The sequence below is a fragment of the Fusarium redolens genome, assembly GCF_020744475.1.
Source record: "Fusarium redolens strain MPI-CAGE-AT-0023 chromosome Unknown BKA55scaffold_13, whole genome shotgun sequence".
Classification (NCBI taxonomy): Eukaryota; Fungi; Ascomycota; class Sordariomycetes; order Hypocreales; family Nectriaceae; genus Fusarium; species Fusarium redolens.
Window position 1 is genome coordinate 2,918 of NW_025763676.1, and position 50,486 is coordinate 53,403.

Here is a 50,486-nt window from a genome sequence, read left to right on the forward strand (position 1 = left end):
GTTTCCCTGCATTACTATTAGCCTGTGCCATTTTCAGAGGTTGGCAGTTTGGCCCAAACTACCAACAGCCTATCGGTTAGGCCTAAACTATAATGCTACTTAAGCAACCTCTAGCCATAGCTACATATCTATACTATTTAGGTTAGCTGCTAGATCTAGTTATTAAACCCATACTCTTACTTATTATTAACTAAATATATAAAAGGATAATATAAAAGCTATATAATATAAAATCTAAGGATTTACTAAATAGGATTAAGTAAGAAGGAGGAGGACAATAATAATAATAATAATAAAGGCTTAGCTACTTTATTTAACACTTATAAAAATATATAATTAAGTAAAAGTAAAAAGCAAGCAGCCTATATAAATATAAATTTCACTACTATCTCTATTAAAAGCACCTAAAAAGGACAGTATTAATTACTAACTGCAGAAATAAAGGGAACATTCTAGCATACTAGGCCAGTATAAGGGTTCTGGTCAGGGTCTAGCATACCATCGGCCTACATGGCGAGGATAGCATTAAGATAGAAGGTAACCTCTTTCTAAATCCTAAAATTCAGATACCTTTTTAAAGTAGTAACAGCTCTTATATACCGCTTATTGGCTTCTTAAGTATCTATAAGATAAAAGCAATTAAGCTGCAATATAAATATATACTATTAGTTTTAATTTATAGCTGCTAGATCTTTTAATATTGCCTTATTAAAAGCCAGAAGCAGTAATAGCCCTAAGCTAAAAAGCTAGTAATTGCTAAATATAACTCTAAATAAATCTTTATTATAATTATATGCCTTAGCCTAAATAATCCTAAGTAATCTAGCCTTTAGGTAGCTAGGATTTAATGCCTAACTTGGCTTTACCTTAGCGTAATATGTTCCCCTGTTATAAAGAAGATATAACCAATACCAGTTAGTAACTAAAGAGGTTTTAGAGATAATACTATCTAGTTAATTATAGAGATAGTTACAGCAAACGCTCTTTTATAGAAGTATCTAGGGCTTATCTCTATAGGCTAATAATAGAGATAATAATTAGCTTATGTAATCTCGCATGCCTATATTAAGCTAGCAAAAGTATATATTAATCTGACTTATATTAAGTCTAGCTAGGATAATATTATAAAACAGGGCCAGGCTTCCCTTAACTATCTGCAATATAAATATATTCTTTAGATTATATGCTTAAAAGAGTAAATAAAGGTTCTTAAAGTAGAGAATGGCTTCTCCTCTCCTAGTTTAGATATAATATATATTCGCTTTCTCTACTACTAATGCCTAGAACTCTATAAGGTTACTAGTAGGGATACTATAAGATAGGCAAAACGCTTGGCTTTTATCTTTAGTACTTTAATAGCCAGCACTTAGTTTCTCCTAGTATATATAAGACTTAGCATATAAGAGATTATATAAGCTAGGTATCTTTTATTATATATAATTAAGGACGGTTTTGAATATAGCTAGAAGGATAATCTTATTATATAAATCCCTAAATTATATAAAAGAAAGGCTATTAGCAAAAGCCTTTATATATAATTAAGCTTTATTAAGGAAAAATAGCAAAATAGAGAAGTAAATACCTATAGTAATAAATATACTAATAAAAGTATATCTTATATATGCCAGGTCTAGACTATAAGGCTATATAACTTAAGCAGTAAAGATATTACTCTTATAAGCCAGGAAGAAAGAAAGCCAAAAGTAACCAGGGGCTTAAATAGCAGATAGACTCTTTGCCCCTAACTAGATACTATTAATATCCCACTATCGCTTAATGGTTACAGAGTTATAAGATAGCAAAGCCTATATCTTGCTAAGAGATAGCGGCTTAGGAGGCTTATTAGAGAGGAAGCTATGCTATTAAGAGAAGGAAGTATAAGGATTGCAAGCATTACTACGTTCTGCAAAGATAGTTTGTAAAGGAGGAAAAGAATAGCTAATGTATTTAGTATGCTATTAGAGGGTATAGGTGTTTTCTATTTTGGCGTGCTTATCTAAACTTAGGCCTGTTTAAGATAGTTGTTAGCTAGTTCTAATAACTTCAGGAGATATAATTAACTCTATAGCTTATAGCTATACTAATAATTAAAAAATATTTAAAGTATATAATTATATATATTGCCCTGCTAGCGCAGGAAATCAGGACTACTAGCCATATCTTAGTTAGAAATCGCCTAGAGGAAATTACTAAGGATTAAATCCTTAGGCTTATCTAAAGGCAATCTAAATAGATCTAACCATTTAGACAAGTTCGATCTTAATAAAAGAGGGCTACCTCTTAATTAGGATAATAATAAGGAGCTACTATATTAACTAAAGCTAGGCAATATTAATAATAGGGTTATTAGTTATAATAAGGTATTATCTTCTAATATTAAGGCCTCTAATCTGTTTTCCTATTTATCTTCTTTTAAGAAATTAAAATTAAAGAGGGATAAAGATAATAAGGGTAAGATACTTATTTTGCTAGTAAGCTCTAGCTTAGACTTAAGTGCTGGCGCTAATAAGGGTCTAGGCTTGTTATCTAGTATATTACTAGGTAAAGATAAGAGCAGTATTACATTATCTCGCAGGCTTAAAGCAAAGAACTTATAAGTAAATAGTAAATCTTAAGATTTTATAGCCTCTTAAAAGATTTATTATAACCTTACAGTATACTAATAATTACAACATCGCTAGATATAAAGCTATATCTACAACCTAGGTAATATAATATAATCTACCTTAAAATAGCTAATAGGTATTGCAACTATTTACTCACTTTATAAAGGTACCCTAAAGCCTAGGGTTTCCGCTATAGAGGTCTCTTTATCCTTATTAGTTTTAGCTACTTCTTAATAGCCTGTATTTATAAAGTATGGCATTATAATATAGATTATATTAGCAGGTATTTATTTACTAGTTAGTTATATAGGTGCTTGCAGTTACGCGGTTATATCTAGTCTATAAAATGCCCTATCTATTAAGATAATTAACTTATTAATTATTAAGGGCAGTTTACTAGCGAGATATAGGCTTCAGCAATGCAAGCAAGTAGCATACAACGGCAACTATCTATTAATTAAGAGTAGGTCAGTTCGGCTAGATAGCTAGCCATTATTACCTATTAATAATTATAAGTAAAGTTATATAGAGTATAGATAGAAAGATAGAGAGACATACTAGGCATAACTAAATCTGCCAGGATAATTTCTAGGAGTAATTAGCTTAATATATAGGTCTCGGCATTTTATATCTATTTAGCTTAGCAGGCTACTAGACGCTACTCTTACTCTCGCTCTTATCTATAAGTAGCCTTTTCGGCCTTCTACTCTGCTATTAATAGATAATAACCTATCTTAATATATGCTAATAGAGTTATATCTAAATAAAATAAGGAGAAAGATAATAAATAGTAAAACACTTTATTTAACTTATTTATTTATTTGTTTATTTACTTAAACTATATATCTATATGCAACAGTTAGGATTGCCTTTAAGTTTATGCTTTCTTTACTTTTTCCTATATAATATTACTAATCTATATAATATAATAAGTACTAATAGGAAGTTTAAGATTAAGAGGGTAGAAACTAATAAGGGTATAGTATTTAAGAAAATAACTAGCTAAAAATTTACAGGACATAGATAAACCTAAGGTAGATATAGTTATAAATAATTCTAAATATCTATAATAAAATATAAATAAAAAATTAGTAATAATTATAAGATAAATTAATATAACTACTAATACTTATATACTTTATTTAATATCCTTTCTTATTAAGGGATTTTTTCTTTTTTTATCCTTCTTTAGCTTAATAAGCTAAGTAATTCTTTATTAAAATAAGATATATTAATATTATTTTTTATACTCTACTATAAAACATCAAAACCATAATAATATAAAGTAAAACAAGATACCTAACGCTTAAGTTATGCCATAACCAAGGGCTAAGAGATATTAAATAATAAATTCTTTAGTCCTGCAAATATCGTGACTTTCCTATAGGAGTTTTAATTAATTACAAGTCACCTTAAGCGCCAAGCTAGCAGGCAAAGTAAATTAGGGAAAACATCTTAACTTATGTATTAAATAAGGAAAGAAGTAATTTTAATAAACCTTAATATATAGTTATAATTTCTATATAGTTATTATATGGCATCTCCAGACTTGTTATTCTTAGAATAGATATAACTTTACTCTTAACCCTAGTATCCTAATTAATTTATTGGCAGGGTTAGGTAAAGTAGGGTCTATACGTTTAGTTATTCGATATTTTATTAGTTCGGTAAGTCAACCATTTAGTTAAACGCAATACTATTAGTTTTTAGTATTAGCTACTAAAAAATATAAGATAGGCATACTAATAAAGGATAACACGATTTAGACATTCTAATATCTGGCTAATATAAGGTGCTATAGTTTTATTAGGCTATATAGAGAAATATTTATTAAGCCTTTATTTAAACTAATATTATATAGTTGCTATTAATATAAGGATTAAAAGAAGTTAGATTCTAGCTAGTATCTTTTCTATATCTTTTAAGACCTTTATAAATAGTAAATCTAGTTAAAGTATAATGCAATAATTCTTAATACTAAGTACTATATAAATAATTATTAAAAATAAATAGACAAAATTCAGGCATTAAGAAGAGTAATTATTAAGAGTATTAAGTATTAATATAAGTACTTAAAGTAAGGTTAGCTAAGAGTAAATAGTAAAGATATATATTTAGTTATTCTTAATAAGATTGGCCATAATGGCAAGCCACTTATAGGGTTATAATGGTATATACTAAGCAATACTTAAGTTTAGAGTTAGAAAACCTTTAAGAAAGGGAAAGAAAGTATAAAGAAATATGTAATATAGATCTAAAATACCTAAAATAAGTAGTAGTAATTAAATTATATTATAGGCTATTGTTTGATCTAACTTATATATTATCTTTTATAGTAGTGGATTTATTATGGATTTTTAACTGTGGTATTAACCTGGCACTGAAATTTCACTAAGATATAATAACTATCCTAACCCTGTCCCTACTTACCACACTGATCAGCCTTTATAGCTAAAGAGATCCCTATAGGCCTAGCTAGGTTAGCCTAAAATACCTTTAGAAGGTCTTCCTAGACCTCTTTTAGGCTATTTAGCCTTATACCTCTCTTTCCTAGCTTTACTTACTATATTTCTTTTTTAGCTTTTTAGCTATATCTCTTAGCTCTTAGCTATATCTCTTTCCTAGCTTTTATACTATATCTCCTTCTTTAGTTTATTAGCTATATCTCTTATATTTGCCTTTTCTTTCTTATATTTTTTTCTTACTTCCTTATATCTTAAAAAATCTCTACTTTTCTATCCTATTAGCTAGATCTTAGCTAGAGAAAAACACTAAGGCAAAGATAGCTTAAATAGTTAATATTAACCCTATCTTAACCCTATTTATATAAGGCAAGTAGCTATTAACTTCTTATATATACTGCGCCTTATTGCTTAGTATGGGTTTTAATATATAATAAATAAGCTTATTAAGGTTTATTTATATTTACTTTAAAGCTCTTTATTAAACGCTTATTAAAGAGAGGCTAAGGCGCTAATGCAAGAGGAATAAGTAATAATTTCTTCTTTAGTTTAGCTCTATATACTAAAGCTACGCCAAGCCCATAGCCCTATTATAAGGTTAGGACTAGTGCCTGCCCTAATAATATAGAAGCAACCCCCCCCTAGAAAGCTACTATTACTAGTGCTAATAGAAGTATAAAACCAGGTTTTCCTTAGATTCCTAAACTAAGATTATTTCCCTAAGAGCCCTTTATAGGCATTTTTTGCCCTATTAATAGTATTAAAGCCTTAATACTACTAACTTATTTAAAAGAGGTATTATAATACTGCTAATTATTATAGTTAGATCCTTTATAATAGAGGTCCCCTTATTACCTTATTAAAGTACTCTTAAAGTATTATAATAGTTATATAGGCCTATTTATTTACTAGCATAACCCTAAAAGGTCTATTAGGCCTAGCTATAATAATAGGTATCCTCTATATAATCTTATATTAAAGTATAGACTTTTAAGAGGAATGCTTGCTATATTACCTTGCTGTTAAGGCTAGAGCCTATTAGGTTATATAAAGTAATTATTTAAGGACTAGATAAAACCCTAAACTATATAGTATATTATTAATCTAGGTATTAAACTAGAGCTAAGCCTTATATATAATATAAATTATAAGATTAGGTATAAGAGGTAGCTCCTTTAGTTAACCTATACCTTTTCAGACCTGGCTAGATTTGCCTCCCTTATATACCCTCCGAGACCGTTTTAATAGCCTGTATGCCAGAGCTGCCTTATATATTACTTTTTATTTTCTATAATATTTATTTATATAGGCAGATAAAAAAATTAACTTATAGCTATTAAATTATAAAACTATTTTATATACTTTTTTCTAAGAGTTATTATATAAATTATTTTAATTAAGGTAAATTAAATAGTAATAGTCTTATCTTTATATAATATCTATAATAGCTATAAAAAGCATTTAAAGTTTAGTATAAGGTAGGTATAAGGTAGGTAGGACTTTTATAGCTTAGTAGGTTTAATAGGTAGTAGTAAATTAACTATAAAAGGTCTAGGGAGCTATAGTAAGTATAACTATAAAAGGTCTGGCAGGTAGTAGTAAGTTAGCTCTAAAAGGTTTAGTAAGCTATAGTAGAAGTAACTATAAAAGGCTGCTGTAGTAAATTAGAGGGTTATCTTATAGTAAATTAGAGGGTTATCTTATAGTAAATTAAAGGGTTATCTTATAGTAAATTAGCAGGTTATCTTATAGTAAATTAGAGGGTTATCTTATAGTAAATTAGAGGGTTATCTTATAGTAAATTAGAAGGTTAACCTGTAGTAAATTAGAAGGTTAACCTGCAGTAAATTAGAGGGTTATCTTATAGTAAATTAGAGGGTTATCTTATAGTAAATTAGAAGGTTAACTTGCAGTATATTAGAAGGTTAACCTGCAGTAATTATAAAAGGCTGCTATAGTAAATTAGGGGGTTATTTTATAGTAAATTAAAAGGTTAACCTGCAGTAAATTAGAAGGTCAACTTATAGTAAATTAAAGGGTTATCTTATAGTAAATTAGGGGGTTATCTTATAGTAAATTAGAAGGCTATTATAATAAATTAAAAGGTTAACTTATAGTAAATTAGAGGGTTAACCTATTATAAATTAGAGGGTTAACCTATAGTAAATTAAAAGGCAGCTATAATAGACCTAGCTTAATAAAACTAAGGCTTTAATGCTTATCTTAAGTATTTGTCTTTTTATGCGCTATTAGCTATTAAGGGAGAGGGATAGTAGGTAAAGAGCTATTTAGTTAATATAGCTAGGATAGGGCTAAGTAAGTAGAGTTAGGTAAGTAAATAAATAAATAAATAAATAAATAAATAAATAAATAAATAAATAAATAAATAAATAAATAAATAAATAAATAAATAAATAAATAAATAAATAAATAAATAAATAAATAAATAAATAAATAAATAAATATTAATATAGTTATTATAATATAATATAAACTCTAATTCTATTTTATTTTACTTTTTATTATTGCTTATAGTAATGCTAATTCTTGTTCTCTGTCTGGGGTTGGAGCTTAGGAGCTTAGGGTTAGCTTGGGGTTAGCTGCCTGCTTGGCTGGTTTTGCGTGTGGTTCTGCGTGAACTGTGGTTCTGCGTGAACTGTGGTTCTGCGTGAATGGTCTGTGCGCCTGGCTGGTTAGGCCAATCAGCTAATACAGCAGTTAACCCCAACCCCACTTGCCATTGTGGTTCAGCGTGAACCCGCCCGGGACTGGCGACCAGGGCGAAATTAATAGAATTAAATTAGTTGCCAGCCTGAATTAAAATAATTATTACAAGTATTAAATGGGATTAATTGAATTAATTCACGTGACTTCAACTTCTATAAAATTGACGGGATTGAGTTGATGGTTGAATTAATCGCCAGCCTAGTTTAAAAACAACCACCCTCATGCCCTCACCCCATTTCGATAGATATTTAGAAATGTACGGATGTGCTGGGAAATCTGGCTTAGCTGAGATCCTTCCACTTAGGCTCGCAGTCGCCCTTTGCGGCGATCCAGTCGTTGATTCCCTGGACGAACCAACCGCTCGTCCACTTCTCCCCAGGCTTCTCCTCCTTCTTGGGCTTACCGTTCTTGAAGCTTCTGGCGATGCAGCACACGTTCTTGTGGTAGCGCCACTGGAAGCAGCGACGAGATCCATGAAACTCCTTATCATCTTTGCGTAGGTCGTACCTCGCCTTGACGAGAGCGTTGCGCTCTTCGTCGTTGCTAAGGCTGAAATACTCGTCGTTGGTGATGCCGAGACCATCAGCCTCGCAAACCTTGGCGCAGTGCGCCTCATCATGGTGAGCGCGTTGCTCAACCGCGTTCTTCTGATCTTCCTTCTTCTGTCGGCCCTTCTGGTGGTCAGAAGCCTTGTTCTGGGCCTCGGGCTCCACTCCGATGTAGCAAACGTCGTCGGAAAAGTTGTCCCATTCATCCTGCTTCTCCTTTATATTTGGGCCGAAGAAGGCTTCGTATATGTCCTTGATTTGGAGGGGACCCTGCACTTCAAATTAGTTTGTTTCATTTTTTGATACGTAGCCATCCCCTGTGTGCACAAACCTTCTTCTCTCGCGTCTTCTCATATTGCCATACCGAGCTGACCTCCTCTGCATTCATGTGATGCATGGTCAAGATAGGTTCACACCAATGTCCATTTCCAAAAGGTAGCGTGACGGGTTTCTCGCCGTTGAACATCGGGTGAGCCTGCCTGACCTTCTTACCCGTCTCCATGACGGCTAAGGACATGAGATAGTCACCGCAGCATTCATGTGTAGCCATCTGATCGTACTTGGCCACTAGATCTGGGATCTCCGCCATCTTCTTGACTGTTTCGCCGTGAATAACATAGCCGCTACCTCCGTGGGCGAAGCGTGTATTCTTGAGCATGGTCACACTTCCGACATACGGTGTCTCTTGCCCGTTGACCTTGTTGCGTAGCCACCAGACCAGGTTTGACCAGAAGATATAGCTATCGGCTTCGGCAAATACATACCACTCCATGTTGGGGCGCATCGCCCAGACACGATCGATCATGTGAATAAACTTGTACTTGTCAAGTTCCCAACCACCCTTCATGTCGGCCGTGCAGTATTGCTGAGGAATGGGGCAATCGACCTGCGTCTTGTAAAGATCAAACTCCTTACGTCCCTGCTTGACCTCATCTTTGACATCTTCGAGGACGTTGTAGACGTGATAATTGCCAATTTGTTGCTCCTGTCCGAATTCGTTAGCTGCAAATATTAATATAACTGTGGAATGGAAACAGAGTTCTGTCAATAGCACGAAGCATGCGCCCGCAATTATCCCAAGTCACGCTTCCTCACCAATCGGTGTCGCTACTCACAAGGTCAGAGAAAAGTAAAAAGTTAGGCAAGCACTGCAGACTCGTCAGGAGATGAATCGGGAGCTTCGTGTATGCTTCGGTAGCACCCGTCTTCATTACTAGCAGGATACCGTCTGTGTTGGGGAATCCGTGACAGGCACCGTTCAGGTTCGACGGCGGACCAGAGGGACTCTCAACGTTTACCGGTTCACTAGGCTTAGTCTCAAGGACGACACTGATGGTCTCCTGGCTACCAAAGTCCTTGGTCACGGTCTGGTCGTCGTCGTTGTTCTGACTGCCCGTGTTGCCCTTACCTTCAGATGTGAGGACTCCTTCGGCCTTCTTATCCTCCTGAATTAGGCTCTTGGCGCCTTCAGCGGCGGTCTCCTCGTTCTCAAGCTTACCATCACTGCCTCCACTCTTATTGGGTTCCCCTTGATGTTTTTTGTTGTCGCCCTCGACCTTACCATCATCTTCAAGTGGACCACCGGCGCCCTCGGCCTCCTTCCTCAGTGTACTGTTCTCCTTGTCTTCTGCTTTGTTGTTGTCGTTCTCTTGGTAGGCGTTGCCGCTTTGTGGCTTCTTGTCTCCGGCGGGTTTGTTGTCGTCGTCTTGGGCTTCTGTTCTACCCCCGACGTCGTAAGTAGTGCCTTCATGGCTGGGGTATTCGGTCAAATGGCCGTAAATACCCAGGGAGTCGTCGTCTAGCTGATGGAGGGGCACGACAAGAAACATGGTTAGGACATAGAGAGTGAGGGCAACCAGCTTCCGGCCTCGAGGGGTGCTCCAGGCGGGGCCGAATCCGAGACCCATTGGGAAAAGCTACAGTACAAGCCAAAAGTACATAAAAAAGAGAGGAACTAGAAAGAATGAAGTGAGGGTGAGAAGAAATGATTGCATAGAAAGGAAAAAGGAGGGAATCTAAGGCGAACAAGTCATCCTTGACAAAGTTGGAAAGGAGCCGACAAGAAAAACAGAAGGAGGAGAGATGGTCACTTGATCTTAAAATCTTTTTAAGTTTTACAACGTGCATCATGTTCAATACAATCAACGGTCAGACGCACTCCCCCTGACGGGGATTGAAGCTTAAATAATGGGCTAGGAGGGTAGGTTGTGGCGTAGTAACACAGGACAAAGTTTACCGTGCATTGAGGATGCGAACCCAACGAGCGTGCACGGAAAAAAAGGACGTAAATTAATGAAATTACAAGGGAACAGGGACTAGCGCACGGACTATAAGTATGTATTTTATTCGAATCCAAGCAGTTCTTAGTACAGTAGTAGTAGGTATGGGTGTTGATGACGATGGACAAGGTCCACGGATTTTTATCCAGCCACTTACTCCACTGGATAGAAGCATAAATGTTTTACATTATTAAAGGAGCGATAGACCCAGACTCCCTGTCTCCCTCGGCACTTATCCCCAGCATAGAACTATTGTGAGAAGCAGCCTCCTCTCCGCTGCCTTCTTATTATCTGTTGTCACGTGCCCTGCTGCCTAATGTCGCCACACTTGCTACAAAACTATTTCAATGTTGAATCAAAAAAGGATTACCCCCAGAAGACTGTTGAGGCTTATACTTCAACATTCAATACCGATACAATGTAAAGAAAGTTATATGTAGCATTCTCTTTTTTAACCACTTTTATCTTCAACTAGATAACATCACAACCAAACAACAAAGGCCCATAAGGATCGTATACGGGGGCACCCGGAGATGGGCTCGCGCAGAATATCAAGAAAACAGCCGTCAATTCTCACTACCACCGCTCTTACACTTCCCCGTGTAAGTGTCAAACTTGTTCCCCTTGGGGCACCTGCACCTCTGCGTGTAGCTGCCCTAGATTAGTTCACTTTTGTATTTGCACATCTTGGAGTATTCGTTCTACTCCATTGCCTTCTTCTTGCAGACGCACTTATTCAAGTCGCAGACGCATTTGTAGCAGTCGGGCTTGCACTTGTCTGTTGTGCTAGAACGTCGGGATTTCAGTTGAGACTTCCGTAGGGATTTCAGTTGAGACTTCCGTAGGGATTTCAGTTGAGACTTCCGTTGGGATTTCAGTTGAGACTTCTGTAGGGATCTCAGTTGAGACTTCCGTAGGGATTTCAGTTGTAGGGATTTCAGTTGAGACTTCTGTAGGGATCTCAGTTGAGACTTCCGTAGGGATTTCAGTTGTGGGGATCTCAGTTGAGACTTCCGTAGGGATTTCAGTTGAGACTTCCGTTGGGATTTCAGTTGAGACTTCTGTAGGGATCTCAGTTGAGACTTCCGTAGGGATTTCAGTTGTGGGGATCTCAGTTGAGACTTCCGTAGGGATTTCAGTTGTAGGGATCTCAGTTGAGACTTCCGTAGGGATTTCAGTTGTAGGGATTTCAGTTGAGACTTCCGTAGGGATCTCAGTTGAGACTTCCGTGGGGATTTCAGTTGAGACTTCCCTTGGGATCTCAGTTGAGACTTCCGTGGGGATCTCAGTTGAGACTTCCGTGGGGATTTCAGTTGTCGGCGTCGGTGCATGGCACCTCTCGTCCTTTCGACCCCACTTCTGGCCGACAGGACACTTGCATTTCTCGTCCTCTCGATCCCACTTCTGGCCGACAGGACACTTGCATTTCTCGTCCTCTCGACCCCACTTCTGGCCGACAGGACACTTGCATTTCTCGTCCTCTCGATCCCACTTCTGGCCGACAGGACACTTGCATTTCTCGTCCTCTCGATCCCACTTCTGGCCGACAGGACACTTGCATTTCTCGTCCTCTCGATCCCACTTCTGGCCGACAGGACACTTGCATTTCTCGTCCTCTCGACCCCACTTCTGGCCGACAGGACACTTGCATTTCTCGTCCTCTCGATCCCACTTCTGGCCGACAGGACACTTGCATTTCTCGTCCTCTCGATCCCACTTCTGGCCGACAGGACACTTGCATTTCTCGTCCTCTCGATCCCACTTCTGGCCGACAGGACACTTGCATTTCTCCGCCTCTCGATCCCACTTCTGGCCGACAGGACATTTGCATCTTTTGGTGACTGGGTTGAACTCCTGGCCTTTCTTCTTGCAGATACACTTGCCGTGCATCAAGGAGGCCTCGCTGCCACAATAGCGGCGGGTGATGAAGTGACCCGAGGGACCAACATCATCAGCCTTAGCCTTGAGACCTGAATTCACGGCCTCAGGGTTGGGGATGGCGGTGACTGAGGTTAGGGTAAGAAGTGCATTTAGGAGGAAGTGTTTGAGAAGCATGATAGGCGAGTGGTATGTCCCTTAAGGAGGAAAGGCTATGGTGGGTAGAGAGGGGAACGTAGGGTTTCTTTGCGTTGATAATTGAGAATTAGAACAGTTCGTAAGGTAATGCCCAATATCTTGGTTGGAGAGGATTCTAGAAAGGGTGCCAGAGAGGGTGATGAGGAGAGATTATATAGACCACTGGGTTTAAGCCTATGCTAGATGCCCTTCCTTCTCTAGAAAATGGACTTAAAGTCCCGTCCCTGTTTAGAGGCTGGTCCAGGCAACCTTCTGCCTCATCGAGCTAGAGTCTCTTAACTCAAAACCAAACTCTCTTAGAATCTCATTGTTTTATGCATGCCTTCTTCCAGCCATACTGGACCAGTCACCTGAATAGACCACCCTCCAACAGCCAGCCTCACATACCGGATACGAGCTGCGAGAAATTCACTGACGCACAGAGAGATATTCCTAGCAAGATGACCCAATATTGACGAAGACCTTTGCTAAGGATACTCCTTTAAAAATTGGAAAGGCATAAATCATCATAATTAGGAATAAGACCTGCAGTCAGAGATTCCCATTGGTATGTCTTAACGCAGCGCCACTGGGATGATCGGCAAGAAAACGGCTAGACGGGCCAAAGCGGAAGGGGATTAAGGTTATATGGTGTTGCAATGTATCCATAGGCCAGGGGGTTGAACCATTCACGGAAGGCAAGCTGAAATTAATGACGAGAGATACGACGAACCGAATTGTTCTGGCGTCTGAGCACCCAAATTCTGTAACCTTGATAAGGATATGAGGTTAGGATTCTTCATAGATATTTCCTATACATTGTGCTCGTAACGTTAATTGTGAGCTAAAATATGTACGCAGGGACTATGAGTTTCGGACAGACGGATGAGCCATAGGGGATCGACAGGCAATTCATCTGACCATAAGAGGAATACGCGGAGAAGAATACTTTCAAGGTTGTTGAGAAAAAGCGAATTCAAGCAGCGGTAAACTAAATAGAGACATCATAGTGGCCACGGCAATCCAGGGACATGCAACCACATATTGCCGTAGAAAATGTTCTGGGCCGCATCTGATGCTTATCCTCCTGTAGGTACCAACCTTCGGTAGCCGATGTCCCGGAGTCTTAGAATACAAAGCATCCTCTCCATCGGTTTGTCGTCAGCGCTCTGCACCTCCCCTGGTAGCAGTATTGATCGCATCCAAAGTTGCAACAAGGCTCGACCTCTAGCGACTTAAACGTTGGCCATGCGTGTAGGTGGGTTTCAATATAGGTATAGGAGGGAGCCACAACGGGCCTACAAGACGGTTGAGCTTGCGGACAGAGCGGCCTCCTCCGACTTTCTACACCCCGCACTATCACCTTAGCTCTAGCGCAGAAGCGAATGGCCGTCGAACTATCCTTCGAGATCGCGTTTCGGCGTTGCCGTATGGAATATCAAGGTTATCCTCACAGAACTCCCCGCTTGCAGGGAACGAATAGCAGTCGAAGTTGGAAAGGAAAGGAGATGTCAATAGTTAACCTGGACTAGCATGCCTTTGAAAAGGTGGAAGATCTCTCTCTTTTAGAGACTGACTCCTGCCGATTGATTGTTTGTTGCGTAGCCACGACCCGATCGTTAGTAGCTCAGATACTGCATCGACGTGCAGCCGACTTGTTTATTGCTCCAGAGACTGTTGTGCGAGTCTCGTTAATCTCCTAACTCCTGTTAGACGAACTAACGACCGACAGCCTTGTCATCGATTGCAAAATTTAGCATGTGAAAGAGAGAAAGTCCATGGAGGTAGTCGATTTCTTTTCTTATTTTAAATTGCATGACACTTGTTAAATTTCTATTACAGTGGGAAGTATCGCGCAATAGAGTGAATGACCCATGCGGAGCTCAACATGCCGCCTGTTGCGTGTAATCGGTACCGCGACGTAGAGGATCTACATTTATAAGATACATCACGAGGTACATAATTAGGGATACGGTTTGGAGTAGGACTCGGTTACTGTAGGAGTGTGGGGCTTGATAAACTTATAAGCGCCTTCAGAGCAGTAGCGTTAAAGCCAAGTACAGATCTAGAAATAAAATCAGGAGCAGTAGCATACAGCGTAGTAAAATTCTAATAAGGATCACTCTGGGAGCACTCGGGTGCTAGATTATGCAAACTCTCAGAACACCTTTCGAGGTAACATCGTGTTTGTTCATATCAGGGCAAGATCAACTCAATGTAACCATCCTAGAGTGCAGAACAGATATCCAATTGACCCCCAACAAACAGCTCTAAGGTACTGCCTCCGGACCGAGTTCCGAAGTTTTGGTCATCGGTAACTTTGTTGGGGTTTTGGGGTCGCATCTCCTGTGGCCAACCCGAGATAGACCGTTACATCATCTTCCGCCCCAGCTCCGTTGCCCAGGAACCACGACGTTGTTGAGTGCAACTCCCTTGGGATTGCTGCAACCTTTGGTTACCTCTTCTCATGCCTGGTTTCCCCATCCCTCAACTGTTGTCGACATGGATCACTACTGTAACAAAAGTTGTTTGTAATTTGATCCAGGGTGGTCATCAATTCAATTCAATCGCCCCTCCGGTAGACAAAAGATCACTATGTGCACCGTGCGAGCGTGCGCGTGCCATACAACAGACCGTGCCACCCCTGTTTCAACTCAATCAACGCCCCAGATTGAATTGATCGCCACCCAGTTGTGGTGAGGCAAAACAGCCCCCTTTTCAACGACGGTATATTTATCACATCCCGCAACTGTTGTTTATATTGCGCAGTAGTGCTGGGTGAAAATATATTTTGCAAGACTTGGTTTTTTATATTTTTATTGAGATGAGAGTTCTTCTCAGGTTTATATCTCTAGATGATTTTATCTAGGACTTTCAGACTAACAGTCTAAATCCTGAAGGGAAGGGGGATCACCGGATTTTACTCCAAGGACGGGGAACCCAGAATGACTGTATGGCCTAAAAATATCTTAGTAATTTGCGAGTAATATTGGTAACAGACCGGCAATGTTAACAGGGTATCCATTATTTAATCGTTACGATTTATGAAATAGCATCCAACACCAATCTTCCATCCCACCTACCCGACGCTCAGACCTTAGCGTGGTCGTAAAAAAGTCGTTGAATTCAATACTGCTCTCTGAGCGCTTGCCAAGATACTTTCCCAACACTTCTCCCTTCCGACCAAGGTTTGTATCGCCGAATAGCGGGTTGGCTTCCTTTAATGTAAGAGACACCATATTTTCTCTATATACTACAAAAAAACTTTTCATATGATTCATAAATCTGGCCGCTTTTGCACCGAAATGCAGACTCCTTACTGCCTTCCTTCCATCTAGGACTCTAGGACTCAGGTCCTAGACAGAATCAGTCGAAGATATAAGGCCATAAAGGTCCTTCGACTGCAAGGAGAGAAATAAGAACAATCAATTGTTAACTGCACTCAGCATCCCTGCGTGATCCAACAACATCTCATCATGACAGATCGAATTTCCCATAACGGAAACAATGCCACCAAGGATAATGCTGATCGGGAACTTTTGCAATCGCCATTATTACCAAACTATCCAAAGTTTGAGTGGGATTTCGGGATGCAAGGCTGAGAGCCTCAACCATCAGTCGTAAAAGTGCACGGGCTTTCGCCGACTACCACTGCTTGTCTTTTTGAACTGTTTTATTTTAATTCGATCAAGTGCCTATCCAGCGACGGATACAAGATCCATTCTGCGTAAGGTCATTAAGATCACGTCCGGAGATAAACATGATTTTACCGTAAGCAGCTGCCATGAAAAACCGTCCTGATATGCCGACGGCTGTTATACGTTAGTACTGATGTCATAAGCACATTTGCCGAAAATGAAACTTACTTCAACGCCGGACCTGAGATAATTATGCAGCTGGGCGATCGACCTAGCAGTCTGACGCAGTATGAAGAGATATGGTTTCATGTAGGGCTGGGCAGATTTTGACGAGACTCAAAATATGTCGTTGATAGACCGGGATTGGTGATGCTTCAAAATCCAAAACCCTAAAATGACTAGTCTTGCCGATCAATGTTACTCTTCAGGCACAACAGCTGGTAGCGTTGAGAAAGGTCTGTATGTCGATCACTACTATATTGGACTATGTAGAGTTAATAATCCATACTGTTTCGTAATAACCGGAAAATTAGCCTTGGCAGAATCTGTTTGAGTCGTCTTGGCTCCTTTAACGGAAGAACTAGAGCAATGGAGATCTTGATATAGAATCACTTAATGACAACCAATACCGTACAACTTGAAAAGTCCGATAAGATGTCATAGAGTATCCTAAACGCTGGAAAGTATAGAATTAACCATGACTAAAAACGGTCCCTGGGAGCTCTTCACTGTTTATATTATCAACTGGGACGTCATAATTAATGTACAGGCCTGCTCTCGTCAATGTCAAGCATGACTGCAGACATAGTAGCTTCATACCTCTGAGGCAGAGATGATCGGCACCCATTGTTCCAGCCATCAACGAGGGGCTACAGTAGGTACGTGTCATTGGCCTAAGCTGCTTGTTGTTTCTGCTTGAACTTTCGCTGTAACCTTCATGCAATGCAGCCTTGTCTGAGCAAACTGTTTCAGAAGATGACGGCAATATTACAATGCCGTCACTTTTGATGGGCAAAAGTCCAAGTGCCGAGAGAGGTCAACTGGAGCCGAACTTATCGTATCTGGCTAGGACTTGGCATATGGGAAGAACTCCCAAACTCTCACACCTTGCGCTCCATGCGTTGTCGATCGTCCTGAAGCTTGTGAAGAGATGCGGCCTCGGACGGCAACTCGACAAAGGTTACGCTCGAGTGCGCGGGTCAAGGCACGAAAGAGATCACAAAGAACACCACTTGCTCACCCTTCATAATTGCGTAACCAACAAAGGCTTGAAGTCCACTCCAGAAGAAGTCATTCGCATAAGTCCAAAAATGTCTATAAAAGACAGGCATCAGACCCCCATGAATTGAAATTCACATCAGCACTCGCAACATCAACGCCCTCAACTGCCTCAAGCTCCTCTAAATGCACTTCAAGTACGGGATGGGTTAGATTGTGGCCCTGGATGAAAAAAACGTCATGAAAAGGATCGAGGCTAGTCTGACGGGTTTTAATTCATACCCTCAAGTCATCGCTTAGCCATGGTCGGAGACAAGAGGGCAAGAGGGCACCCACTCATTTCGTAACCAGGATGGATTTAACTCCGTTACCAACTTTACCTTCGTGCTAAGTATTTTATGTAATAGTGGCTCGGTTGTAATTACTAGATTAGAGACAATATTGTCAAGTTCGTGAAACTTAATGTTTCAAGGCTTTTGTTGAAATGAGAAGATGCTTATTGCTTAATTCGTCCTAAAAGTGTAGGAGGAGAGCCACTGTTTATGTACAGGCACGATCTCTTGTAGAATGTTCCTCCTTCTTCCACACCTTGCCACCGCCTTGGCCGCCTCACACTTGTGATCTCCAACAATGAGTTATAGTAATCTAGGCGATTAATGCGGAAGGCTGGGCTGTCCAGCCGTTTATCGTGGTGACAGGCCAAAATCACCTTGATAATTAGTACCGAGAAAGCTATCTCCCAGGTGATTGGGCTGTTGCCACGACCAAAGATGGCTGCACGGATAATCAGATGGGCCTGGAGTGGCTAAAACACTTTGACTGATATATAACTAGCCGATTAACTGGTCCCTATCGTCTTCTAATCCTTGATAGGCATGAAAGCCACCACTCTGTCGATTCTGAGATATATTGTCAGAAGATTATTATGCTCTGTGTGCCACCTCATTCGTCTCATTTACTTCAGCCTCTTGATGTCAGGTGCTTTGGGCCGCTCCAGAAGGCCTATGATCGGGAAATAGAGCATCTGATCAGAAGGTTTATAAACCATATTCCCAAGACCGAGTTCCTTCCGGCATTTTACGCGGCTTTTAATGCCACTATAACAGAAAGTAATATAAAGGGAGGCTTTGAGGGAGCCAGGCTTGTTCCTCTTGACCCCGAAAGTGTAGTTTTAAAGCTTAATATGCAGCTATAGACTCTAACGACGATTAAGGAGGAGGTTATTAACTCCCACCCTTGGACTTCAAAGATCCCAAAGACGGTCCTTGGGGCTAGGCCTCAGTCTAAATACCTCAAAAGACGAATCAGAAGGCCTTAAAGCAGTCCCCTAAAGCCAATTGTAGAATCACTTAAGTCGCTTTCTAAAGGAACAAAGGTAATAATGCATGAGGTTGCTTTAGTAAGGGCTGAGAACCAGGGCCTTCAGCAGGCGATTGAGACATCTGGAGAAGAGTATAGCAACAAGTTTTACTTGGTTAAATAGTTATTATATTTTTATAACGGACCGCTAGTGATAACATTTACAATTTGTAGTCCATGTAGGGCAGGAATAGATCACTGGCCTAAAGGGGGGCTCCACCAGCACCTTAGGGAGAACGAGAAATGGATGTTTCTAAGTCATATGCACTCGCTTTTAAATGTTTAAATTCTCTGCAAATCATTAATATCATACGTCACTGTGTTCAGCAAAGGAGTTCGAAGGTTAACATATTTAATCTATCAGACTCAAGGGTTCCCCTCTGGAGATCAGTCATACCAGCCTATATCTACCTCGTCAATGATGTCCCACTGTTTAGTGAACTACTTTTTCTTCTCCTCTAGCCCCTCGGTGCATAGGATCTCGTAGATCGTCCTCCACGCGCTATTAACGGCGCCGATGATCCAGGCATGGCCAGAGCTGAGCGCCTCGCCGGCAAAATGCATATGCCCCTCGGCGGCAGGGCGCATCAGCCACGGCATCACGCTGCTAAACTGGCCCGGAGAGAACATAGCGAAAGCACCGTTCAAGTAGGCCAAACCGTACCAGTTAAACGCATAGTAACCTTCGAATTCTAACTAGAGGAATTCATAGGACACGCCATTCAAAACTGCAAGGTCTCTTAAGGTTATGTTAACCAGGGTCTTGATGCTCTCCGGCTGGTAAGGGACCTGCGTGGTGGGGTTATGCAGGTTAAGGTATGAGCCAAGGCGAGACGAGTCCTGACCCCAGACATAGCTGGCAATCATAGTACCGGGTGCTCCCTCGATATCAACGCCGTATAAGGGATATATACAGCGGCGGATAGGCAGGCCCGTGAAGGACTAGCCGCCCTTGAAGGGTCCAGTTGAGAGGTTCTCCCACCTAGATTTCAGAAGTTAGATCCCTTTTCTTTATAAATCTTATAGCTTCAAAGCTAACAATCGGGACTTACTATCAGGTCTTGAACTTGAATCCAATCTTAGTTACGGGGTCATAGCTATGGCACGGATATTAGCGAAAATGCATAGTAGTGTTTAACTGAAGAAGCTGCTGCAGTGGTGTACTTACTTCAGTATGCAAAAGGCGGTGTTCTGGTAATAGCCCAAGTCGAGTTCCGTCATGTTAATAATCTGCTGAGCGCCTAGGGGGACAGTCGAAATAACATATACATAGTCATATTCCTCAGTGTCATCGACAACGATCTTCAAGCCCTTATTGAGTTCTTGTTGATGCTGGTGACCCTATGGTTCAGGACAGGCTTGTTCTTGACAATGAGATTTATTCCCTTGGTCAGCATATCCATGCCGCCATTAATCAGCGTCCACTTGTTCATATCCGCGCTATAGAAGATCCATTCCTCCATGACGGCCTGGGACATGGAGTAGGTATCGTAGTAACCTATGGCGTCGTTAACGGTCTCCATCCAGTCGATCTCGTTATTGGTGAAGCCCTTCTTCAGGAGGAACTGCCGGGGTGACATGGAGTTATACTCTATCAGGAGGTTGAAACCAGCATCAAAGTCGGCCAATAGCGCGTCGGTCATTGTTTTAACCTGGTCTGCCTAAACCTGGGATGCAGAGAGAACATCAGAGGTTGCGGTAAACAGAGGCACGTCATGGCGTCTGGCAGATACCGAGGCCGGGTCCTGGATCAGCAACGTAATATCGTTATACCGCCTGAATGTGTTATTCGCCGTAAAGATGTAATTCTTCTAGACTACTTTGTGACGGTCGGATACTTGCTGGTTAATATAGGGGATAAGGCTCCAGGTCTTATCGCCAATGACACAGTCCATATAAGGCATAGGCGGGAAGCGCATCGCTCCAACGTCCTACAGATGAACAAATCAGCCACCAGAACGTCTACTTAACTCAAGGTCATTCATATAGTAGTCGTAATACGCAGGATCACTGGGCGTAGACTTGTCCCATGCCTCCTGATTAAAGCGATAGGTAAAAACTCTCCTACCGATGCGGTCAGAAGCTTCGTGGATATCGTAGTCGATGTCAAGAGAGTCTAGTAGCACCGCCGCATACAAGCCTGCCACACCACCGACAATCCCGACCTTCATGGGGCAATCTTTAGGACTTGGGTAGGGATGGTTTTAATACCGTATTATTGAATAAAACGCGCGTTTTGTATTAAATAAAAAAAAAACATGGCGCGTTTTATATGTAGTATATTATATTCCTAATTAGGCTTAGTGTTATTTATAAATGGCTTAGTGCTAGGATGTTGCACTAAGCGTGCTTAAAGGGTTAAAGTGAATATAATAAGCAGTGGTAAATATATTAATTTATTGTATTTTTCTTTTTTATCTCTTATGCGGGGTATTCCATCCTGCAGAGTTAGTTAAAGCATAGAGCTAGATTACTAATGCAGTTATTTCCTAAAGCCGTGAAGATTATGCCTACCCTGCAATATAAGATTAATGTACTCCCTGTTCTAACCTTTCTCCCTAACTAGAACCCCTAAATCTTTTAAATCTAAGGGTATGCATTACTTAATTTAATTAACTAAATAGCTCGGTGGCTGTGAGTTGACCTGGTTAACCACTCTCTCTAGTGGCGTTAATTAATTATCCCTTAAATTAAGTTAAATAAATACTGGTTAAAGTTGTTAATCTCTAAGCTAAGCTATTTTACTCCTACTACCCTATCCCCCTTTCTTTACATCCTACCTTTACCTAGGATCCTTTTTCTGCCTTATTACTAGTATTATTCTTAATAAGAAGTAGTAATATATTAAGGTTATTAGTTACCCTAGCTTATAACTATAATTGCAGTACTTAATATATTCTTATAATATTTATATCTAGCTAATTTTATAATAGTATTACTATCTGCCTTACTGCTATAATTATCCTTTTATATTTTATTAATATTAGTATTATAACCTATATAGCTATATTATATAGCCCCTATAATTTCTGCTAATTACTGCAGGGTTACTTCTTCTAATAATAATCCTTAATAATTAAATTACTTAGATTATAATACTTTAATAATTAGATTATTATAAATTACTAGCAATCCTTAAAGATCTAACTTTTAAATTACTTTTATTTTCTATTAAGCTATAAGGCTACTTTTAGTATATAAATTATATTTATTAATACTTTTATAAATTTATTAATTATTAATAAGACTTCTTTATATTAATAAGCCTAATAAGTATTACTTAATTATTAAGAGATATAATAATTAACTTACCTAATATAATGCCTTATATACTTTATAAATATAAACTTAGTATAGATTAATTTCCTTATTTAAAACTTATAATTACTATAATTAGCTTAATTATAAAGAAGTCTAGTATTATTTATAAAAAATAAGGATACTAATACTTATATTTATATTAATATAATATTAAATTTCTAATATTATTATTTTTATTCTTTTATAATAACTATTATAATTTAAGCTTATTAATATCTTTATTAATATTATTAAATAAAGTTACTTTCTCTTTTACTAAACTATATTTAAAAACTAGCTATATATACTTATAATATACTTAAAATAGGTTATAATACTTTTACTATTACTTTATAACTAGTTTGTTATTTATAAGACTTTAGACTACCTATAAGTACTAATAGTCTAATTCCTATACTTCTTAAATTATTTACTTTGCCTATATTACCTATTTTATATTATCTTTTTACTCATTCTTAAAATACCCTTATTAAAAAGCTAGGTATAATACTAAGGTTATATAATAAATTCATATCTTATTTAGCTTATTATAATACTTATTAAGTTTTTCCTAATGTAAATTAATTTTAATTTAAAAGTACTTTATATTAAGTATCTTAAAAGGAAGCTATTTATAGTCTTTAAGTACTTTTAATACAAACTTAAATTCTTAAATAACCTCTTATATATTCCTATATAAGCTAACTTACTTTAAAGGTAAAGAGTAATAATAAAAAAAAGACTATATAAGATAGTATCTTTTAATACTTCTTAACTATAAGCTAAGTATATACTACTAATTAGGTTTAATTAAGATAGGGTCTTTATTATAAGATAGAGAATTAAATAATTAGTTTAATAGTATTAAATATAAAGGAAAAAAAGTAAAAATTCTATATAAAAAAAAGTATAAAGAACTTAAGTCTTTAAGGGAATTTATTCCTTTATATCTATTATTATAGATATCTATTTAACCTTATTAATAAAGCTTAGACCTCTTACCCTAGAATGCTTGCTATAACTATTATAATAATATCTTCTAGCTTGAACTTTACCTAATATATACTTTAGCCTAGCCTCGATTTATATATATATAAAGCAGGAAGCTAGTTTAATATACTATTACTATAATAAAAGTATTAATAAAGTAGTCTGCTAATAGTAATATATATAATAGTTATTAGCTTACCCTTACCTATATGCCCTACCCTATACTGTATCCCCCTTTTTCTTATCTCTATTAGTAACTTAATTTATTACTTACTCTCTCAGTCTCTCTTAATCTCTCTCCTTATTAATCTCCCTCTTATAAAGTAACTAGGAATATCAGGGAATAAATAAATAAATAATATAAGAGATGAATCATCTTACTGCTGTAATAAATACCTCTCGGTGATAAATAACATATTATTGCTTCTTTACTGCCTTATTAGCTATGGCTATGCTTGTCTTTGCCGGCTGTTTCTGCTTATTAAAGTCCTTATTAGTATAGGAGAGAAACTAATACTACAGACAGCTAATCTCCTAATAGTTCAACACCGTCAGCCAGGCCCTAATCTTAATACCAGAGATAAGCGCAAGCTACTTGCTTAGTATTACTATATCCTATATCCCCTTTATAGCTAACTTCTAGATCTACAAGTTAAGCAAGTTAGATAATCTGTAAATACTAGCAAGCTAGTATAGCACCTTCTTAAATAGCAGTAGTGATATAATATATATTACTATTACCTAGCTTAGATACTTAGGCAAGAAGTAAGCTACTTAATAATTACTTGCCTTATTATTTAAATCCTTATTCTTATTATAATTAGTAAAAATAATTATTTATATATTAAAAATATAAATATTGTTTAGTTAGTATTATAATATTTTAATATTATTATTTTAAAACCCTACTTAAGATATTCTCTTTAAATATATATAACTAGTTATATCTTTATTTAAAATAATATAAGCTAGCTAAGATACTTTATAACTACCTTATAGTTGTAAATATATTTTCTATAACTTCTTGCCTATAATACTTATTAATATCTTAATACTAGGCTATAGTTATATATTCTTTTAATTTATTATAAATAACTATTTTAGCCCTTTATATATTAAATTATTAGTAATATCTTATAGCTATATTATCTATTATAGCTTATCCTTTTACTAATTACTTATTAGCTTATTAAGCTAGTTTTTAGCCCCTTATAGCATTACTTAAGTAATTAACTAAAAGCTAGCTATAAAAATATTATTACTTAAATAATTAACTATCTTATTATTACTATCCTATTATAACTATACCTACCTATTCTTATAATTATAATAACCTTAGTTATATATTATTTATTAAATAATTATATTAATTAATAAATATAAGCTACTTATAAGCTATTTATAATAACTCTTATAAAAGTATTTAATTATAATAAAGCTTATTTTATATATTAAATACTTTAAGTTATATAAAATATTCTTAAAGAAATACTTTAATATTAATACCTAGCTATATTATAAGATATTAATTAGAAAGTAAGTATATAAGTATACTAAGACTTAGTTATTATCCTCCTTAATGCCTAATATAGCTATAAAGTATAGTAATAAGTTATAATATTACTTCTAGCCTAGCTTTTACTTAATATTACTAATATAAAAGCAGCAGATAGCTTAATTAAGCATATTAAGATTACTATCAAGATTGCTATTAAGATTAGTATTTAAATCTGCCTTAGCCTCTGCCTCTGCCTTTTAATTAGTATTACTCTTTTACTATTACTATTACTGCCTTCTCTAACATTAATCCTCTTCTCTCTTTATATTATAATTAGCTATAATATTAAGCTACTATATATTATTAATAAGATATCCTTACTACTTATTTATAAATTAAATACTATACTTTATATAGGCCTTATCCTATCTAAATAGCTAGATATAAATATAATAATATAAATACTACTCCTAAGTTATATTATATTAGTTTATTATTATTACCTCTTATTTATACCTAAATAGCTTTATACTAAGCTTTAAAATATTAATACTCTTAAGGTATTTTAGTATCTTATTTAATATTTTATTAAAATACTTTAATTCTTATTATAACTTATAATAAAAGGTTTTAGCTAATACTTATAGCTTTATATTAATATCTTAGGCCTTTTACTTTTATAACTTTAGCTTACTTATCTTAAGTATTAATAATAAACTAGCTTAATAAAACATAAGCTTATTTATATTTTATAAACTATACTTACTAAGACTTCTAATTAATTCTGCCTAGTGCCTTAACCTTCCTCCTGCACTTAGCAGCAGCCTTTCTAAGGTCCTTCTTATAGCTTCTAACAAGCTTTAATAGCCTAGTATTAATACTAATACTAATACCAGCACTAACGCCGCCTCAGCCCTCTCTTAAGCCACTTTTACTACTCCTACTACTCCTGCTACTACTGCCACCGCTTTAGCTACTACTACAGCTATTATAGCAGGTTTATACTACCTTAATAATCTAATATCTTATATATAAAGCCCTTTATAATAACTAGAGTATAACTAATTCTTAATTATATTACTATTTACTATTCTTATACTTCTCTTTATTATACTTAGCTAGTACCTAATGCCTATAATAATTTAATTAATTATAAGTTAAATACTAATAACTCTTATAGCTAAAGCCTATATATATCTTAAGCTTTATAACTAATAGGCTCTTATTAGCTAGTAGCCTTATATCTTTATATATTAGATTTTAAAGTATTTAGGGCTATAAGCCTAATAGTAATAAAGAGGTAATAAATATAATAATCTCTTATAACTATACCTTAACTATTTTATAGGAGTTAAAACAATAATACTTAACTTAATTTATATTAGGCTTAATAGCTATTAGGTAGAGGAGGTAAAGAAAGATATTATACTTTTTAAACCTATTATTAAAAATTAGACTTTATTTAATTTTTTAAATTGTATTACTTAAGTTACTAGTTAAGATAATATAGGTTAAGACTAATAATAAACTAAAAGAAATTAAAGGATTAGAAGTTTATTAAGTAAAAGTAATTAAAAATATAAGGAAAATTAATAAAAAACACTACCTAGAAAATAAAAGAATATAAAAACTATTTAAATACCTTATTAAGGCCTAATAACTCCTACTTAAACTACTTAGTGATAGTAAACTAGGCTTAAAAAGTACTATTAATTATAGTACTTTCTAAAGTAATATATTTATTTTACTTTGCCTTTTCTAGCTTATTTATAAAACTAAAACTATATTAAATTATATCTAAACCTTTTAACCTAACCTAATAATACTAGTGCCTTAAAAAAGTAATTTTAGTAGATTAAGTATTTATTTTATTATAAATATACGTAAACTTTACTTAAAGATTAATTAATTTATTTTTAATAGCCTCTTCCTCTTATTTAAAATAATGCTTTTTATTAACTATTTTTTAAGTAACTATTATATTAGTAAAAGAATTATATAAACATTATAAAGATAGCTTACTTACTGCTATTAATAAATTATAGCTATTATATAAAATCCTTAACTTAATATAAGAATTATAAGAATTTAAAATAATCCTACTTTAAAGTATTATAATTTAAATAATTTAATAAAAGAGGATAATTATTAGAAGAAGTAATTTTAATATATTTAATAAAAGTTATAGAGACTATATAATATAGTTATAAGAGTTATAATATTATATCTATTAATAATTAAGTAATATATACTAAGCTTATTAATATAAAATAGTCTTATTAATAGTTAATAAGCTAAGTTTTATTTAATATTAAAAGAATATATATATATATTATAATAGCTTATAGTATTATAAAGCAGGCTTATAATAAGTTATAAGTTAATAATATAAGCTATTTTATAAGAATTATAGTTTATTATAAGGTTTAATATAAGCTAATATATAATTAGTAAGAAATTAAGTAAAGTATATATAACATAAGCACTTTTTCCTTTTAAGTTATAATATATCCTAAGCCTAACCCTAATATTATTAAAAGTATCTAGCTAGCCTTTAATTAATAATAATAATAAAAATATTAATAAAAGCTATTAATATAAACTAAGTATAATTAATAGCACTACCTTATTTAAATAAAATATATTTTAAGTTTAAAAATTAGAGATAATAGCATTATATATAGTAAATATTAGCCAGATATACTTATCCTAAAAACAAAATCAGCCTAGCTATGCCAAAGTAGAACTGCCTCGCAAAAGTCACTTCAAGTACACAGGAATAATCACAGAGTTACAGGCTAGGTGCGAAGTCGGCAACACCAGCTCCAGGTGGATAGGAGTATCAAAACCACAAATCGGAAGACTTCTAAGTACAACCCACGCACCACCCCGCCTTCGCGTACTTGCACAGCATATCCCTGTAAGATACCAAGTAAGAGAAGAGATAATATATACATGAGGAAACAAATCTAGACGCTTCCTGTTTCCCTTCCCGCCTAAAATCCTAAGTCTATGCCACTCTAACTTAAGCACGCCTGGGCTTATCCTGGGCCTAGACTGGAGTCAGACTAAGCGCCGCAAAGATTCAAGAAATATAGGTCTACTAAGTCTGGTTCCGGCCTTTAGCATGTATAAAACTCAAAACGGCCCCACGACAGGCGAGCTCATCAATGCTAGCTCATATGCGATGACTTGTTGGCTGAAGACGTCTATTGATATGTTTACTTACCTACCCGGCATAGTCATCACGAGCGTTTCTGCTGCTCCTTATCTGCATGCGCACATACCTGTCATTATTGAGTGATTGTATCTTTCGGTTAGAAGTAGACATGAGGGCAAATATCCTTCAAAAAGATGCACAAACTACCGCCTCCCTCGCAGTAGACCTTCCGAAATTAAACAATACCTATCCACAGGGAAGTAAATCCCATTTTTCTCATTCTTAGCCCCTGAATTTCGGCTAGGCTGGCCAGCATATAGCTGATATTACTATATGTTAGTCGTCAACATATGCACAGATATGGCACAGACTTGGCCTAATGGTACCAGCAAATAATCCCAGGATATTCCGATGGTGCTATTAACAACTATCCCTTGAAAAGGCAATCTACAAGTTACAGGTACTGTTAAGCTCGTGGTGCTGATGTTGAGTCGTCATCGACACTACCATGTTCAATTGAGGGCGGCCGCTGACTACACGGTTCATTATTCAGGATGTTAGTATCCACTTACCTTCAGTATACGATTGGCAAACCCATGTTTTTAAACTTTATAAGCCACAAACAAGCATATGCAGGCGCCTTGTTCTTAGCTTCTAAAAAAGCAAGCAATGGCCTGGTTTCACTATTCTCCCCCTGCAATATCAGGAAGGGGCCTTATCACTAGTGCCTCAGCCGAAAATGACCCGCAATAAAAGCTTCCTTAATCTAGACATCCGAATTGAGAAGGTGCCTTAATGCGTTTCAGCTGTAAGTGTAAGGCAAAGTAGCAGAATGTTGCCACTATGAGAAGGCAATCCGGGTGTGATAAGCTATAAGAGCGAAATTGGTTCCAGGGTTGGAGTCAGCTGCTCAGCCCTTTGCCACTGCGCCAAACCTGTTACCACACTCGTTGGCAAATTCTTAAAAAGGATACCATATATTCTGAGCGCGACAGTACCTTTTTTGTTTCGTCGATAAAGCGTAAACCTATCAGCTCAAGCGGCACACTCATAATGCCCACCATCGCTGAGCCTGCAGGTGAACCGCTTCTAATGGACCAGGAAAACGACTTTAACACTTCTACAAAAGCTTTTGACCACGAGAAACAACCCGTCAGCACTGTCGGTGTAGTACCTAGCAATGAACAGATTCAGAGTTCAGCTATGACCAACAAGACGTAGCCGCCAGCGGACAGAGAGTCGGAAAAAGGATGACAGAGAAAGTCGATTCGCATGAAGGAAGCATGTCAGAAAGTACGGGTGGCTGGCAAAAGACCACAAGGCGCATTATTGACGGTTGGTGGCAGGAGATGCTCTGCTGTTTAATCAGTATCATTTTCCTAATAACCCTGGCAATAACTCTAAGGAAATTTAACAACAAACCTCTGCCTAATTGGCCATCTGGTATTACTTTAAACACAGTTTTAGCTTGCAAAGCTACAATATGCAGAACCGCGCTACTTATTCCTGTGACAGAAGGGTTGGCACAACCCAAATGGACTTGGTTCAAAATGAAGCCACAACCACTCAAGGATTTCGAAGCATTTGACAAAGCATCGAGAGGATTAGGGGGTAGTCTAAGTCTACTCTTATATACCAAGGGATGGTATACTTTCCATACTACCTATAATTCGAAGATTAGCTCACAAAACTAGGTTTGTTGGTATTATCGTTGCATTTCTTTTAAGTACTACGATTGCCACATCGACAATCACAAAGTTTGCCGTCACGTACCTATCGAAGTATATTGAGAATAGAGACAAGTGGAGTGCAGAGGCATGGAGATTAGCGGAGAGCTGGGGGAAGGATGACCCAGAATTTGCACTCAGTAGGTTACTCACTCTTCTAATAACTGGTTTCGGACGACTTTTACAATACGTTATCTTCTTTCTACTATCTGCTGGTTGACAAATATCTGACAAATACGCATAGTGAATGGGCCAACTATTGCGAGAGGGGTCAGACGAGGAATTCATAATCTGGTGACCAAACAGATTCCGTTTAAAGAACCAAAGTGCGCCTCGGCGAATTGCGAATGGTCCCAATTCCGCACGCTCGCTATAGGATACGAGATAACCAGTCAGTCATGTTTCTCCCTTAGTACACAGTTACAAACCACCCTTGGGCCAAGACCCCATGGTAGACGAAGGTCTATGGTAGCTAATGTTACCTCTAGACGTCACCCACCTGATCGAAGCCGATATCAATTTTTACGATGGTACTCTGAATATTACCTTCCTAAATGGAGTTTATATACTACCAGGCAGAAGTCGTGCCAGATATACTAGTGCCCTAACCTAATTTGTCGGCAGTAGACTAACCCTAGTATATAAGTATTTATAAAATGTATTTATTCTTAATTATTTTACTATATATTAAGAACTATTTAAATTTATACCTTAGGTAGTAAAAGTATCTTTTTATTAGTATATTAATACTTATAATACTTATCTAGTTAATAATACCCTTTATATAAATAAATTAGTATCTTAAATCCTAACTTTATAAGAAATATAAAGGGATAAAATTTATAGATATATGCTATTAGTTATATTAGATAAAGATAATATAATATTTATAATTAGTAGGTTATTTACTAATATAATAGTAAGCCACTTAAATAAGTCTCTAAGTGGCTAAAGTATTATTCTAGGAGGAGAACTAATTTGGGGTATATTAGGCAGTGATATCTTAGTATAAGCTACTAAAGAGATTCTATAAAGATTTATAGGGGGTAATTCTATACTTGAAGTACTTAAGAAAGAGAAAGCTTAGTATATTGCTGTAGAAGGTATGGCTTCAAATGCGGCTAATAGTCTTATAAATATATAAGTTCTAACTATTCCTTATATATAGCAGTATTCTAATATACTCTTAAATAGACTGCTTCCTGATAAGTCTAATGTCGGTAGGATATTATTATATAGTAAGGTCTATATTTAAGTCTGGTAGGAGTGGTTAGTACTTTTAGGTATGCAAGTTGCGCTATCCGTCATTCTTCTCATCTGTATTATTATTGAGTTAGCAAAAGCGGGGGTGAATATTATGAAAGGGTCTATAGCGCTGGTATTTTTTGCTATTAGTGCAGTAGAACAGGCTAGGATGGAAAATGGTGGTGCCGAGTTGGGACAGAAGGGAGATTTTCAGCAGCTGGCACATGTTAACCTACGAAAGGTGGGCCAGAATTGGGTCCTACAATAGAGGTAGCCAAAATCAGACTAGTATCACAGGTGAAAGGTCGAAGAACAGTGGACCCAAAACACTGGGAACTGATGCCTCAGCTTGTGAGTATTCTCCGCTGCTAGATGTATTGATAATAGAACTGGTCTCTACCGCTTCAATTCGATAGAGCTCTAAGACAACTTGCCGTTATCTTTCGCGTGTGAAACATGACCTACCCCGAGTAAAAGCAGCGATATGTCAAGTGTATAAACCATCTAGATTCGTGTTATAGAGCAATGCAAATTTATGCCTGTCTACCCTTGGTTTGGGGGATGATTGGGCCCCGAAAGCGCCTAACCTCGGCCATAGGATGTGCTAAGTGGATAAGCTTTGTCTATAAACTAATTTCATTTTGCTGCTAGGTGGAAACTTGCCTATTTTGAATTTGTAAACATTATCGGCTGGCTGTGAGGTGCAGTAATGGGTGGGACGTTATACGCAGCTGTTTCCGGGAATTGATTGGCTTGCTAAGGTCTAGGGGCAGGGGTTTGTCTCTCTATCTGGCCTTAATAACTTGCTTATTTAGCATTATAACCAAAGCCAAAACTCTAATACGTGAATTTGCTTCTTAGTTAGTATCCTAGTAAGATAAACTTATAGAGCTAGTTTAAATTAAAAGTTAATAAAGGGCTACTATTAAAATGCTTATAGAAAGAATTATAATATATAATCTCTATTAACTAGTTAAAGTTAACTTATTATATTTTATAAAAAAGTTTTATAAATAAAGAAGTCTTATAATTAAAGATATTTAACTTAATATAATTAATATTATTTTTATAAAATTAAATTTCTTTAATATTTATAATTATTATTTAAAGTATAGTATATTTACCTTTTTTAATTTACTTAAAAGCCTTTTTAAAATACAGATTTAAATTATTACTTTTTATATAATAGGCCTTTTTAACTTTAAGTAATTTTAGGCTTATTAATATAAAAAAGTTATATTAATAGCTAATAAGTTAGAATTTATAAAAGTGCTAATAAATGTAATATATATATTAAATACTGTTATAAAGTAATTATAAAAGTTATTAAATAATTATAAGTATTATTAGTAATTTTAGTAATTTTATTATAATATTCTAGTAATTATACGTAAAATCTCTTAATTTATAATAATTATATATAATTAGTAAAAAGTATAAGATATATATAATATAATTATAAGAGTTATAATATTAATTATTTTTATTAAAGGTAGCTAATTTTATTTATTTTATTATTTCTAATATTTATTATTTTCTATAATATTTTATTTATTTATTTTTCTATTATTATATATTAACTTTTACTTAATATATTAGGTTATTATTAGTTTTTTTAATTTTTTAATTTAATAGTATTTCTTTTTATAATTTGTAAAAGTTATAAGGCATATAGTCTATATATAATATAGCTATAAGGGTTATAATAATAAAGGACTTTTAATTTACTTACTTATTATATATATTATAATAAAAAGAATTAAATTATTAAAACTTTTATAAACTTAGAACTGTAAAAGTTTTATTACCTTAGAGATATAAGAATATAAAATTTGAGGTTAAATCTATAAGATTAATTATATATTAATTTTTAATATAGTAATACTATAAGAGTGTGCTGGTATTTATCCAACTTTAAACTTTATACTGCCTTGTTTAACATCACGTTTAGCTTACATCCATATCTCGAGGTAGCATCTAAGGTCCTGTTAATAACACTTCGCCGCATTAAATCTACACACTACTGATTATTCATTGAGTCTGATATTAAAAAATCTTTCTTGCCTTAACCCCTTCCGCGTCTCTCGACACGACTAGTATGCGGATGTATTATCGTCGTTCGCTTTGGACCATGATACACATTACACACCATGGGCCTTATCCCAGACCAGCTGCGCTGGACTCCCCTCCTCAGGCATGGCTGGCCAAGTGACCCTCATCAATGCCGCTCTAGCGTCTAGCCACTGCCTGATGCCAACCATCCGACTCCAATCCCGTATACTGCAGCTGAAAAACACCGCCACGCTAGAGTCTGGTTCATATGCGCAGATATGGATTGCACCAATCATCAGCTGCCAAAATATAAAATCTCCGTCATGCCCGGCGTCAGCCTTCCAACGCTCATACGCTCTGCTGAGGTCGCGCCTGTACAGATACATCATATGCTCAGACGTACTTCGTTCAATGACTCCAGGGTCACAGATTCCAAGTACGCGGTGCATATATAGATTCGAAGCGATATACATGGCACAACATGTTGTTGTGAATCTGTAGGGAAAATTAGGAGGTGGGGCTTGAGTGTCGTGGATCGAAGTCGACTGGATGTGAGAAAACACGTAGTTCGCCAGCACTTGGGAAGCTGCGCCTGTAGCCCAGGCGGCATCGAAAACAGCTCTCAGATATTCTGCCTCCGTAAAATACTCTTTCCTGGCTTCATCAACCTTGTCAGTCATGTTTCGAAGACTTATTATGGTTCCAAGCCCATTGATATCCTTCAGTGTTGACCCTAGAGGTATGGGAGCCAGAAGTGACGGTAATAGCCGAATAGCAAGTAGTTTAATGCGCAAGCCGCCCGTAGAAACTTCAGAACGCGTGATCGTGTACGTCATGTCAAGGGCCTCCTGTTGGCTGAGGTCGTAGACATTCCTTTGCGAATTTATGCGTAAGAGCGCCCCAAGTCTACCTTTGAATCCGGCAACGAGGGTGTACGTACTAAGGTCACAATGATGAGACACAGTACAAGACCATGAGGCACCGACGAACTCACAAGATAAAATACCGATCGGCAAGCTCTTGCTGGGTGGGATCTGACTCATCGGTGGCACATCGACTTATCTGTTTTAGGAGGCTAACGATGCCATTGAGGTGAGTCTCGGCATTAGCAATCTCACCAAGGCAGAGCTACGCCGAGAATTAGTATTAGGTGAAGGAATCGAAAGCATTGTTCCTACCTCAACGAAGCAGAGTGAAGCGACCTGTCTGATGATGGATGTGACTGAGTCAGATATCTGATCCACAAGCCAGCCATTAACCATGCGGATAGTCTGAAGTTTGTGAAATAAGAATGTCGATTGAAAATGTTGCATATTGCCCGTATTCAACGTATAGTGAAGACTTGCTATTAGAAGAGCATTGCGAAACGCATGCGCGTGTTCCATTACAGATACTAAACTGTCCGGTTCGCACCAAGGGTCAGTAAGATGTTATCGTATACGTGAAGAGGAAAGGCGTGTACCAATCTTGACCTTGCTTGTGGCCAATCACTTCCAAGGCTTGATCAGCCTTGTAGACTACAGGCAGTCTTGAGTAAACCAGATTTTGAAGTACCAGCGATCATATAACTTACAATAATGGAAAAGTTCCTTAGACTTGAAAGGCATATCTATAGTGAAGAAGTTGATCGGGTTAGGGGCCTTGGGAATGTCCAGTTGCAACGAAGGTATCATCTCGTGCGGATGCACTTGTTCTTCGGATGCTCCGCTGTATCGCCATTGTATTTGAACTTGGCATCTGGGCGAGTCCCGAGGCGATGACTCAGCAGACTCGGCGACATCGGTTGTGAACGGACCAGAAACTCTACCGTTAGCCATGATCTTAGCATCCGTTGCGGGAAGTATGGTGCGTTGCGTTACACGGCATGTGATAGGTCGTCCTGCTTTCTTGTGCCACTGCTTGTACTTGCAAGAATACCCCATCACTGCGCATCGTCTACACGAGGGCTTTGTCTCGTCGCACTTAAGATGGGACTTTCTACACTGTGGTTAGGGTCAGTAGACAGCTCCGAAGTTAACAGAGACAACATTCGCAAAAAAATGACACGTGTCTTACCGAACCACACGCTCCATGGCTTCTAGGACCGCCGATCCGTTTGGGTTTAGGGATCGGGGTTCCCCAATGAAACACTGACTGCATATCGGACTTGGTGGTTATCTGAAGTGAAGTACCACAACTTTTGCGACTTCTTGAGTGTCGCTTTCGTTCGTGATGACTCCCGGTATAACTTGAGGAGCGTGCGGAATGGAATTGCTGACTAGCCCCACTGTCGCTAATACCGAACACATATCACCAATTACAAGCGTGTCGAATAACTGAACCAATCATATACCACATGCGGACCCTAGCGTCTCATATGATAAGCTTATGCACTATCCGTAAATTGGTATGTGCACTAAAAATCCCTCATTTTACATCTTTACTATTTAATTAGATAGTTCTTAACCAGAAAGTATATCTAACTATAATATAGAAGGCTATGCTGTCAAGATAAGCTGCTAGGCAGGCATGACATCTACGGGTATAAGCAGATTTATTGATTTGTAATGCGCTTAATGAGGTATGGACTGCGATGACCCACTGGGAGTTTATATGAGATCAGCCATGTGATAGGCGGAAGACCCGCATGGTCAGACTGCTGACGGCTGATCGGAAACTCGGCAGAAAGTCTCGAGCTCTAATCGCCGAAAATGGAGTTATCGGGATTTTCATATGGCCGCAAGCTCTGACTGATAGGAATGATGGTACTGTGGTAAAACATAGAAATATCGTCATCCAGGCCAAGCTCGCATCGTGCGTTACCAGTCAGCTTGCGATTGCATGGTAAATGCCGGGCGCAGTCGATCATCTTTTTCAGCCAGTTTGTAGTACATCGGTTCCCCCTTTCTTTCTCTCTTCAATATTTCCAAAACTGAAGTGATATCACGTTCTGGTTATCTTTATCACCATCCGCCATTCAGGCTGCCGGAGATGAAAATCTGGCTCGTGACCGGATCCTCGCGTGGCCTCGGCCTGGCGTTAGTGGAGGCTGTACTGGCCAGCGGCGATTGTGTTGTGGCTACAGCTCGCGAACCCGACCAGCTCCTCGAGCTTGAGAAGCAGTACGGCCCTAATCGTATCATCACGGCTGCTTTGGACGTGACGCGGCTGGACGATGTGTCACATACGATACAGTTGGCTCAGAAATGCTTCGGTGGTATTGACGTTGTCGTCAACAACGCAGGATACGCAGAGACCGCGCCCATTGAAGACATGAGTGAGGAATCATTCCACAAGCAAATTGAAACAAACTTCTTCGGCGTGGTTAACCTCACTCGAGCTGTTATACCATTGCTACGGAAGCAGGGCTCTGGACATATCCTTCAAGTATCGTCAGTCGGCGGGAGTGTTGGATCTCCAGGATTGGGGGCTTATCAGAGCGGAAAGTGGGCAGTTTGCGGGTTCTCCACCGTTCTCGCGAAGGAGGTCGCGCCCTTCGGAATTAAGGTTACCGTTTTGGAACCAGGTGGCATGAAGACAGACTGGGCTGGGCCTTCAATGGGTTACCCAGAGATCAGCGAGGGCTACCAGGAAACAGTAGGCGCTATGCGAGAAGCGAGGGCTCGCTCCGCGTCGAAGTGGTCCGAACCAACTGAGATTGCACGCGCCATTCTTTACATCGCCAGAGTCGAAGACCCCCCACTACGCCTACTTTTAGGGCCCGACACTGTGAGCCATGCCGAGGCAGCCTCTAGGTCTTTGGCCTCTTCGGACGAGAAGTGGAGGCACGTGACGAATCTAACGTTCTGAAACATGCGGGCTGCCACTGTTGAGACAGTGCTGCTAAGGTGGTCCGATCTGCTGGTGGCTAGGATGTGGATACTATGTAAGGAGCTATGCTCCTCTCAGACACATGTAACTTAGTACTAACAAGAACACAATCAACCCTTTTTACTACAACAGCCACAAACGTGTTCTGCTAGGAATGGCGACTGATAACGTTGCAGAGACAGTTGAAGCAAGCCCGGAATTGAGAATAATTGAGAGCGGACAGTGTGCAGGTAGTGTAGATAATTCAAGACTAGTACAGTTGTCTGGCGAGCAGTAGCTCTATTCGTATTCAAACTAGTTCATTCGTATTGTTGAGACTTGATTCTGTCAAACCGAAGATCCGGTGATGGTTCTAATCCTTAATTTTTACCTACTCGTACGCCGATACTAAGTGAATCTGAGCAAGAGCGTTTTGTCTTGTCCATATATACTTGGACCGGATGGCCTTCTTCCAAAGCGAGGGGGATTAATTATCCTGTATTAAATATAGGGGGAATCAGACGGAAAGCGCTGCTGCTGCGGCTTACTCACTAGGAAGTGCCCAGGCAGTGGTTTTATAAATGCATTGTCTGGACTGATAATCTACTAATTGCATATGACAGCTGATAATGGGCAGATCTTGATTATTGTCAGGGGCAATAACTGCCGGTTGAGCTTAGACCTTGGCTGGTCTCTTTGCTACCATTGGGGACTTTGGTTCATATTGATTAAAATGTGGAATGATGTTTAATGTTTCTGCATTGAAGTGTAAAGAAATAGGGGTTTCTTTTTGATGTGCGAACTTGATCCATCTCTTCGAAATATCAGATAAGGTTATAGTACAACCAAGTACAACCAAATGTCTGAAATCCCATTTATGTGGATGAGCGAAGGTTAGATAAACGAGCAAGAAATCCCCCTGCCATGCAATTCGAATCAACCTCCTATATCGAGTTTTAGTTAGTTCCATCTTACAGTTGCTTCTTGCGGGTTGGTCAAGGACACCAGCTGACCAGTAAATTCGCATCTGACAGACCTGGCCGGACCAACCAAAGTAACCCTACGAAGCGATGGCGGGAATATTCGCTTCATAGGTCTTTATTTTGGTCCGGCAATTTGATAGTCAAGTTCAAACGCGGCGTCAATCTTGAAGTTTTCCAGCAACCCCAAATCTACATGTGCAAATAACGTATTTGCGATCGCATTCAAGGGTCGTGCAAACTATCTCAGAGATTGATGCTCATCATGGCCCTCTTGCTTATTGCCCGATGAGAACTTACAATACAACCACTCTACTACTGATAGGCTCTTAATCTCTAGTCTGAGACTACTAAACGGCTTAATAACTCATTACTGTAATGAACCTTCATAGAGGCTTGCTACTTCTCCGTGCTAAGTCAAATATGAAAACTTTCTTAGAGTTTGAACAGGTTCCAGCGGTAAGTATCTGGAGCCACAACTTAAGTAGTCACTTTTCACTCCTCACATCGGTTGACACATGGACACAGACTGGCCACCATCTCAGATATTACAGATCCGTATGTGAGCCGTTATTCTGTCTTTCGTATTGGAGAGCCTAAGCATTGTATTTCAAAATCTGGGGCTACATATCATGAGCAGTGTTGTCCCAATATTCGACTGGACGTATTACGTATCAAGAAACAGGAATTGATATATCGCGGCCATGAGGCCTACCAGTCAGCAAACTGATAATTTATCTCCTTGTCGACATAGCATTCAAGTTAAGCGATGGGTTGCACTTTGCGCATATACGAGACTGTGATGATTATTGGTTATTTGAGGGATAAGCGGGACACAGTCAGACCAGGCGGGTCTACAAGTCAGCGACTGGGATCTCGCTCGGCATGTGCCAATAGTATTGCTGATCTCGTATTTTATTATCGCTCAGAGTAATACCAGTCTACTTTTAATAAAAAACGAGAGCAGAGATTGGATTCTACTGGTGATACATCTGGAAAGGTGTATACTTCCCTCAAATCTTCATCCGGAGTCCAGATCCCAAGTAACAGCTACCCAGAGAGGTGTGTTACATGTTAAAGGGCAGCTTTTCTCCCTCAGACTATATATACTTCAAGCAGTCACCTACTGCCCTCTTCTACTATTCTTTATCTCACAGTTTCCACACTATCTCTATTTCTTAAGAAGTAAAAAGCTTGAATTTCTATTACGGTGTAAGCAGCAGCTTAATGCATATACGTTTTAAAGGACTAAAATGCGCTAGGCCGTGCACGATGAAGTTATCAATTGTGTCATTTCTTGCTTTTTCTATGGTGGCATCTGCCGAGGCGGATAAACGTGCTGCCAAGCAAATGCAAATCAACTACTTCGACGACAACAACTGCAACCGGTTTCTTCGCCAAATCGATGTTTCATGGGCGAGCAAGCATATCAATAACGGAAAGAAGAACTGCTTTAACTATAACTATGGCAACTCGGTTGCTTTAGTTGAGTGTAAGGGAGAATCTTGCGATTGCACTTTTTACTATGATCGTGACTGCAAGTTTGGAAGTGAAGGACCTTGGGTCACTAACGATGGAAGGTGCCATGGTTCGGCAAGCCAGTTTCAGTCATTCAGATGCTTTTATAACTGAGGCGTGAGTCAATGTGTACCTGGGTTGATTACGATGGTTAAACGCTTCGGGTTAGAGGGAGAGAATGTATTGAGGTTTCCTTTAGGCTTGCTGATGGTTAAAGAGTATGGACTTATAGTTAGAGATAAGAGAACAGCAAACTATTTGGGCCCCAATTGTATTATAGAGTAGAGCTAAGATAATTAGCCTGGATACTAACATGCATAATAAGCAAGTAAGCCATCTAAGTAAGTAAGCTAAAAATCCCTCACCTTATAACATTTCTATCTAATTAGATAATTCTTAACTATAAAGTATATTACACTCTTCTATTAAGGCTAGAATGCTTTTTGCACTTTAGGCTCTTTTAAATAACCTAAAACTAAGTATCTAATATACTGCAGATATATATTAAGTTAATTGCAATACCTTATATTGCTGCTAAAATAGCATTTAATTATAATATAATACTATCTAGAAATTATATAGACTATCTAATTTAGAAAAAGAGATAATAGTTTACTTTATTCTTAACTTAGATTTATAAGGGTTTCCTCTATAATATTTATATATTAAAGAAATAGCTAACTCTTTCCTTACTAACTGTAATATACTACCTATTAATAAGTATTAGGCTTATAACTTTATTAAATAATAACTAAAGCTAAAGATATATTTCTTTTATAAATATGACTATTAAAGAGTTAAATATAAAGATCTAATTATTATTTATAGCTAGTTTAGCCTTATATAAAATGTAATTATAAAGTATAAGATTTAATTAAAGAATATCTAGAACTTTAATATAACTGGCTTTATAATAGGTATTATTTTAAGTAATATAATTATTATAGGTTTAGAAAGGCTTAAAAGACTAAAATTAATATAGCCTAGGAATTATAAATAGATTATAGTTATTTAAGTAATTAATATAGAAGGCTAGGTAATTAAGTTATTTATTATTAGTGCAGGCTAATATTACCTTATTAACTAGTATTAAGAAGCTACTATCCTAAATAGCTAAGTTATTATAATATATTAAAATAGCTAGATAAATAATAAACTAAGTCTTAAGTAGCTAAAGTACTTTAATTAATATATAACTAATTAGTTATTTAGTTTTTATTATCTTCTAATCCTTAATAGTTATAAAAGTTATTACTTTATTACTTTTAAGAAATATTATAAGGAAAATAATATTATTATACATTATATACTGCTTTATATATCTTATTTACTTTAACCTCTTAATATTAAGTATTTTAGGCTATTAAAGAAGGTATATAGTTAAGAAATAAAGTATTTAATTAAATACTTTATAACTTATATTTTAAAGATTAAGTTCTTTCTTACCTTTTATACTGCCTTTTAAGCTACTATAACTAAAAAAAATATTAAAGGGAGTTTTAGAGGAGCTGGCCTTGCTCCTTTTAACTTAGAAAGTATAATCTTAAAGCTTAATATAAAGCTATAGACTTTAATGCCTCTTAAAGAGGTTACTAAACCTTTAACCCTATAGGTTTTAAAGATATTAAAGATAGTTTTAAAAGTCTAATTTTAATTAGCTTATTTATAAAAAAAAATTAAAAAAAATTATAATAGCTTTTTAAAGTTACTTATTTAAGTTATAAAGTATTTTAAGAAAGGAATAAGTATAGTTATATATAAGCTAGCCTTAATAGAGTTTAGGATAAATAACCTTAAATAAGTAAATAAGATACTTAATTAGTACTAAAGGGCAAAAAAAACCTAATTATAGAAAGGAAAAGTAATAACTATAATGGAATTAAGGCAAGTAGTTAATTAGATAGATATAGATATATAGGTAGTAGCTAAATTATTAAAAAGTAATAGTTAAGAAAGGTTAGCAGGACTAGGTATAGTATATATAGCAAGACTAGGTATAATATAAGGATATATTAAGTAGTAGTTAAGATATTTAGAGAAGAGTATAGTAAGTAGTTTTAATTAATTAGATAATTTATAGTGTTTTTATTTTAATTTTTACCTTAAGGGTATAAAAGAAGTAGCTTACTTACTTAAATAGCTTACTTACTTATTATATATATTAATTTAATATTTATTTTAGCTAAATATATACTTAAGGTTATTAAATAAGTAATATAATTAGTAATTTTTAAATTATTTTAAAATAAAAAAAATATTAGCTATATAATATTAATATATAATTATTAGGGTTTATTTATTATACTTATTTCTTAAGAGCCTAATATGCTATAATTTATATCCTGCCTTACCTTATCTTAATTATTATAATAATATAAGTAAGGTATTAAATCTTTTAGCTTTTAACCTTTTATAGCTAAATTACTATATAATTTATAGTAATTTAATTAATAACTACCTCTTTAAATCTTAATTAATAACAGGACGTTAATTCCTATAATAATAAGAGCGTTTATAAGTAATATAAAGGCCCTTGCACTATCCCTAAGAGGCCTAATAAGGCTAATAACTTTCTAGCTAATAAGTCTTATAACTTTAATTTTAGCCCTTTTATTATATAACCTTATAATTATTATATTAATTATTTACTTAATATATTACTTAGTCTTTTTTAGTTTTTTATATTTAAGTTACTACCTTAGTAATAAATTAAATATATATATCCCTTTAACTAATATAAGGTAATACTTTTATACTAAGCCTTATATAGCCTTTATATATTTAAAGGTATATAATAATAACTTTAAGTATTATTAATATTAATCTTATTAAAACTATTATATAATTTATTTAATAAGTTATTAATTTGTTTTTTATTTCCTTACTTTTAACCTTATAAAAGACGCTCTAGCTTTTTAGCTTTTTTATTAATAACTTAAATAAAGAGACCTCTATAGCAGGCTATTATAATAGAAGTTAATATTAAATAAGGTTTATCTGCTTTAATAATGCAATTGCTGCCTTAATTAAGCAGTATAAGTACTAGTTACCTCTTAGCAGCTAGATTAAGCTTCTTCCTTTAACCTACCTAAAAGACACGCCTAATTCATCTATTACAAACTACATTACCTAACCTAAATACTTATTAATTACACTTGCTAATATTAATTATAGCCACTATTATAATGCCTGCTATTTGCAATAGCCTACAGCCTAATTAGGGCTATTATATAACTAATTATAATCTTATTAATATAATTAGAATGGCCTTAAAGTAAGCTATAAATAGAGATTACTATATATTATAAATAATAGGTATAGTAATTAAAAAGAACTTCTTATTAAAAGTAAAATCTAGCCTAATTAAAATAATTATTTTTAATTATAGCCTAATTAAGTTAATTAGTTATATAAATTAAGGTTATTTAGGAAATATAATATCTCTAGCCTAAATTAATTAAGAGCTATTTAAATTAAAGAAGTTAAAAAAAGCTTTAAGATATAACTAGCCTTTAAAATTAAAAAAGGCAGCTTTCCTTACTGCCTTTATAGGCCTAAGCTTAGCCTAATATAAGCCTTATATAAAAGATTATTAAAAAAAATTATAACTAAGGAAGTAATAGCTAAGTTATTTAATTATAAAGTAAATATCTTTTTACTAACTTTAGTTATTATTATAAATTTTATATCTTTTTAATTATATAATAATATTTATAACTATTAAGGATAGCCTTTATAGCTAGATATTTTAATTTAGGGTTATTTTAAAAGGCTTAAAAGGTAAGAAGAATTCTAGCCTTATTTAAAGGCTATAATATATTTAGTAGTTAAGAAGTATTTAACTAAATAATAATACTATAAAATAAGGAACTTTTAGTTAGTATACTTATTAATTATATTTATTAATTATATTTATAATAACTGTTTTAATAAAAAAGTATTTTATTATAAATTTAAGGTAAGATTTTATAAATTTATAATAATTATATTACTCTCTATAAGGAAATTAGAGTTTATTACTTACCTTAGATTTAATTTATTAGCTATTTTTTATTATACTAATAGCTTATTATTTCTTACTAAAATTAGTTTATTAAGTACTAAAAGATATAAAGGATACTATTAAGCATTAATTTATTTAGATATTAAGTATTATAATAAATAAAATACATACAAGGTGGCTTGGACAGGTGGATAAGACGGTTTAGCTAGTGCAGCCCATAACTACTGCATTGTTAGCTTGAGGCAGGGTTATAAGTATACTGTAAATCGTATTAACTTGCCGAGTGAGGAAGCGGATAGATGAGCCCGAGTCCCACGTAAGAGCTATTCTGAAAGAAGTACAGTACTTGAAGTGTTATGTCAGTCTTCCAGATTGCCGTTGCAGGGGGCTGGCCAATTACCGACACGTGCTCGTAAATTATGGGTCATATTCAATTAGTTGCTGGGTACCCAGGCACAAAAGAACGCATTCCCAACCGCGATATCATATATGATAAATTGCTGCCACTAATTACTACAAGGATTAAGAACAAAACTAGTATTTAGACTAGAAGGAATAAGGCGGGAACTTTACGAATTCAGCGAGATGAAAGTATTCACTAGCGAACTGTATGTGTTTTCACTTTTTAGAGCATTCTGTTCCTCGGCCTACCAGGTGTTGTAGCCGTGTGGGTGCCGCGGGCGGTTGGGAATTATCGAGGGTGTTTAGAGCTACGTTCCTGTTTCTCTCCCCTCTAGCCCTAAGTTAAATTCGATCCTAACATCAAACCAAGAACTGAGAAGTGTATTATGTCTCTAGAAACATAAGTAACTAGAGCGGTATTTATTCTAACCAAACGAGTCCGGTTTGGTCCTGCTAATACCATTGGAAAGAAGTGTAAATTGATTAGAGAATCTGCATTCAATAGAGCATAGATCGTTGTTTCCCCCGAGCCAGGGCTCTAGGATATTAAGCTTAGACCTTATAAACAGTATTCTATTTACACCATGCATTAGAAGAACACCTCTGCCAGGGCCCGCCTGATAGACTCGCAAGTAGCTATTAAACATACCGAGAATTCGTCAAGGGTCTACTAGAATGAGTTGCAAGATATAAGACCATGTGCGGTAGGGTGTCAATTCAGTACCTTAAATTTGTGTCTTGTAAGCGCTGGTGACTATACTTATACGAGGCGTCAAACGCCATTGGCGTACTTGTAATATGTTACTGTAAGTTAGGTAAGTGATGGCTAGACAAAAGTCCCAAGCACAAGGTCTGTCTTTAGATGTGCTAAAGGACATTCGACTTACTGAACTAAGCTAAATAATAAGCAAGGTATTCGTAAGTCCAGATCGCTATAGACTGAACATTTTGTTCTTACTCATATTATTAGTGCTTATTACAATGTTTCGTACATTCTATTTGCAGGCTAACGCTAGTTCCTATCGTATCAATTCTGCACTCCGTATACAGGCACAAGTGGGGCACATTTCAAGTTGTCCAACACAAGCTATTCTATACAAGTAGGACACATCTGCACTCATGTATATATATATATATATCTATGATTCCTTTCATCATCTCTACCATCACTATCTTTCACAATCAGCCATCTCAATATAACAAATCACCTTTTCCCTCTTAAAATAAAGCCCAAAACACATTATAAAAGGCAGTCATGTTCGTTATCTCGTTAACGTCCGTCGCAGCGCTTCTCGCATTTTTCAGCGTTGCAGCTGCGAAGCCTTTAGCACTTGCAGAGCCTTTGACACCGGCTCAGCTCAACGCGCAGTCTCTTACAGAAGGTTGGACTGTTTACTCCAACCAAACTCTCGACAACGGCAGTATCCTTACTTTATGGAACCCCCCAGCTCTCAAGGCTCGGGACACGAGCGTATTGAGCAAACGATGCGGTTCCAATCGTATCGAATGCAACGATTCTCATCAGCCTAAGAGCGGTCCTTGCAGCTCCCTTCGCGAGCAAATCTATCTCAACAGAGGCAACACCCTACCCGCGACACCTCGTGCTCTTTGTCTATCTCAAGGTTCAGATCAGTGCTGCGTTAGCTGGGCGAACCTTCTCCACGCAAATACTCCATGGGCAACACTCATCAGTGCCAATGATGCTTTGCAGTTTGATTGTGTCAACAATGGAAAGTCTGGTCGTGCATTAGACGTCAATCTCTCCGACGTTTGCACGACTCAGTGCATGTCAAACCGAGCTGAGGGTTGTAAGAACTAGGCTGGTTTCTCAAGAACACCGACGGGAACCACCACGTATTCGGTGCTTGAGAAAGTGGTCAATCGCTTGATCACGCTACAGCTAGTCATCCGGCTCTGTCCTTAGACAATTTCACTTCAGTAATGCATTACTTTTGTATTTACTTTGCCCTACTTTGGTATTATACATTCTTTTAGCAACTAACCCTAAATAAATAAGAGAAAATTTATATATGTCTTAGAAGTTATACCTAATAAGATATTACTATAGCTAATATGTGTTTTTCGCAAAGTAGCTATATCACTTTTATCCATCCCTCTTTTTAGTAAAAGTAGAAGTTTGCAGTCTTTTATTAGCTTATATCTATATAAATCCTCTTTTACTAAAAGGTAATATAGTTATTAAGCTCCTAGCTATTTTTTTAATTATAAGTAGGTAATACCCCTTCTTACTAGCTAGTTTCTTCCTTTATTATAACCTTTATAATTAGTTTGATTTTAATAATATAAAATAATATTAGTTCTTAAGTATTTATATACAAATTAATATATTAGCTATATATATTTTATAATTATATTATAAAAATATAAAAAGGGGTATATTAATATTTATATATATATAATAAATATTTTGCCTTTTTTAATTAACTTTTATAATTAATTACTTATATACTTATATTATAAAACATTACTTAAATAATCTAATAACTTAAATTACTCTTAAAATATATAGCTTCTAAAAGTCTATAATTATTAAATTAATAATTATATAATTATAATATATAAAATAGTCTTACTTATTTTATAACTAGCTATTTAGTATTATTATAGCTATAATAAAAAAAGCCTAAACTAATATAAAATAAAGACTATTTATTAGGCTAGTAATATACTATAGCACTTTAAAGTCTAGCTACTATAGAAGCCTAGTTATAAGTTCTACTTCATGGTGTTAACCTTATAGTTAAATAAGCAAGGTTTAAGCTAATAAAGACTTTTACTTAAGAAGATTATTTACAGCTAATTAATAGCTATATTGGCTACTTGGCATGTCTAAGTATGTATGTGTATATTGTTATTAAAGGTTAAGTTATTAATTTATGGTAGAGATCTTATTATCTTTACCTGAATTATTATAATTATATTAGCATCTATGCAAAACTTAAGATTAAAGAATTGGGGCCTTGAGAAACTTGGTTTATGAAAGACCCTTGTAGTATCTAGCCATAAGTATGATAAATACGCGGACCTAGAGGATGTTTCATATTACGCCGTTAGCGGTATTTTTATGGCATGGGGTTAGCAGCCCCAACTCCTGGGCCGTTTGCCCACTACCTAGATAAACTATAAAAATAGACACTAGGGAGTCTCTCTAAATAATTACCATAACTCCAAGCTTTCTTCTAACAAAGCTTGAGTTTAACCACAGTCTTATTTTCTATCTATTCTTATTATATAATAGCATCGGTCTACGATTTGCGAGATACCTAACTGCTGCTTGTTGGCGGTAGTTGGAAAAGCTGTTAATAAAGGAATAGCAGTGATTCTTTGCCAGGCCAGTTTCAAACTATGAGCTTCTATAACCATGCTTAAAGATGCGGCGCTGATAAGTTACATTACCGCTATATAGCTGCGACTTGCTACGGAGATGTATAATAAACTCAGCATAGGTAGAACGGATTACCATGCCATGAAGCAGTAGATGGAATGAGTTGTTACTGCATATTATATTAGAGCCTTCGGATGAGTTTAGAGGATGTGTTATGCCAGCTTGGTATAGTATATTATAACTTGCAAGTAGGCAGGAGTATTTTTTTTATAATTTAATATATTTTTATATTATAATTAAGCTAATAGCCCTTTAAGTTATATTTACCTATAAAGGCATAAATTATTATTTTATCTTTTAATTTTTTTTTTTTTAAGTTTATAAATTAGCCTTAAAAGGTATATTTAAATATTTTTAAAATCTAATTTAATTTAAATATTTATTACCTCTATAACTAGTAAAGCTTTATTAAGTTAAATTATTATAATTAGCTATTTTAATTATAGCTTAAACTTAGCTATATATATACTAGCTAAAAAGTCTTATATACTTATTAGCTAACCCTAACTTTCTTTCTATAACCTATCTAAAAGGATACTATACTTTAATTATTTATTACACTCCTATAGTAAGTTATCTAACCTAAATACCTTCTAGCTATAACTGCTAACAGTATTATAGCTATATTATTATAATACCTATTATCTAAAGAGGCCTGCAAGTACCTAAGGCTAATAAGCCATATCTAACTAAAGGCTATAATATAATCCCTAAGATTAAAGAAGCTCTTAGGCGAGATAAGAAGGGCAAGGGTAATATGCTTTATATAATAGCTATAGATATTAGAAAGGCCTGGTTTAATAAGGATAATACTAGCTATATTAAGCTAGTAATCTTTAGTTATAAGATCCTCTTACTTATATATCTTCTTTATATAATAGATCCTCTAATTAATAAAGCCTTTTTTAATTCTAAGAGTCAGAGCCTTATAGACCTAGAAGGGAAGCTGCGCAGAGGGGTATAGCTAAGCAGGAGGGACAGGAAGTTCTTCAGGGCCCTTGGCCTAGGCGGCTTGTATAATAAGTAGCTTAAAGAGGTATTATAGAAAACTAAGGACCTATAATATAATATCTGCTATATATAGAAGTAGGGTAATATAGGGTTTAGAAGAAATATATTAAGTTTTATATAAATTTAATTACTTAAAGTTAAAGACTTAAAGTTATAAATTTAGTATTAGTAATAAAAAGAAAATTAGAAAAGTTATAAAATAAATTATATAAGTAAATAAGTAAATTAGCTATAATATTAATATATTATTAATATAAATAGGGGAATTATTACTTATAATACTATTAGTAATTAATTTAAGATTTATATCTTTTAAAAAGACTAGGCTTAAATTATATTAAAATACCTTACTTTTTATATTATTATAATTACTAATTATAATATTATTAAGATATATATTATAATTAAGACTTAATATATTATTATTAATACTAATTAAAAGTCTAATATATTTACTTAAGAACTCCTATTTATATTAATAATATAGTAATATTATAGCTAATTTGCTTATATAGTTATATAATCTGTCTTATAACTTATTTAATCCTCTTTTTGCCGCTAATACTAAATTCAGTTATAATTTCAGGTCTTTAACTTCAGGCAACTAAATTTATACAAAACTTAATGCATTTCTTCTACAAAACCCCGCGATTACCCCACTTCTATCTACATTGCAGTACGCCATCCCCCTCATCTTTACTAGCCGTTAATTAGCTTTATAGCCTTTATTAGCTCTACTAACTATTTCTTTATATTATTAAGCTAATATCTATATAGGTTCTTAATTAAAGTCCCTAGTTTAAGGTCCTTAATAAATCCCTTATTACTTGCCTTTATAGGCCTTTTTACTATAAGGAATTGCTCTAGCTTTTATAGTAATTTAATCTCCTCCTTAAGATAGCCTTTAGAGATTATTAGCTCTTTATAATAATAATATATAAGTAAGAAGACCTTATAGCCTAAAGTAGTTTACTTAATAAAGGTAATATTATCTTCTTTATCTTAAGTCTTTTTAATTTTTATTATTATAATATAGAGCTTACCTTTATATTTATAGTCTTTAAGAGCTATTATAAAATAAGGGATTAGGTTAGGCATTTTAGTATAAAAGGCCTTATTAGGTAGCTGCAGGCTTCTTTAGATAGTAGGCATTATAATAGTATAGCTATAATGCTATTAGCAGTTGCGGTTAGAAGGGAAAGTCAGGTTAGATAACTTACTGCATAATAGGTAATTAAAGCATAGTATGTAGCAGAGGTTAATAAAAGACCTTTTAGGTAGGTTATAGGAAGAAGGTTAGGGCTAGCTAATAAGAAGGCTTTTTTAGCTGGTATATATATAGCTAGGTTTAGGCTGTAATTAAGGTAGCTAACTATAATAATTTAACTTAATAAAGCTTTACTAGCTATAAGGGTAATAAATATTTAAACTATATTAGACTTTAGAAATATTTAGATATACCTTTTAAAGCTAACTTATAAACTTAAAAAAGAAATATAAAAAAAATATATACTTAAGAAGCTATTAATTATATCTCTTATTATAGTTATTATAATAGCTATATTATTAATATTATTTCTTTTTATTTTTTACTTTTAATTTTATAAAAGGCTATTTAGCTTTATAGCTTTTTTATTAATAATTTAAATAAAGAAACCTTTATAATAAGCTATTATAATAAAAGTTAATATTAAATAAGGTTTATTTACCTTAATACTATAATTACTACCTTAATTAAGTAATATATATAATAGCTTTTAATAACTAAAATAACTTTTTTCTTTTAACTTACTTAAAGGAATATTATATTTAATTTATTTATTATATATCTAAAATATATTATTTAACTTAATTTTCCCTTTTTTAACTCTTTTTAATAATAATATAATAAGTCTATTACCTTAATATTATGAAATAGCTTATATTTATATAATTATACCTATTATATAATTAGTTATAATTTTAATATAACTATTAGGCCTGCCTTAAAGGCAATTAATAAAAAAAAGAATTTTATATTATATATGTAATAGCTATTATTATTATAAAAAACTTCTTATTAAGAAATAGATTTAACCTTATTAAAATAAGTATTTTTAATTATAACCTAATTTAAGTATTTAATTATATAAAAAAGAAATATTATATTACTTCAATTAATTTATATTAAGTTATTAATAAGTTATTAGGTTTTAAAAACTTAAAAATAACCTTAAGGAAAAGTTATTTTCCTTAAGTAAATAAGGTAGCTTTTCTTATTATTTTATAAGCCTAAACTTAACTATATATAAAAACTAGCTCTTTAATATATTTTTAAGGGCAACTAATATTGCCAGAGAGCTGCTTTTAAATTAGTAAAAACTAGCCTAATTATAGTCTTAAATTATAAAAGCATAAGGATAAGGAGTCTATATATAGAGTTCTAAAATAAATGCAAGTTAAAGGCAGGGTTTAAAAATTCTATTATAGTTAAAAGTAAAGAAATTAAATTAAGTCTATTACTTTATATAAGT

The 50,486-nt window shown here is 35.2% G+C and overlaps 7 protein-coding genes across 7 annotated transcripts; 3 read left to right on the forward strand and 4 right to left on the reverse strand.

The window, feature by feature from the left end:
- Positions 1–7,916: 7,916 nt before the first annotated feature.
- Positions 7,917–10,478, reverse strand: BKA55DRAFT_575550 (uncharacterized protein). The gene is made up of 3 exons (XM_046193387.1): positions 9,459–10,478; positions 8,675–9,328; positions 7,917–8,613 (listed from the first exon to the last, which is right to left on the reverse strand). Exons 1-3 carry the CDS (start codon positions 10,248–10,250, stop codon positions 8,077–8,079), a joined length of 1,983 nt encoding a protein of 660 aa, XP_046046176.1. The 5' UTR covers positions 10,251–10,478; the 3' UTR covers positions 7,917–8,076.
- Positions 10,479–11,981: 1,503 nt separating this feature from the next.
- Positions 11,982–12,677, reverse strand: BKA55DRAFT_518186 (uncharacterized protein; the record flags this gene model as incomplete). Its single annotated transcript, XM_046188254.1, has 1 exon — positions 11,982–12,677. A coding segment is annotated over one exon (696 nt), but the record flags the coding sequence as incomplete, so codon positions are not given.
- A 6,656-nt stretch (positions 12,678–19,333) lies between these two features.
- Positions 19,334–21,063, reverse strand: BKA55DRAFT_596088 (uncharacterized protein; the record flags this gene model as incomplete). Its single annotated transcript, XM_046195895.1, has 6 exons — positions 19,334–19,588; positions 19,622–19,748; positions 20,061–20,203; positions 20,233–20,553; positions 20,605–20,668; positions 20,864–21,063. 6 exons carry the CDS (start codon positions 21,061–21,063, stop codon positions 19,334–19,336), a joined length of 1,110 nt encoding a protein of 369 aa, XP_046046178.1.
- A 7,830-nt stretch (positions 21,064–28,893) lies between these two features.
- On the forward strand, positions 28,894–30,180 carry BKA55DRAFT_541977 (uncharacterized protein; the record flags this gene model as incomplete). Its single annotated transcript, XM_046190445.1, has 6 exons — positions 28,894–29,005; positions 29,035–29,175; positions 29,308–29,485; positions 29,535–29,707; positions 29,812–29,958; positions 30,056–30,180. 6 exons carry the CDS (start codon positions 28,894–28,896, stop codon positions 30,178–30,180), a joined length of 876 nt encoding a protein of 291 aa, XP_046046179.1.
- A 2,529-nt stretch (positions 30,181–32,709) lies between these two features.
- BKA55DRAFT_575559 (uncharacterized protein) lies at positions 32,710–35,253 on the reverse strand. Its single transcript, XM_046193388.1, has 6 exons — positions 34,920–35,253; positions 34,438–34,846; positions 34,327–34,381; positions 34,043–34,262; positions 33,859–33,992; positions 32,710–33,803 (listed from the first exon to the last, which is right to left on the reverse strand). Exons 1-6 carry the CDS (start codon positions 35,001–35,003, stop codon positions 32,954–32,956), a joined length of 1,752 nt encoding a protein of 583 aa, XP_046046180.1. The 5' UTR covers positions 35,004–35,253; the 3' UTR covers positions 32,710–32,953.
- Positions 35,254–35,563: 310 nt separating this feature from the next.
- On the forward strand, positions 35,564–36,963 carry BKA55DRAFT_575561 (uncharacterized protein). Its single transcript, XM_046193389.1, has one exon. The coding sequence runs from the start codon at positions 35,835–35,837 to the stop codon at positions 36,651–36,653; it is 819 nt and encodes a 272-aa protein (XP_046046181.1). The 5' UTR covers positions 35,564–35,834; the 3' UTR covers positions 36,654–36,963.
- An 8,067-nt stretch (positions 36,964–45,030) lies between these two features.
- On the forward strand, positions 45,031–45,366 carry BKA55DRAFT_471946 (uncharacterized protein; the record flags this gene model as incomplete). The annotated part of the gene is made up of 1 exon (XM_046186145.1): positions 45,031–45,366. A coding segment is annotated over one exon (336 nt), but the record flags the coding sequence as incomplete, so codon positions are not given.
- Positions 45,367–50,486: the final 5,120 nt, after the last annotated feature.

What these genes read in the sequence shown, in the direction of transcription:
- BKA55DRAFT_575550 (XM_046193387.1), bottom strand. Translation starts at nt 10,250, where the DNA reads ATGGGTCTCGGATTCGGCCCCGCCTGGAGCACCCCTCGAGGCCGGAAG. An exon ending in TTTTACTTTTCTCTGACCTT is followed by an intron (nt 9,329 to 9,458) that starts GTGAGTAGCGAC and finishes GAATTCGGACAG; the next exon opens with GAGCAACAAATTGGCAATTA. An exon ending in AGAAGACGCGAGAGAAGAAG is followed by an intron (nt 8,614 to 8,674) that starts GTTTGTGCACAC and finishes TTTGAAGTGCAG; the next exon opens with GGTCCCCTCCAAATCAAGGA.
- BKA55DRAFT_575559 (XM_046193388.1), bottom strand. Translation starts at nt 35,003, where the DNA reads ATGCAGTCAGTGTTTCATTGGGGAACCCCGATCCCTAAACCCAAACGG. An exon ending in CACAAGCAAGGTCAAGATTG is followed by an intron (nt 34,263 to 34,326) that starts GTACACGCCTTT and finishes CGAACCGGACAG; the next exon opens with TTTAGTATCTGTAATGGAAC. An exon ending in GCCGATCGGTATTTTATCTT is followed by an intron (nt 33,804 to 33,858) that starts GTGAGTTCGTCG and finishes TTGTGACCTTAG; the next exon opens with TACGTACACCCTCGTTGCCG.
- BKA55DRAFT_575561 (XM_046193389.1), top strand. Translation starts at nt 35,835, where the DNA reads ATGAAAATCTGGCTCGTGACCGGATCCTCGCGTGGCCTCGGCCTGGCG.